This window comes from Artibeus jamaicensis, unplaced genomic scaffold (assembly GCF_021234435.1).
Source record: "Artibeus jamaicensis isolate MK-2021 breed Jamaican fruit bat unplaced genomic scaffold, CSHL_Jam_final contig_233, whole genome shotgun sequence".
Lineage (NCBI taxonomy): Eukaryota > Metazoa > Chordata > Mammalia > Chiroptera > Phyllostomidae > Artibeus > Artibeus jamaicensis.
This window is the reverse complement of record NW_026521486.1, coordinates 55,628,743-55,694,869: the sequence shown is the minus strand read 5'-3', so window position 1 is coordinate 55,694,869 and position 66,127 is coordinate 55,628,743. Positions and strand designations below refer to the sequence as shown.

At 43.5% G+C, this 66,127-nt stretch overlaps 1 protein-coding gene, 1 long non-coding RNA gene and 1 pseudogene across 3 annotated transcripts; 1 reads left to right on the top strand and 2 right to left on the bottom strand.

Annotated features, from left to right (window-relative positions):
- Positions 1-22,538: 22,538 nt before the first annotated feature.
- ATP23 (ATP23 metallopeptidase and ATP synthase assembly factor homolog) lies at positions 22,539-36,203 on the bottom strand. Of its 2 annotated transcripts, XM_037165788.2 has the most exons (6): positions 35,871-36,203; positions 33,044-33,089; positions 32,287-32,368; positions 28,527-28,664; positions 25,904-25,987; positions 22,539-22,981 (listed from the first exon to the last, which is right to left on the bottom strand). In XM_037165788.2, the coding sequence occupies exons 1-6, from the start codon at positions 36,049-36,051 to the stop codon at positions 22,778-22,780; spliced, it is 735 nt and encodes a 244-aa protein (XP_037021683.1). In that variant the 5' UTR covers positions 36,052-36,203; the 3' UTR covers positions 22,539-22,777. The 2 variants fall into 2 exon arrangements, with proteins under 2 accessions (XP_037021683.1, XP_037021684.1); XM_037165789.2 differs by lacking the exons at positions 33,044-33,089; positions 35,871-36,203 and adding an exon at positions 31,951-32,129 and having other exon boundaries at positions 32,287-32,369.
- LOC119064219 (60S ribosomal protein L36a-like) lies at positions 27,186-27,525 on the top strand (annotated as a pseudogene).
- Positions 36,204-59,374: 23,171 nt separating the features above from the next.
- On the bottom strand, positions 59,375-61,479 carry LOC128626862 (uncharacterized). The gene is made up of 2 exons (XR_008390956.1): positions 61,257-61,479; positions 59,375-59,992 (listed from the first exon to the last, which is right to left on the bottom strand). It is a non-coding gene; the product is annotated as an uncharacterized LOC128626862 (long non-coding RNA).
- Between the last annotated feature and the right edge of the window lie 4,648 nt (positions 61,480-66,127).

The window sequence follows — 66,127 nt, the reverse complement described above, 5'->3', positions numbered from 1 at the left end:
TCACAAACCTACTGAGTTTGTACTTCCGACAAGCACAGTAAAAGCACATTTTCAGAAATGTCCCTTTTTTTTAGATAGTAAAGCAAATCTCACAAGGAGGATTAAGGATTAGGTTATCGATGTAAAGAGAAAATAATCATTCTTAATCATGACTGCATTATGTGAAAAAAGGACTTCCTTTCACTGGATTTTGGTTTCAACCACCATAGGAAATTGACTTCTGAAAAGTTGTCTCAGATAACTTATCTATAGTCATGATGTGAAAAAAAAATTTCCATCAGTATCCTATTATTTCTATACTGCTCTGTTACTTGTGAGCTGAATAAATAAGGCTTGGTGATTTAGCAGGATGAGAAGGCTGCTAAGATACGTAGAGGCAAAGATAAAACCTTTCGTATATCCTCCCCACGAAGACGAACTCGATCAGATGGAGATACAAGTCACGAGTCACGACACTTGCAAAAGCACAGCTGCGCGCCCAGAGCCCTTCTGCAGAGCTCAGCTTCAAAGGGTGCACAGAATGAAGCGTTGCAGCTGGCTTGAATGGGGTGACTCGCGAGGAAAACTTGTTTTTTTGTTAGAAAAATAGATTTCCAGATTGACTTATTGGGATTATTGTTCATTTTCCTTTGCATACTGAATCACAACTGAGTATTTCATTTCCATCCTTTATTAATGGTGAAATTGTGAATTAATTTTACTTGCCCAATTCATAGCATGGTGCATTGCTTGATAAGCTTTTCAAAGATTCTTAGCGAAAAGACACCAGCATTGTGTGAATGTCACGTCTCTGGAGAAGAAAGGGCTAGAGCTCTGGCTTAGTGATAACTTGCTAGCCATCAAATTATTGAAAAATACCTGAAATGTTTATTCTTTAAACTTAATCCTTTGACCAGTGCCCTGACTCAGATATCTACATCCATTGTCTGCTTTGGTCCACCTGACAAATGACGTGAAGAGGTGATGCACTGATGAGCTGAAATTGAGTGTGTGCGTGTGTGCACTTGTGTGTGAAGAGAAGAACATCTGGTTTCCCAGGGTGTGTCAGAGATGTATGATTCTTAATGACTTCTCCCTAGGATTTACTCATAATCAGATGTTCAGATTTCTCATCCTCAAAACATCTTAGCCACACAAAATTAGTGGAAGGAAGTGGTAATTGTTCACTAGGGGAACAAAACAGAATTCCACATTAAGAAATCATCGGAAACCCTGTTATCCATCGTCACCATCCTACCACAAAAGTTGGAGAAATAAGGCCACAGAAATTAAAGCTATCTTCCCATTCAAACAAAAGGTGGTTTCCCTCCTCATGTACACTCCTGGGTCTATGCCACATCCCCGGGTCCTGACCCAACGCCCAACAAACCAAAGGGGCTGAATACATGTTTTGATGATGATGAGGATGATGATGAGGATGATGAACTAACTGCCTTTTATTTCTGCCACAAAATAGATTCCATACATTTACACAATTAGAGCCATGTTTCTCCAGCCATGCTCCACAAAAGGTACCCATCTTGCAATACTGATGGTCGTCTATGAAAAATGGAGGAGAAAAAAGGGTTTCTGAAAATCAATTACTATTGAGAAACGTGAGTTGTACAAAATTAAATGTTTCACCACCACAGAATTTTTTTTTAACTTTGAAATTTGTTTGTGCATTGTGAAATTTCAAGGCTCAAAGTTTGTAACATTTCTCAAAACCGTTTAATATAAAAAACTTATGAAACTTTGAAGGGCACCTATGTCTTTCAGGATAAAGTTTGGGAAATGCTACATTAGGCAAATGTTAAATGGGCTCCCCCGTAGACAAGAATAATGTCCTTGGAAACATCTTTTCTCTCAGCCTCGGTTTGGCTTTTGGGGTTTTTTTTTTTTTCATCTGTAAACAGATGATAAGAACATCTGCCTCACAGGGTTGCCATGAGATAGAAATAAAATCAGATATATAAAAGTCAAGCCTAGCACAAAGGCCACAAGAAATTCTCCTTTGCTCTCCATGTAGGAGAGTAGGCAGTTTTGTCAGGAAAATAAAATTATCTGAATTTCACTAGACTTACACACACCTTTGAGCTGTGTGTATTTGAAGGCAGAATTTTGGTGTGTAACAGTCATTCTCTGATTCAGGAGGCAAGACAGGCCAGCCATGGCCACCACCCACCCTAAATGGGGTTTTCCTCCCTTCGCTTGATAAAACATTCACCCACCGCTGCCTTTCTCAATTACATCTATGATCACTGACACAATCACACACACTTTCAGAGACCCCAGTGCTCAAGCCTAAATCCAAAACACAGTGCTTCCAATTGCTGACATGGGCTAAGGAATATTTCTTAGCCAAGGATCCTGGGCCAAAGAAATATATCATTTAGGGCAATGCAAGTGCTGAAGAGTACAGTAGAACTGCTTTTTGTTCTTAATCTGTTTTAGCAACACTGTGTGGCCAAGTTGACTAGAATAGACATTTAAATAAAATCTAAGTTGCTCTTCCGGTCAAGATGGCAGCATAGGTAAACATAGCTCACCTCTTAGGAAAACCACATCAAAATTACAACTAAAATATAGAACAACCATCACTCAGAACCATCAAAAGTCTAGTTAAAAGGAAGTCTGACAACTACGGTTAAAGAAACCACATCCATCCAGACGGGTAGGAGGGGTGCAGACATGAAATGAGCTGATCCAACACCCACGTAAAGTGGATAAAAAGAGGGCTATTTTGGGGGCAAGGAGTCCCAGTCCCGCAGCAGGGTCCCCAGCCCAGGATTCCAGCGCCAGGAAGATAAGTCCCCACAACTTCTGGCTGCAAACCAGTGTTGACTGAGTCCAGGGAAGAAACTTCTGGAGCTCTCTAAGCAGTTCCTCTTAAAGAACCCACACATGGACCCACCTACTCAGATTCACTCCCTCTGAACCCCAGCACTGGGGCAGCAGCTTGAAAGTCACCAGTGGCATTTACTGGGAGGTTGAAGTGTCTGGCATCAAGGCGAGCAGAGGCCATTTTCTCTTTTCTGAGCCCTCACCCACAGAGCCAGCAAACTGGTGTCATATCCGAGATTCCATCAACCTAGCTAACACTGTTTGCCTGGCCTTGGAGATATCCAGAGACTCTGCCCCATCCAACTTCTGGACCCACCCAAGTTGCCTTTCCATATCAATGGCTGGTCTTGGCAGATGTTCCAAACTTCCTAAATCTTCTCTCAAATAAGCAACAGCTGGCCTCCAGGAGCTGCAGGCCCAGCACCAGGAGCAGCCAGGCTAGAGTCACAGCTTTACTACACTTGGGAATCTTCAAGCCCAGCACAAGTAGCAGCCAACTCAGATTGCTTTATAGCTCAGACAAGTGGCCCTGCACAAAACACAGGTGGGGAATGACCTTGCCTGCACCACCAAAAAACCCCAGAGTCAGTGCACCCAGTGGTCAGCTACAGACCACGTCAGAGCACCACCACCCTGCCCCCTGCACAGCTGATCCTCCATGGAGGGCAGAAGTTTGTGGTCAGTGGTCACAGCCAGTCCTTGCAGCTAACTGACCTGGGTAAATACCTCCCATTGACCTGCCAACAGCAACCAAGGCTCAACTACAAGAGGAGGGTGTACTCAGCCCACAGGAAGGGTACACCTCGAGCACCCAGCTTGGGAGACAGTAGAGGCTGTGCAACTGGACTCCACAGGACACCTACTACATTAGGCCACGCTACCAAGATACGGAGTCAAAGCAGCTCTACCCAAGACATAAAAACAAACACAGGGATGCTGCCAAAATGAGGAGACAAAGAAACATGGTCCAAATGAAAGAACAGAGCAAAACTGAGAAAAAGAGCTAAACCAAATGAAGATAAGCAATCTATCAGATCCAGAGTTCAAGACACTGGTTATAAGGATGCTCAAGGAACCTAGTGAGGACCTCAACAGCATAAAAAAGACCAAGTCAGAAATGAAGGGTACACTAACTTAAATAAAGAACAATTTACAAGGGAACAACAGTGGAGTGGATGAAGCCAAGAATCAAATCAATGATTTGGAGCATAAGCAACCAAAAAACAACCAATCAGAACAATAAGAAAAAAGAACCCAAAAACACCAGAATATTATAAGTGGCACCCGGGACTTCAAGTGGCCCAACATTTGCATCATAGGGGTGCCAGAAGGAGAAGAGAAAGAGCAAAACATAGAAATCTATTTGAAAAAGTAGTGAAAGAAAACTTCCCTAATTTGGTGAAGGAAATAGACATGCAAGTTCAGGAAGCACAGAGAGTCCCAAACAAGATGGATGCAAAGAGACCCACACCAAAACACGTCAGAATTAAAATGCCAAGGTTAAAGATAAAGAGAGAATCTTAAAAGCAGCAAGAGAAGTTAGTTATCTACAGGGGAGTTCCCATAAGACTGTGAGCTGACTTCTCAAAAGAAACTTTACAGACTAGAAGGGATTGGCAAGAAATATTCAAAGTCATGAAAATCAGGGACCTACAGCCAAGATTAGATTCCTCTGCCAAAAAAAACAGATAAAGAGTTTCCCAGACAAGTAAAAACTAAAAGAGTTCATCATCACCAAATCATTATTATATGAAATGTTAAAGGGACTTATTTAAGAAAAAGAAGGTCAAAACTGTGAACAATAAAATGGCAATAAATACATATCTATCAATAATTGAATCTGGACTTCCGCCAAGATGGAGAAGTAGGTGGAGGATCCACCTCACCTCTGTGCACAACCAAATCTAAGAACAACTATTTTTAACAGCAGTCACAACCAAGCCACACGGAAAATCGACAATACGGAGTCCAAAGGACAACTAGATACTCGGCTGGACCGGTACGAGGAGCGAGGCCAGCAGCGGAGCAGGTTAGCAAGAAAAAATTCCCGGGGCGGTGCGCGGTGCGCGCAGGCAACCGAGGGCGCTGATCGCCAGCGAGCTGGCTGCGGGAGCGCACAGGGAAGAGGCGCGGTGGGTCGGTCGGTCGCGCGCATTTACCTGCGGAGAAACCAGTGAGAAGGGAAACCCGTGCGGTGCAGCAGGCTCGCACAATTAGGATCGGATAAGCAAGCCCGAGGCGTTTGAGTGACTGGATGCGCTGGGCTAGCGGAGAGGAACGCCATTGATCCCTCTCTGACCCCGCCCCCACACACAGCGTCACAAACTAGCGACCACAAACAACTGGTAAACCAGTTGTTTACCCCGTCCTGGTAAACAACTAAGGCTTCGCTCCGCTCACTTAACAGCACAAATAGACCAAAAATGGCTCTAGGACAACTCAGAGCCCCAGAACCGATAGACCTAAGTGATGAAGAAATAGCCAGTCTTTCAGATGCACAGTTCAAAACACTGGTTATAAAGATCCTTACAGAATTGGTGGATTTTAGTCACAAATTAGAGAAACATATGGAAGCTAAATTAATTGAAATGAATGCTGATACAAAAGATACCAATAGTAATGGAAAGAAAATTGGGACTCAAATCAAGGGAGAGGACCAGACGGAAGAAAAAAATGATCAAACAGAAAGGAATGAAGAAATAAGAATTCAGAAAAATGAGGAGAAGCTTAGGAACCTCCAGGACATCTTTAAACGTTCCAACATCCGAATTATAGGGGTACCAGAAGGGGGAAAGGCACAACCACCAGTTGAAAAATTATTTGAACAAATAATAAAGGAGAATTTCCCCAAGATGGCAAAGGAAATAGACTTCCGAGAAATCCAGGAAGCTCAGAGAGTCCCAAAGAAGTTGGACCCAAGAAGGAACACACCAAGGCACATCATAATTACATTAGCCAAGATTAAAATGAAGGAGAGAATCCTAGAAGCAGCAAGAGCTAAGGGGACAGTCACCTACAAAGGAGTCCCCATCAGACTGTCAGCTGATTTCTCAAAAGAGACCTTACAGGCAAGAAGGGGCTGGAAAGAGGTATTCCAAGTCATGAAAACCAAAGATCTACAACCAAGATTGCTCTACCCAGCAAAACTTTCATTTAGAATGGAAGGACAGATAAAGTGCTTCTCAGATAAGACCAAATTCAAGGAGTTCATCATCACCAAGCCCTTACTATATGAAATGTTAAAGGGACTTACCTAAGAAAAAGAAGATAAAAAAGATGAACAGTGAAAGGACAGCAAACTCACAGTTATTAAGAACCACACCTAAAACAAAAGCAAACTAAGAGGATAGCTAGATCAGGAGCAGAACCATAGAAATGAAGATCTCATGGAGGGTTAGCAACAGGGGAGTGGGAGGAGGGGAAGGGGGGAGAAGGTACAGAAAATAAGTAGCATAGACAGTAGATAGAAAATAGATAGGGGGGAGGGTAAGAATAGTAGGGGAAATACAGAATCTAAAGAATTTGAGACACGTGTTCATGAACTAAAGGGGGAAATGGTGGGGGAGGGGTATGCAGGGTGGAGGGGAAGGGAGGGGGGAATAGAGCAAATGTAATGGCATAATCAATTAAAATAAATAAATAAATAAATAAATAAAATAATAATTGAATCTAAAAACAAACTAAGCAAACAAGAAGAACAGAGACAGAATCATGGGTATAGAGAGTGCTTGATGGTTGCCAGATGGGAGGTGGGTGTGGGGGAATGGGTGAAGAGGTGAGGGCGTTAAGAAGTACATATGGGTAGTTACAGAATAGCCATGGGAATGTAAAGTACAGTACAGGAAATGGAGTAGCCAAAGAAATATGTGCATGACCCATGGACATGAGCAGTGGTGGGCAGATTGCCTGAGGGATTGGGGGCTGCTGGTGGAGGCAGCAAAGGTGGAAAAATCAGGATAACTGTAATAGCATAATCAATAAAATATAATTAAAATAAATAAAATAAGAAATAACACTTAAAAACAGAACTAGAAAAAAATTGAAATCTAAGTTGCACAAAGCAGCCACTCAAAATTCATTGGTGATACAGTTGCACCCCCTGCTGGCTAAATTTTCCAACAGCTCAGATTGCTTTGTAATGTTTTTTCTTTTCCTTGTTTTCTGTGTTTTTAAACATAGGAGTTTCATTTTGATTCAATTTTTTCGCACATAAATTAGTAACAATTATCAACAAAATGGTAATCAGAATGCATGGAATTCTTTAAAATAATTATCTCATTTCAGTTCTCACTTCAAAGAAGTATCTTTGTCAAAAACCATTTAGAGAACTTCTCTTGGGCTGTAATCATGGAATATATGCTATTGTTCTTTAAATTGTAAAATATTTCTTTTTTTTATTTTATTTATTTATTTTTAGAGAGAGGGGAGGGAAGGGGGTGTGGAGGCTTTAAATTTCATAAAAGGCAACTTGTGTAGGCATCCTGCTAGCACAGCACATAGGTTCGATTTCTTATTTATCATAGATGTAACTTACTGTTTATTTTACAGGACCTATTGCTTAGGGCTGCCAGATTTAGCAAATAAAAATATCCCCCATGTGCTTAATGGGATATACTTATTCTAAATACCTGTACCAAAAAATATTAAATTGAGTAAAAATAGTACCCATTATTTATCTGAAATTCAAACTTAACTGGGTTTCCTGATTTTACCTGGAGAACTTACCTCATTTTATGAGAAATTCTCTTTTCTTGTAATATTCTGTTTTTATCCTACTGTGATAGTAAATAAAAGCAAAATATCTCTTTCTGTTTTTCTATTTCTGCCCTCACATTCTTTGGGACACTGCATAGGTCTTAACATATCAAAGCCTAAAGCAAAAAAAAAAAAAAAGAATTAGCAGAGTCAGCTAAGCATGACATTAAAAACATTTGTTCTTAAAAGAAAAGTTAAAAAAAAAGAAAAGTTATTTAATTAATGGACGTATTGAATGGAAAAAATCCTGAATTCCTAGACATCTTTTATGGAGCATCAAAGATACTGTAATGATACTAAAGATATTTAGTATAAAGATACTAAAATGTTTTGTTTCATTTTGGGTAAATTTGAGAACAAGGGCACCTAGGATGCAACATAAGTCAGTGAAGCGCAAGTCTGCACAGTAGAATTAGTCACATGTGGAAGTTTTCGATTTCAGGGAGACCCAGACCCCACGTGCAGACCTGTTAAATCGGAATCCCCGAAGTGGGGTCCCAAGGAACCTCAGGGCTCAGAAGCAGCCCCGGCAATCTGGCATGCAGCCAAGGTGGCCCACCACTGTCCCTAGGCCTGCAAGTCCCTTCAGCGAGTGCTGCTTGCCTATGAGGTGCATGTAAACCAATGGGCGTTTCTAACCAGCTTCCAGTTCAAGTCGTAACTGCTGGGCCGAGGACCACACTTAGAGGAGCAAGAGTTTGGAAGAGGCCAGAGAGGAAAAGGCAGTTTACTTCAATATGGAATGACATCATGTCTATGTGAACTGAAAATGCAGAGCCCTTATAACCACACTACTGTAATGGTAACTGCCCTGGACGAAGGAGGGAGTGGGAAAGGACAACTCGCCTCAAAATGGTTGTGCCCTGGGCCACTGTACCCAGGGACTGTGTTCTGTCACAGTATCCCACACTGGGCAAAAGGAGTGAATATTTGCTCCCCGACAACTTTTTCAGCAATGGTGTGAGAATTTGCATTAGATCATTTTATGTGCAACATCTCAAATATGCAGTAATTTAGAGCATACAAGCTTAGATCATACCAGAATTTAGTTCATGGTTCATTTCCATCGACCTTTTTTAACTGTTTAGTCTGCTGGAGCTTAGAGCAGCAGAATGCAGATTGTGTGCCCACAGGCAGCAGATCAAATCAACCCTTGAAAGTGTAATTGGTAAATCTCCTCGTGTGCTTTTGAAAAATTAATCAAGACAGGTTTGGTGAACCTTTGCTGAGAGAGTCTCTTTAGGACACATGACTTGGTTCCCAGGGTATTTGCCATACAGGAAAACTCCAGCTGCAAATCCCAAGGTGACCCATTTGTCTCGCTTGGATGGAGCAAAATGACTTCTTAAGCACTGCAAATAATTCTGCTGGTTTAAAATCAATTTGGTTAATACAATTAAATGAAACTATTTGATCCTTCGGGTTCAAAAACCGTCAACTCGACCGTACATTAACATTTTAATACGGAAACTGCCACATTTATCTTGCAAAGCCTCCTAACAATGTTCCGTATCGATGTGTTGTAGAAAGAGGCGCATATAATGTTGTCTTTAAAATCTCTCCAGAAGTAGTCATGAGCCTTAGTACTAAAATATTTTTCCTCAAGCACTTGCCTATATTTTACCTCAAAATTAGTGACTGGGCATGGTCTTCTGCGCCCACGCACCAGAAAAGGCCCGAGTTCGTTCCATACGGAGCCTCAAGTTCCACTCACTCGGCAGCCCATCTCCCCACCCGCCACCTTCGACATGACAAGACCTGCCTGGGGCACGAAAGCAGTGTCGACGACGATATTCTCGTTTTAATGACTCAGCCATTGGTGTGGAACACGGTGACTGTACGAGCTCACTTCTCTGCTTCTCGTGTGGGGTGCCACTCCTGGCCTCTTTGGCCAGACCCTCCCCGTCTCCTTTCTGCGACAGAACCCCAGACGCTGGTACGCCCAGGCCCCAGGCCTCAGCCCTTTCCCTCCCGTTTTACTGAGTCCCCTTCGCTCTAAGGCTTCGACTGTCACACCTGGGACGGCTCCACCCCTAACTCCAGGCCTGGCTCCCCTCCAAGCTCCAGATCCCTGCTGCTCGAAGGGGTAGCTATTGTTGACATGTAGCAAATAAGTTTAAATTCATTGAGAATACGTAAAATGTGAAATACCACTCCGCACCCTGGCCAGGTTTCCGTGTTCAATAAGCATGTGTGTCGGGTGTAGCTAGCGCAGAGTCCGGATGAGGAAGGTCTCGCCGTCGCAGGGAGTTCGGTCCCTCGGGCAGCCATCCCTAGGTAACAGTGGTGACATCTCAGGGCGGGGCAGAAGTAGGGTCGCAGCTGTGGGAACCGAAGCTAACACAATAACTAACAAAGAACAATACAAGAGTAAACTCCGTTTCGCGCGCCCCCGACTGCAACCCTGCTATTGCCACACCCTGTGTGTGCGCCAGGCACTCTTCGGGGTCTCTCGTCTGGTGTGTTCATTTAATCCTCACTACAAACCTTCGAGGTCCTGACCGTGGTCAGAATCAGAGCCAGAACACAGTGCTGGTTGCCGGGCCGGGAATGGAGACTGGGGAGTCGCTGCTTCGTGGATACAGAGTTTCAGTTTTGCAGGATGAACCTCGCTCTGGGGGTGGAGGACGGTGAGGGCTGCACACCATAAATGCCCTTAATTCCACTTAACTGTACACTGAAAAGTGCTTCAGGCGGTACATTTTATGTGTGCGGTAGCACAACAAAAACAAGCAACCCAGCTTTGTACTGAGCACGTTTAAGGCTGTGGTGAAGCTAGTGTGCGCTGTAACTGGAAATGAGGGGTTGGGACTCCGCCGCACGGCAGAAAACTGGTGCCAGCAGTAAGTCTATGAAGGAGAATCCAGTTAAAATGGGAACTTGATGGTAGACAGTTCAAAAAAAAAAAAAGTGTGCGGGGGATGATAGCTTGAAAAATGAAACTAACAGGATGACAGTAAATTTATCATCTATTCAACAGCATCTAGATAAAGATTCCAACTGTTTGCTCATACTTAAAACAAGACTCATTGGTCATATTGACATAATAGGTTAGAAAATATTATAACAATAACACATGAACGTGCATCAATTACTTTTTAGATGATATGTACATGTACAAAGTTCAAAAGGTTTAAAAGTAACACGTTTAAAAGTTAATAGTCACACTTCCTCCCTCTTCAACATCCAGGTCACTTACCCCAGTGGAGATACGTATTTCCCCCTTCCCCTCCCGTTGCCCGGCTGCTTTTACTTAGCCACATATCATGGAAACCACTCCATACCCAGAGTATGCGTATTCAAATAACAACTGTCAAATTACTCTCCTTAGAGGTTATAGTCTAATTACGCCCTCACTAGCCATGTATGATAGTGCGTCATATTTTTTAATTTACTTGTGTTAAATCAGTTTCAGGTGTACAACATAACGATTGGCTATTTGTGTACAGTGTGAAATGATGACCACGATAAGTCCAGTAACACCCTTCATCTTCCATAGTCACCAAAACAGTATTTTCCTCTTGCGATGAGAAATTTTAACTCTTAGCAATCCTCAAATACGCAATATAGTACCGTAAACTATAATCACCGTGCTATACTTTATAGCTCCACAATTTAGTTTATAGCTGGAAGTTTTTTACCTTTTGACCACCTTCCCCTCCCAGCCCCCACCTCTCCACCACTGGCGACCACCAATCTGTTCTCTATCTACGAGCTTGGTTTTTTGGACTTTGCTTTTGTCTGTTTTTCTTAAAGACTGCACATATTAAGTGAGGTCATACTATATTTGTCTTTCTGTATCTGACTTAGTTCACTTATGTGAAATAAGAAGATATATGTATCACATTTTCTTTATCATTCATCTATCTGTGCACACTTAGGTTGCTTCCTTACCTCGGCTATTGTAAATATAAACAATGCTACAGTGAACGTGGGCACGCAGGTATCCATGTGATCTCCATTTCTATGGTTCTGCTCCTGATCTAGCTGTCCTCTTAGTTTGCTTTTGTTTTAGTGTGGTTGTTAATAACTGTGAGTTTGCTGTCCTTTCACTGTCCATATTTTTATCTTCTTTTTCTTAGATAAGTCCCTTTAACATTTCATATAATAAGGGCTTGGTGATGATGAACTCCTTGAATTTGATCTTATCTGAGAAGCACTTGATCTGCCCTTCCATTCTAAATGAAAGCTTTGCTGGACAGAGCAATCTTGGATGTAGGTCCTTGTCTTTCATGACTTGGAATACTTCTTTCCAGCCCCTTCTTGCCTGTAAGGTCTCTTTTGAGAAATCCACTGACAGTCTGATGGGAACTCCTTTGTAGGTGACTGTCCCCTTATCTCTTGCTGCTTCTAGGATTCTCTCCTTCATTTTAATCTTGGCTAATATAATGATGATGTGCCTTGGTGTGTTCCTTCTTGGGTCCAACTTCTTTGGAACTCTCTGAGCTTCCTGGACTTCCTGGAAGTCTATTTCCTTTGCCAGATTGGGGAAGTTCTCCTTTATTATTTGTTCAAATAAGTTTTCCAGTCATGGCTCTTCCTCTTCCCCTTCTGGTACCCCTATAATTTGGATGTTGGAGCATTTAAAGATGTCCTGGAGGTTCCTAAGCCTCTCCTCATTTTTTTTGAATTCTTGTTTCTTTATCCTTTTCTGTTTGGTCATTTTTTTTCTTCCTTCTGGTCCACTCCATTGATTTGAGTCCCAGTTTCCTTTTCATTACTGTTGGTTTCCTGTGCATTACCATTCATTTCAATTAGTTTAACCTTCCTATGTTCCTCTAATTTGTGACTAAAATCAACCAGTTCCGTGAGCATCCTGATCACCAGTGTTCTGAACTGTGCATCTGAGAGTTTGGCTATTTCTTCATTGCTTAGAGTTATTGGCTCTGGGGCTTTGAGTTCTTCTTGAGCCATAATGATTTGGTCTGTTCTCACCTGTTACTTATGAGGAGGAGAGCCTTAGATGTTCACCAAGGTGGGGCCACCCAGGTTGCTGGTTTGTGACACTGTATGTGGGGGCGGGGTCAGAGAGGGACAATAGCGGTCCCCTCTTCTGCCCCCTGCCACTGGGGCCTGCAAGGTTCGTGTCACTGCTCACTTCTTCACCAGTTTATCTGCACTCAAATGTGTGACCCCAGCCAGCCCTCAGTGGGTCTGCCCATTGCTACCCCACACCTGGGGAGATACGCCCACGGCTGCCTCCGTGCCTGGGTCGGTCGGTCTGGTGGATCTTTCCTGCCCAACCCCACTCTTCTGCTGGCTCTGCCCCTCTTACCGGTTTGGCTGAATGATTCGTTGTTGTCAGACTCTGTTTAGTTCAATTTTCTGTGGTTTGGCTGCATTTTTGTTGCTAAAACTTTATTGTTTTTAAACTTGGTTGTTCAAGAAGTCACAATGTTTCCACCTATGCCTCCATCTTGGCAGAAGTCCATCTTTTGTAGTTTCATGATCTTTGTGTTACTTTAGGCTTTTCAATTCTAAGAGTATAAGAAACTTCCATGTGCTGGAAGGTTTATGGCTTTCTCTTCTCTTAACATCTTTGATATCTTTGGGGTTTATTTAGGTGTAGGAATGAGTTAGGGATTTAACTTGATTTTTACAGATGTTCCCAGTTTTCCCCAAACCATTTATAGAGTATTTCATTCTTTCCCACTATATTTACCCCCTCCCTTTTTTTTTTAATGTTTACATTTTTGATTTGAGACTCAGGTCACATAGCTTCTCCTCTCCCTGGGAATTGGGTCCCAGTGTCTTCGCGAACCGAGCAGTTTGTTCCACATAACCCCTCTCCACAGCCCTCCCCCGCCTCCATTCCGCACCCTTCCTCACAAACTACCTCACTCTATTATGTCATTTGTGTGAGGCCTCCACACAAAGGATCCCCTCTCATCTGGAAGTCTCCTTCCCAACCCATTAAACTTGTGACCTGCTCTTCATACTTCAGAGCCCAGTTTAAATGTCACTTTCTCTAGGTTTGCTGCCCTGTTATACATACCCATATCACTGGAGCTTCTTCCTCTTTGACACAGTCACTCCCACAATGACAGAGATCTGGTCCATGTGGGTCACTTAGGTATCCCTGGGGCCTACCTCAGTACATAATGGACAGTGAGTGCTTGGCAAACATTTGTTGGAGGAATGTCTGCTTTTCCCTCAGACTGATTCCCCTCCTCATGTTGTGGTCGTGAGAGGGAGGGGGAGCGATAGTTCCCTCAGTGAGCCCCAAGTCAGCCACCCGACTCTAGAGGCTCCTCAGGGCCTCCTACTAGTAAGTGACCAGCCCAGTGACCTGCCTGGCCCCTTCCGGGCATGTCTGGCTTTGACCCTATAGACCCAAAGAGACTGTGGCGCTTACTAGGTTTCAGAAAAAGAAGCATTAGGAAAGTTTCCTTAACCCAATCTGACTTTTCACCCTCTTATTTTACCACCTTGGATGTGAGCCAACATGAATGCAGTTAGCACTCAGGAGGAGCTGGCCTTTGCCACTTAGGACGTCACAGGACTAATTTTGTCCTTTTAACTCAGCAATTGTACCTGTTCACTGAACAATATTGTCCTTATTTAATCCCAAATATTCTATTGGGTAATTTCCATAGAACCAAATTCTGCTTTTTGGAACTCTAATACTTGCATTGTCAAAGTTAGAAGCAGAAACCAGCAGAAAAGGTCAAAAAGAAAGAAAATAATGCCAAAAATGCAGGCTCTTGCTTCTCAAATATTTTCAATTCAGAAAAAAAGTTTAAGAATGAAAGTGCAATATTAGTATCAAGATAAATTAACATTAAATATACACTCAGGGTATTGTTCTGAAGTGAGTTTAATTAACAAATAACTAGGTTTGCTAACATCTTGGCTGGATATCTCTCTCCCCTGAGAAGGGGGAGTTGAGTAGTTGAAATGATGTTGTCTAATTTCTGCAGACTAAGATCACCCTGTTTCATTCTTCTGCCTGCCCTTCCTTCTCTCTCCCAAGGGCACAAATGAACAAAACAATGGTTCTCTAATTGTTTAGCAGTCAATTTCCTGCCTAGGAAGACTGTGTAGTAATGCCATTTCTCATGATTTTAGCTTTTTAAAAATCATTATTGCATTTAGAATTCGGTGCATATTCATCTTAACTCCTTTCCCCCAATTAAAAAAAAACAATTATGAAAAATTTCAAATATGTACAAAGTACTCTGAATACTATAATGAATATCCTCACACCCAACACTCAGGTTTGACAATTATCAACATCGTACAGCCTTGTTTAATCTATACCCTCACCTACTCTTCACCTGCCATTCAGCTCTTTTTTTTTAAGGTAAATGTCCAAATATCAACTGTACAACTTTAACAATGGGTACGTCTGTGTAACCTTCATCACAATGAAGTGACAACTTTAACAATGGGTACATCTGTGTAACCTTCATCACAATGAAGTGACTCCCATCACCTCCAAAAGTTCCTTCCCCTTTGTCCTAATTTTTTGTCCCCTCCCCCACCCTCCAGGCAACTGGTGCTCTGATTTTTCTCAACATAGATTAGTTTGGCCTGTTCTATAGTTTCAAATGAAAAGAACCATCAAATAAGTATTCTTCTGTATCTTAAGTTTTTTTACTCAGGATAACGTCTGTGAGCTTCTTTCTTCTTAATTGTGTACATCAGTAATTCATTCCTTTTTATTGCTGAAAAGTGTGCCCTGGATTGACTGCACCACAGTTTGTGCATCCACTCTTCTGTTGGTAGATGTTTGGTTGTTTTCAGTTTTGAGGTTTCATAAATGAGGCCATTATAAACTTTCTTGTGCAAGTCTTTTTGTGAATCTGTTTTCATTACTCTTAAGTAAAATACCTCACTTGGAGTAGCAGAGTCAGGGTAGGTATATGTTGAACTTTACAAGAAACTGCCAGGCTTTATTCCAAAATTATTTTACATTCTCACCAGTAATGTATGAGTATTTTGTTTGTCCACACCCTAATAAATTTTTCTAGCAGTCTATTAAATTTTTTGCATTTCTGGTGGGTATGCGGTGGTTTCTCATGGTTTTAATTTCCATTTCTTTGATGACTCATGTTAGTAAACATTTTTCGTGTTCATTGATCATGTGTTCAGTTATGTGTCATTCTTTGTAAAGTGTCTGTTCAAGTGTCTGTGTTATTTTTTATTGGGTAGTTTGTCTTTTGAGTTATAAAGCTTTATATTTTCACATAAGAAGGCTTTCTCAGATAAGTACATATATTCTTCAAATCCGTAGTTTACCTAAGTCTAAAGACTTAGGTAATTTTATTTTTTTTAACTTTTTTATCGATTATGCCATTACATTTGTTCTATTCCCCCCCTCCATTCCCCTCCACCCTGCATACCCCTCCCCCACCATTTCCCCCTTCAGTTCATGAACACCTGTCTCAAATTCTTTAGATTCTGTATTTCCCCTACTATTCTTACCCTCCCCCCTATCTATTTTCTATCTACTGTCTATGCTACTTATTTTCTGTACCTTCTCCCCCCTTCTCCTCCTCCCACTCCCCTGTTGCTAACCCTCCATGTGATCTTCATTTCTATGGTTCTGCTCCTGATCTAGCTGTCCTCTTAGTTTGCTTTTGTTTTAGGTGTGGTTGTTACTAACTGTGAGTTTGCTGTAAAGACTTAGGTAATTTTAAATGAAGTCTAATTTATTAAAGACATCAATGGCTCTTTTTACTTTCTGTGTCTTTGATGCAGTTTGATTCACTTTGAGGTGGTTTTTGTATATGGTGTTAGATAAAGGTCCAAGTTCCTTAGTTTGCATGTGGATTTCCAGTGTTCTAGGCACCATCTTAGACTGTCTTTTCCTCATTAAATGGTCTTGGTACTCTTGTCAAAAATCATGTAATCATATTTATGAGGGTTTATTACTTGTAAATTTTGAGATGGATTTTTCTGTTTCTGCAAGAAAAAAGTCATTGGTGTTTCGATAGTGATTGCACTGAAGCTGTAGATCACTCTGAGCAGTACTGACGTCTTAACAATATTAAGACTTCCAATCAATCAAATAACATGGAATGTGTTTCCGTTTATGCTTCACTATTTTTCAATGGTAAGTTGTCGTTTTCATTGTAGAAGTCTTTTACATGCTCTGGATAGTTAATTCATAAGTATTTTATTCTTTTTTATACTATTGTAAATGGAATAATTTTTAATTGTCTTTTCAGGTTGTTTTTTAATTGTAAAGAAATACCACTGATTATTCTGTGTTGACTTTCTATCCTGCTACTTTGCTGGGTTCTATTACTTCTAACAGTTGTGTGTGTGTGTGTCTGTGTGTGTGTGTGTGTGTGCACACATGTCTGAAATCTTCAGTGTTTTCTACATTTAAGATTGTATCTTCTGCAAAGAGAAATACTTTTATTTCTTCCTTTCCAAGTTGGGTGCTTTTTTCTTTTACTTGCCTATTAGGACTTCCAGTCACATGTTGAATAGAAGTGACAAAAGCAGGCATTCTTGCCTTGTTCCTAATCATGGAGGAAAATTGTTGTCTTTCACGTTGAGTATGATATTCAGTGTGGGTTTTCCATCTATAGCTTTTATTATGTTGAGGTAGTTTTCTTCTATTCCAAGTTTGTTGAGTGTTTTTATCAAGAAAGTGTGTTTAATTTTGTCAAATGCTTTTCCTGCATCAATGACATGACTATGAGGTCTTTTTCCTTCATTGTTAATATGGTATCTTTTATTAGTCAATTTTCAGATGCTGAACCATCCTTGCACTCCAGGAATAAATCCCACTTGATCATAGTGTGTAATGCCGTTATTATGCTGCTGGTTTGGGTTTGCTAGCATTTTTTTTTGGGGGGGGGGCAATTTAACAATGTTATGAGAGATATTGGTCTGTGTTTTTGTTTTGTTTTTTTGTAGTATCTTTGTCAGGGGTTCATATCAGAGTAACTGTGGCCTCATGGAATGAGCTGGGGAGTGTACCTTCCTCTTCAATTTTTCCAAACGTTTGAGCAGGACTGGTGTTCTTTAAATGTTTGATAGAATTCACCACTGAAGCTAGGGATTTTCTTTGTCAGGAGACTTTTGATTGCTCATTCAATCTCCTAACTATGATTAGTTATAGGCCTAATCATATTTTCTAATTCCTCATGGTTTGGTGTAGGTAGGTTTTGTACTCCAATTTGTGGATATATAGTTGTTCACAGTACTCACTTATAACCCTTTTTATTTTTTGTAGCATCAATAGTAATGTCCCCACTTTCACTTCTAATTTTAGTAACTCGAGTTCTATCTTTTTTTAGTCCATCTTGCTAAAAGTTTGTCAAGTTTCTTGATTTGTTCAAAGAAGCCATTTTTTGCTTCATTGATTTTCTCTATTTTTTTAATTCTGTTTCACTGGTCTCTCCTCAAATCTTTATTATTTCTTTCTTTCTACTAGCTTTGGATTTAGTTCACTCTCCCTTTTCTAGTTCCTTAAGTTGTAGAGTTAGGTTGCTGATTTCGGATCTTTCTTGTTTCTTAACATAAACATGTAGAGCTATAAACTTCCCCTTTAGCACCACTGCTTTTGCTATGTCCCATACATTTTGGTATGTGTTTTTATTTTTATTTATCTCTAAATATTTTCTAATTTTCCTTGTGATTTCTTCTTTGACCCACTGGCTGTTTAAATGTATTATTTAGCCCTAACCAGTGTGAATCAGTTGGTTGGGCATCATCCTGCAAAGTGAAAGGTAGTTGGTTTGATTCCCAGGGCACATGCCTGGGTTATGGGTTCAGTTCCCAATCCAGGCGCATATGAGAAGCAACCAATCGATGTTTCTCTCCCAAATGATGTTTCTCTCCCTCTCTTACACCCTGCCTTCCCCCTCACTCTAAAAATAAATAAATAAAATATTTTTAAAACAATGAAAAGTGTTCTTTAACTTCCACAAATTTATGAATTTTTCAATTTTCCTTCTGTTATTGATTTAACTTCATTCCTTCATGATCAGAGATGTATATCTATCTTTTAAATACATTGAGACTTAACTTTTGGCCAAACATATGGTCAACTTGGAAAATGTCCCATGTACACCCGAGAAGAATGAGCATGCTTTTATTCTTGTCTAGTGTTCCACACATGTCTGTTAGGTCTCAGAGGCTTCCTATGTTATTCAAGTCCTCTATATCCTTAGTTGTCTTCTGTCTGGCTGTTCTATCAATTACTGAGAGTAGGGTAGTGAAGTCTTCAACTATTACTGTATTGAATAGAATTTCTATTTCTCTCTCCAATTCTGCTAATTTTTGCTTCATATGTTTTGGTGATCCGTTAGTGTATAAATGTTTCTAATTGCTATATCTTCTTGTTCAATTGAATTTTTATTAACACATAATGTTTTTGTCTCTTGTAATCTTGATTTAAAGTCTATTTTGTCTAATGTTAGTATAGCTACCCCTGCTCTCTTTTGGTTACTATTTACATGGAATATCCTTTTCCATCCTTTCATCTTTAATCTATTTGTGTCTGCATCTTATGTGTTTTGTAAACATCCTATAATTGGATCACATTTTTTTCCATTCTGCCAATCTATCTTTTAATTGGAGAGTTTAATTTATTTACATTTGAAGTAATTACTGAGAAGGAGGGATTAATTTTTGGCATTTTGCTATTTTCTTTACATACCTTGCAGATTTTCTCTCCCATTTCCTGCATTATTCTCTTCTTTTGTGTTTAGCTGATTCTTTGTAGTGAAACATTTAAATTGCTTTCTCATTTCATTTTGGTAAATTCAATGGCTATTTTCTTTGTGGTACCATGGGGATTATATCTAAGAACCTAAAATTTTAACACTCTATTTTGAATTTATGCCAGCATAACTTTTATAACACCCTAAAATTCTGCTTCTTTAAACTTCTATCACCCACCCTTTTAGTTTTTTATTTCAGAAAACTATGTATACATTGTTTTCCAAAACATAAACAAATAATTCTTTTAAATATATTGTTATCTTAAAATATGTACAAAACAAAATGTGGCATTGCAAACCATTATCTCTCAAATCTTCTCTCTGTCCCTTGCTCTCTCCCCCTTCTCGTTCCAGGGCTCTCACAATACAAATGTTCAATTTGATGGTATCCAACGGGTCTTTTAGGCTATTCCATTTTTTAAATTTTATTGTTATAGAGAGGAGGGGAAAGAGAAAAACATCAATTTGTTGTTCCATTTATTTATGCATCCATTGGTTAATTCTTGTATATGCCCTGACTGAGGATCGAACCCACAACCTTGGTATATATCAGGATGATGCCCAAACAACCTGAAGTACCCAGCCAGGGCTGTTCCATTTTCTTTGATTTTTTTTTTCTTCTGATTCTCAAACTCAGTAATTTCTCATTGTCTTATCTTCAAGTTCACTAATTATTTCTTCTACCTATTCAATCTGCCTTTGAATCCGTAAGTAGATTTTCCATTTGTTATTTTACTTTCCAGGTTCAGAATTTCTTTGTTTACCTTTTAAGTCATCTATCTCTTTGTGGATATTTCCATTTTGTTCACACATCATTTCTTGACTTTCTCCACATCTTACTTTAGTTCTTTCAGCATCTTTAAAACAATTGTTTAAATTGTTTGTCTAGTAGATCCACCATCAGTTCCTTTCCAAAGACTTTGTCAGAGTTTTTTCCTTTGAGGACACATTCTGTCTATGCCTTGTGTATCCTTTGTATGCCTTGTGTATGTGTGTTTATATGAAAACTGGACATTTGAATCTAATGATGAGGGAACTCTGAAGACCAGATTCTCCCCCTTCCCTAGGTTTTGCTGTTATTTGGGGCTTGGGGGATTTCTTGTTGTGTTGGGGGAGGGTGTTGGGGATGTTGTTACAGGCTGCCTCTGTGTCAAAGATCTGCCTGAAGTAGAAATTTAAGGTCTTCCTGGCTCTTTTCTGAGCTTGCACTTTTTCCTAGGCATGTATAGCACCTTTCGAATTTCCCCTGTATATGCAATTGTTTTTTAATGTTCTAGTCTTCAATGTCTGGCTCCCAAAAGGGGGAAGAGATAAATATTACTAGGAAAAGAAGACATCCGCCCTTTAAATACCCTGTAGGTCACTTCAGCCAGATGAAAAGTAGTTTGCAGAAATGGGAAGTGCAGCAATGCCACCATCTCTTTGCCTGAAGATCTGTGAAAAGCAGCAGCAATCAGCAATCAGAGCAGATCTCAAATGCATGGAGGACGGGGTGCTTCTTTGCCCAACCTGGCTCCCACAACCTTTGTACAACCTGCTCCGGGAAAACACGCAGAGCTGCCTGCCACATGGCACAGTGTGGAAGATGGGGAGCCATTACTGTGCTAAGGGCTGAAATTAATCAAAATTAACTTCAATAGACCACCTAAGACCCCCCTGGAAGTTGCAAGCCTTCGACAAGATCTAGAAATCCAAAATATGTACATCAGACAGATCCGGCCAGTGCAATGTTGTCTCGGTGGAAAGACAGGTTCCTCTTGTTTCCTATTCCACCATCTTCCCGGAATCCTCGAACCATGTTTTAATGTTTAATAAGTTCCTGAGCTTGAGTTATCACCTTATAATTTATATTTAATCAAATTTTAACTCAATGAAGCTAGCAGGATTCTATATTTTATCTTTAAACCACTAATTAGCCACCATTACACGCAGGCATTACTGTCTTTTAGTCTGGACACAAGCCAAGAGATGTTTGCAGGGAAAGCTGGGGGATGAATTAACTGTGAAGGGAGACAGATAAAATGGCCAGGTTTTCTGAATTCAATGCTCAGATTAGGGCTTGACAAGAGATTTAAGAACGATTATGTGAAAAATCTTATAAATATATAAAAATTAAGTTCAGTTGCATTATAAATTTAATGCACTGGCCTTTACTTTAAAGAAGTTTTATTTTATTTTTTTAAGGTTTATTTATTTATCTTTAGAGGGGAAGAAGAGAGGGAGAGAAACATCAATGTATGGTTGCCTCTAGTGTGTCCCCTGCTGGGAATTGGCCTGGAGGGAACTGGCTTGCAACCCAGGCATGTGCCCTGACTGGGAATTGAACTGCGATCTTCTGGTTCACAGGCCTGCGCTCAATCCTAAAGAAGTTTTAAAAGAAAGGGAAAACCTAATCAAGACTGTGCCCAGAAAGTTAAGCCACACAGACTCCACATATATTTGAAAGAAGAGCAGAGAGTGGGAAAGCACTGATCACTGACTGAATTATTTCCAGCTTTCATTCCTTATATGTTTTGATCATAACGACATCACAATAAATGTCCTATAAAGACATCAGTACATTTTTTTTTTTTGAGGCTGATCCTGACCTGCAGGATCCGTGTGTATTGTGGCTGCTAGAGAACAAATACACACGGACTACACAAATCCTGTGGAGAAAAAGGAACAGCATGGCCACTCTCTGAGAGAGAGAGGGTGAGAGGGCCAGAGGCCCCTACCTGGACCAGCTTTTATTGCTTTTCTGGGTACATTACATGGACAGTAGTCCTCATTTACTGTGTATAAGTTAACTGCAGGGGATTACCTTTTACAGATAACTAAGGAAAGAATGTTGCTAATTACTTCAAAGAGAAGGGTGTTGCAGACCAAGGGGAAAAAGTGGTTGAACCGGTCACACTCCATACTTGGGAAGTTTAGCACAGACTTTAAGAACTTACAGTAAGCACTTGTGCCTCAATTCAGGATAAGGGAGTTTTAGCAAAAGCAAGTCTCATAGCAGTCCAGGTACAATGCAGGCCTGATTCCCCATGGGAAGACCTCTCCATGGGTGTGGTCCTGTGTGCCACTCACTCCCCACTGGTTTCCACATGGAGACTGAGCTACATTTCCATGCCATGCGAAGCAGTTCCCTACATCTTTACACTTAATGTAAATAAATACCAATAGTAGTCACCTATCAACATCATACAATATCACTTCACAGGTTTCTTAATCAAATCTAAAAAAAAAAAGTAATAAAAAATAAATCACAATAGTAAAAAACACAAGTACAACATAGAAAATACCAAAATGTAATTTTATTTGCCTTACATACCAAATGCTAAACTATACAATTTTGCCTTGGAGTTTAAGGCAGTTTCATTTTTCACCACTTACTTTTTTGATCATATGCTAGAATCAGCACCTTTCGTTTTACCCATATTTAATTTACTGTTTATGTTTCATACATTTGTGCATTTGAGAACCATATTTTCTCCATGATCACTGAAGCTCTGCAGCATAAAATGTCATTGTCTTCATATATTTGAGTAATACCGATCACGGTTTTGAAAGTCTCTATGAGCATATTTTGCATAAGTCTTGTTATGTGGGATCCTTCCAAAAGGTTCATGGTCATTGAAACAAGATTCAAAAACTTCATCAACAGCCTTTTCAGCTACTTCTTTGCTGATATTCCTAACAGCCAGGATAGAAAGGATGGCTCTGTCTCTCACACAAGTCTAAGGGGGAAAAAAGTATGTGCCCTTAATTTTATATGAACATGTAATCATGAAATAATAACATTTTATATAGTGTCTGAATCATAATCAAACTTCAGTTGCCTATTATTTCATTCAGTCATTCCAAAGAAGAAACATAACTCTTAAATAATGTAACATACTTTAAAACAGAACTAAATTCTATTTGGCTTAATATTTGTATTCTTGACTTCCAGTCAAGATGGCAGCATAGATAAACATGGCTTGCCTCTGCATACAACTACATCAAAATTACAACTAAATTATAGAACCATCACTCAGAACCATCAAAATCAAGTTCAGTGGAAATCTGACAACTACAGAATTAAAGAAACCACATCCATCCAGACAGCTGGGAGGAGAAGACACACAGAACAGGCTAGTCTCACATCCATGTGTGATGGATAAAAATTAGGGAGGGAAATCTTAGAAGTGAGGAGTCCCAGCCCCAAACCAGGGCCCCCAGCTCAGGGTTCCAGAGCAGGAAGGTAAGTCCCCACAACTCTGACTGCACAAACAGAAGAGATTAAATAAGAGGAAGAAACAGCTATGGTCCCAAGCAATCCCTCTTACACAACTCACACTTGGTCTTACTCAGACTCACGCTCTCTGAGCTTCAGCACCAGGGAAGAAGCTTGAAAGGCACCAGTGGCACACAGGAACTGAGGTGTCTGGCAACAAGGCAAAAGCTGGGGGGACAGCTTTCTCTCAGACAGAAAGGTGGGCAGAGGCCATTGTCCCTTTTCTGAACCCTCCCCCTACGGAGCCACAGAACTGGAAGTCTAATGCATTTCTGAGATTCCATCAACCTGGCTGACACTGTTTGCCTCACCCAGGAGATCCCCCGACACTCCATGCCACCTTAGACTGTTACCAGTGGCTTTTCCATAAGAATGGCTGGTCTTGGCTCATGCTGTACAACTTCCTGAATCCTTTCAAACAAACAACAGCCCCTATAACTCTTGCTAAGTGGCCCGAGGAATGGTGTTAGCAGCAGTCAGCCTAGATTCACAGCTTGGCTCCACCTGAGAATCTTCTAGACCAGCACAGTAGCCGCCATCTCAAATTGCTTTACAGCTCAGGCAGAGTGGCACTAGGCAAAACACAGATGAGGGCTGACCTTGGCCTGCACCACTGGGGAAACCCCAGGGCCTTCACACCCAGTGGACAGCTACAGACCATGTCAGAGTACCACCACCCTGCTCCTGCACAGCTGACCCTCCATGGAGGGCAGAGGTTGGTGGTCAGTGGTCACAGCCAGTCTTTGCAGCTGACTGACCTGGGTAAATACCTCCCATTGACCTGCCAACAGCAACCAAGGCTCAACTACAAGAGGAGGGTGTACTCAGCCCACATGACGGGTGCACCTCAAGTACCCAGCTTGGATGATAGAAGAGGCTGTGTGTCACTGGACCCTACAGGACATCTTCTACATTAGGCCACACTACCAAGACAGGGAGTCAAAGCAGCTCTACCTAAGACATAAAAACAAACACAGGGAGGCTGCCAAAATGAGGAGACAAAGGAACATGGCCCAAGTGAAAGAACTGATCAAAACTAAAGAAGAAGACTAAATGAAATGGAGATAAGCAATCTTACCCCCAGATCCAGAGTTCAAAACACTGGTTATAAGGATGCTCAAGGAACTTAGTGAGGACCTCAACAGCATAAAAAAGACCGAGTCAGAAATGAAAGAGACACTAATTAAAACAGAGAACAATTTACAAGGAAACAACAGTACAGTGGATGAAGCCAAGAATCAAATCAATGATTTGGAACATAAGCTATCAAAAACCAATCAGAAAAAGAAGAAAAAGAATAAAAAAAAAAAACAAGGACAGTGTGAGAAGCCTGTGGGAGAGCTTTAAGTGTTACAACATTTGCATCATAGGGGCATGAGAAGGAGGGAAGAAAGAGCAAGAAATTGGAAGTCTATTTGAAAAAACAGTGAAAGAAAATGTCGCTAATTTGGTGAAGGAAATACACATGCAAGTCCTGGACGCACAGAGAATCCCAATCAAGATGGATGCAAAGAGGCCCGCTCCAAGACACATCATAATTAAAATGCCAAAGGTTAAGATAAAGAGAGAATCTTAAAAGCAGCAAGAGCAAAGCAGTTGGTTACCTACAGGGGAGTTCTCATAAGACTGTGAGCTGATTTCTCAAAAGAAACTGCAGGATAGAAGGGATTGGCAAGAAATATTCAAAGTCATGAAAAGCAGTGACCTATAGCCACAATTGCTACACCCAGCAAAGCAATCATTTAGAATCAAAGGGCCCTTAAAGAGCTTCCCAGACAAGAAAAAACTAAGAGTTCATTATCATCAAACCATTATCACATAAAATGTTAAAAGGACTTATTTTTTTTTTAAAAAGGTCAAAATTGTGAACAATAAAATGGCACAAATGCATATCTATCAACAATTGAATCGAAAAGACAAACTAAGCAAACAAGAAAGAACAGAGACAATCATGGATACTGAGAACATTGATGGTTGCCAAGTGGGAGGTAGGTGTGGGGAGTGCTATGCAGAGGTGAGAGGATTAAGAAGTACAAATAGGTAATTACAGAATATCCATAGGGATGTAAAGTACAGTACAGGAAATGAAGTAGCTAAAGAAGTTTTACACATGACATATGGACATGAACAATGGTGTGGGGATTGCCAGAGGGAGTGGGGGGTGCTGGGTGGAGGGGGAAAAGGGTAGAAAAAAAATGGAATAACTATAATAGTATAATCAATAAAATATAATTTTAAAAAATAATAAAAACAAAAAATAATTTGTTCTTTTCATATGAGTAGTTCTTACAAATTTCAAATACTAAATGTACTTCTCATTTCTATATTCATTATTTCCACTCTTCACACTCTTGAAGGTAAGCAATTTCATGTTAGTTTTTACCTGATGGTGTTGTTTTAGTCCAAAATGCAACCTGAATATTTCATTTACAAGAGAGCAGTCTCCACTAAGGTTAGCAGCCCGAACCTATCACAAAGACAGAAGGCAAATGAAAGGAAAGTAAGTGCTCATGCTCTATAATTTTATATGAACCAATTTTTAAATGTAAAAGATTATAAAATTAGTATGTGTTTAGGAGATCAAAGAAACTATAAGACTTTTTTTTAAAGACTATTTTAAACTCTACTGCCTCCCACGAGAGCAAATATCCACGAGCTACATCAGACAGTGCCAAAGGCACTGGGCTGGGTTTGTATTACAACCTGAACAGGACATATTTTTTTAATTTACTACATTTTTAAAGTAAAAAGCAGCTTCCACAGATGAAAAAATCTTGGGAACTACCCACATATATTCTACTGCTAACCTGGCCACATTTTTGCTAACTCATTGCAAACAGAATGACTCACTTTGTATTACTTACAATAATATGGCCTTATTCGTCTGAAGAGCTCAAGGCATGTACACACTATAGCTAACAGGCATTAATCCTCCTAACACCCAAGAGAGAGACCTATTTAAAAATCCAGGACTCAGTCCACTCTCCAAATAATATGAGTTATAATTACATGTAGTGGAATCACTTATTAATTTCAAGGGAAAGAGAAAATAATCTAAGTTGTAAAGCATAAGCTTGAAATTTATGAGTTTTTTTAACATCTCAGCACATTGCACTCTCTAATGAAATGCAAGTATGAAATAATTAGGTCTCTCTAGGGGCATATTTATATTTATATTCCTAAGAGCAACCCAAAGTGCTCAATAATAAATATCTTCTTACGTTGTATTTTTAGGCTAAATGCAGGATTGCCCAACTTTTTGGTATCTCTGGGCCACACTGGAAGAAAAATAGTTGTCTTGGGCCACACATTAAATACACAAATACTAACGAAAACTGGTGAGTAAAAAAAGTTTTAAGTAAATTTACGATTTTGTGTTGGGCCGCATTCTTAGCCATTCTGGGACACGTGTGGCCCCTGGGCCACAGGTCAGACACCCCTGCCAGAGCAAGAAAGGAGCTTTACCTACAGAGGGCAGTACAAAAAACCAGTTAAGAACCTGGTTGTAATCCTGCCTCTCCCACTTACTAACCTGTTCAACCTGGACAAATGCCTCACTTTCCACAGGTATAAAATAAGGATAATAGCAGTCACTTCCATGGGTTGTTGTGAGAATTACACAAGAATCCACAAACACTTTCTGTGCTGGTAGTGCTCTCGCAAACATGGTGAATGTTCCTAAAACCCACCAGACTTCCCATAAGAAGTGTGGCAAGCATCTACCCCACAAAGTAACAGTACAGAAGGCAAGGGTTCTCCGATGTGCAGGGACGGTGGCATTATGACAGGAAGCAGAGTGGCTGTGGTGGGCAGACCGAGCCGATTTTCCACAGAAAGGCTACAACTACAAAGAAGATTGTGCTGAGGCTTGAATGCATTAAGCCCAACTGCACATGCGAGAGAATGCTGGCTATGAAGAGATGCAAGCATTCTGAACTGGGAGGAGATAAGAAGAGAAAGGGCCATGTGATCCAGTTCTCAGCTTCACACTTTGTTTTATTATGAAGACAAATCTTGGGCATATGTTCACTTAAAAAATAATCCACAAACAGAACAGTACCATGCAGCCCTCTGTGAATGTTAACTATCCTTATTTGTTTATATTATAGTTTATTCTGTCAGAAGCAGTTTGTTATTATAATTGAAGTTAATCATCACTGTCATTAAGATTTAAAGATTAAATTTAGGGGGTTGGGCTGGGGCAGGAGTAAAAAACAGAAAACTGTACTTGAACAATAATTAAATTTTTTTTTAAAGTATACCGTATTTTTGAATATAAAAACTTTGAAAGTATAGAAACCATGTTTTCATAAACTAGCTTATATATTTAATGGACACCAATAAACCAAAGAAAGGATTGTTTGTATGTAGAGATAAAATGACTATATAGACCTTAGGAAAAATAAATGTGTATGAATAGATAAAACATTTCCAAAACTGAAGTGAAATGAGCTTGAACTAGACCTATGGATGTTAACCACATAATTAAAAAAAAAACAACAGTAATTTAAAAAAAGGATTTAAAGATTAAATTTAATGTAATTCTAAAAAAACATTAAAATGTCTCTTATCGCCCTGGCTGGGTGGCTTAGTTGGTTGGAGAGTCATCCTATTACACCAAAAGGTTGCAACTTCAACCCCTGGTGAGGGCACATACCTAGGCTATGGGTTCAATCCCCAGTAAGAGTACATATGGGAAACAACCAATTGACCTTTCTCTCTCACACCGATGTTTCTCTACCCCCTCCCTTCCTCTCTCTCTAAAATCAGTAAACATATCCTCAATAAGGATTAATAAATAATAATAACAGTAAATAGATAAAATATCTCTTGTATCTCAAAACTTGTATTCAATAGTTAGAAACAGAAATTCAGGACTAAAGTGGAACTGTAACTGTAAGAAAAAGAGCACATTTAAATAGTAATTTAGACTTGAATAAATTGCTCAAGCACAGTGTTCTGCAAGAACAAAAACAAAAACCAATCTCTTCTACAATACAACTCACCTCTGAGCAGGCCAAGTGTCTGACATTGGCGAACCAGTCGACGTGAGCACGACAGTGGTCAAACGCGTGGATGAGCTCGTGGGTGACCACTCTGTTCATGTGGGCCTGACTGCGGATGTTATTCTGGCACAAAACAATCTAGGAGGCACCAAAACAAGGGAAGTCTGGTTACATCTAAAATCTACTCTCATTTAATGGCTTCCACCCCTTCTCTTGCATGAGAGGGACTTACCTGCTTGTATTACCTCTACCCACCTTTCTCCACTGACCTACCTGTCCATCAAGGCCCAGTCTTAACTACATGCTCCATTAAGCCTTCCCAATGACGAACTTGTCCCTTCTCTTCTCTCTGGACTATAATAGCACTTGGATTAAGGACACGAATTCACCTACTGTCCTCACTGGACTATCAGTGTGTCTTGAACTCCAAGGCACTGCATTTACAGCATGGACTTTGGAACAAAGCAGGCAGAGTCAAATTCTAGCCACATTCCTTACTAACTGGTGACCTGGGACAAATTTCTTAATCTCCCTGTGCCTCAGTCTCCTCAACTAAGGAGATAAAAAAGGAGAAGATTATTGTACCTACCTCACAGAGCTGTGAGAATTAAATGAGAATATATGTGAAATGCCTCTTACTGAGTTTTTGAGTGAACAATGAATCAACAATAAATGACCACTACTGTCCCACTCTGCCAGAATTGCCAGGAAAAATCCTCAGAAAGACCTTCAGAAAGAAATGCAAGAAACCAACGCCACTGAGCAGGACCCTCTCAAGAATAATAGAGATGTGTGGGATCCTCATAATAACAGTTACAATTTAGTGCGTACTTCTATGTGCCAGCACTGGGACATGCTCATACGCCAGATACTTCATGTACATTCATTCGACATCCATTTACTCAAATTATACTTACTGAGACCTATTAGATTTATAATCTACTAAGAGATAAAAATGAATACCAAATTGCTAAAATACATGCAATGACAGATGTCACGAAGCAAACCCCAGGTTGTCAAAAGTACTCACGACCGGAATGCCTGATCTAGTCTGGAGGTTTGGGAAAGGCTTCTCTGCAGAAGGAATGTTTAAACTGGGATCTGATGGATGAATGGGAGTTAAATTTGAGGAGTGGGGTAGGGAGCATGCCAGACAGAGAGAACAACCTATGCAAAGGGTTTGGAGAGGGTTGAAGGAACAGAGTATTTGAAAAGCTGAAAGCAGGCCTCCATTGCTGAAGCACAGAGTCTGAGGGGGTAGGCATGAGATGAGGCTGGTGAGGCCAGCAGTGGCCAAATAACTGATGGCCTTGTCTTTACCCTGAGAGCAATGGGAAGTCACTGAAAGGCAGGAGTGAAATGGGGCAGGGGGTGCTTTCACTTTATTTTTGTTTTTACCTTTTGACTGTAGTTGGAAAAATAAGCGGAAGACAACCAAAACTGGATGCAGAGGGACTAGCCAAAGGCTAATGAAGCATTCTGGGCAAGAGGTAATGGCACTGAGCTACAATAATGGGAGCCAAAAATGGTTTCTAGGAGGTAAATTAGATAAAATGTAGTTATGGATAGAATATTGGAAAGGAATCAGAGGTACCAAAAATGACCCCTAATTTCTGGTTTGTGTTAATAGGATGGATAGTGGTACCATTCACTGAAATATGCAAAACAAAAAGACCAGGTTGAGTGGGGTAAGGGATGGTAAAAATCATCCATGTGGACTTGGACAGTCAGGTCTGAGGTACCTTTAAGAAACCCAAGTGTGGGCATTAAGTAGGCACTTGGATGTATAGATCTGGAGTTCAAAAGAGAGCTCTGAACTAGGAAAATAAATGAGTTCCCCTTTGCAGAGTACAGAGTAAAAATAAAAATAAAAGAAAAGAGGATCTAACATCAAGGATTAAGGAACTGCAACATTTAAGGACTGACAGAAAAGTGGGTTAGCAGAAAAGCAACCAGAAGAGCACTATGGGAAGACACCATGGGAAGAAAAGTGGTTGGTGTTGCCTGCTCAAGTCAAATGCATGTGTAACATATGACCCAGCAATTCCACTCCCAGGCATACACCTTGGAGTAACTTTTGCATGTGTGCACCAAGAGAAAAGTTTTAAAATATTCATAGCAGCATTGTCCAAAATAACGAAGGTGGAAAGAACCAATATTAGACAGGGTAAACTGCAGTGCAGACATGCAATGGAGCACTATCCCACAATGACACTAAATTTAACCAGAGATATACACAGTAACATGGAAGAATCTCAATGTTGAACAAAAGAAATGTTACAGAATATTATATACCATATGACTTCATAAAACTACAAATTATTACCTATAACTCAAAGTATTCCATGAATAAACCTTAAGAGCAGACAACTAAATAGCACACTGTTGGGTTGTATGCATGGTAAAGTACTTCAGAAAGCAGAGAGCATGGTCACAAAAGTCAGGATAAGGAAGCAGAGGTGACGTGGTCCCAGAGGGCACAAGGCTTCCCGGGTCCTGGCAACGCTCTGGCTCTCACATCTGGGTGGCAGCACACAGGTGTTCACTCTCTATAATGACCGACAGTGTGCGTACAGATTTTTTACTTTCTGTATGAATGAGATACTTCGCAATACAAATTTTAATGTTAAAAAAACAAAAAGAGAGTGCTCACTGTGTTCAAAACTGCTGAGAAGGAACATGAGGGTTCAAAATGTCCAATTTAACTCCAAGGTTGGGGGGTGGGCAGTGAACTTACCAAGACCCACGTTGAGAGCTGTAGGTACTGTGATTACCGATTTACAAATGAGGAAGCTGAGAATAAGGCGAATAACTTGCCTGAGCTCCACAGCTAATGAGCAGGGGAACTAGGATTTGAACTCAAGTCTATCTGACTCCAAAGCCCAGATGCCTCACCCCTGCGCTACACTGCTTTTTCCCATGATTACTGTGAAACAGCTACAAATAACCAAAATACACATAAAATTCTCCATCAGGAAACAATTAAGTGCAGTTAGATGTAGGTTACAGTCAAAGAAACAGTATACTTACAACATCTTCATCTACCCTCATCACATGACATAATCTACCACCTCCGAGATTCTCTCAAAACCCTCTAATGATGTAAAACTAATAACATGTATTGAATGCTACTGTGCTTACTATGATAAGCACTCTACAAGAAATGTCCCATTTAATTCTCCTAACCATTCTATAAGATAGATACAATCATTACCCATATTTTACAGATGAGAACTCTCAGTCCACTAATCAAAAAGTTTCAAAGGTATGTATCACTTCTCACCATGTAAAGGTGAAACTCTTTAGCTTAACATTCAACACCTCCCACCATATGGCTTACCCTTCTTTCCAATCCTGTTTCCCCTATTTGCCATGCATTCCTGTCCTCCGGTAAATGAGACAACATGCCATTCCCCAAATATACCTGGTTCTTTCCCAGCATGCCACCTTTGCTCATGCTTCCCTGTTTGGGCAACAGTCTTTGTCTTCCTTGCCCTGAAGAGGATTTACATCCTCTGGCTGAATCTGTTGGCCTCTTTCAGTCAATCACATCACTGTCCCGTTGCAGCAACCACGCCCACCGGTGTTCATCTTTTATCTCCCCTGTGAGGGTGGAAGTGCCTTCAGAGCAAGAACAATGACCAATTCATTTTTACAATCCCACACAGAGTCTGGCTAACAGAATCCCCAGAATGCAGAAGGTCCTCAGCAAACATCAGGAGAACTGAAGGAAAGAAAGCAACTTGGCAAAAATTCCTACCTGAGACACTGAAGCATCAAAACCGCCACTGACATTTCCATTACAATCTTCACAGGAAAAGTGTCTTTCTCTGTTAACAGCACTGAAAGGCAAGAGCGATTAGAGACAATGTACAGGAGCCTCGTGCATGTGGCACAGAGAAACAGCCCCAGGCCGGGAGACCTGCACCAAATCCCCTCCACCACTAACACACACAAAACACTGGGAAAGCAACATAAAACCTTCCAGACTGTTTTTTCACCTCTAAAATAAGGAAACTGTCTCTAAAATCCATCCGAGTTTAAATCCTATGAACTCTATGACTGCATAAAGCATTTGGTCTACTAATTAAAACCACAGCAGAAGTATAATGGCGTTCCTGCCCTTGGGCCACCATGGTGAGTGGGCCTCAGTAGTCACGTTCTCTAATCCCCTCAAAGCTAAACAATGCCTGAACAGTTCCTACATAACAGGCTGAGGCTTCTTCTCCATTAAGGACAATGCTGAGGCTGGCAGAGTGGAAAAGCCAGTTTAGTAATTACTTACAGAAGGATTTTCAGCATTGTCTTTACTAAATAACCAAGGTGAATGGTAGAGCCAGAGATTCAGAGTTAGAGCAGATGTCTGAGAAGAATAAGGCTCGTCTGCAGAGAAGCAGCCAATCACTACCACCTACCAAGGATTTGTGGCCTACAGTGAAATATAAGTAGTTCCAGTTTAAGGGGGGGTTTGTTTTTAGCAGCCAGATGCAGAGCAGACTTCAAAAAGATTTACTTACCAACCTGAGTGCTTCATGGCATCAAGTAGAAGTTTGACATATGGATCTAAAAAAGATAGTGATTCAATTACATATGCTAATTGAACAAAATGGCCAATTAAATCATCCAAAGAGCAGTATATTATCAAAAAGCAATTCGCAAATCTTAATGAAGTAACACTGTATTAAAATTGATTAGAAAGAAAAGACAAGCTTAAATTAACATGAAAGCAAGTCTTTAATGAGATGAAACACTGATACAAATACCTCGATGGGCACTACCAAACATCTTAGACAATATCAAGTATGTTTTTTAAAGGCCATTTTTAGTTAAATGATCAAAGATTGAGGGAATGTGGGCCATCTCCGTAGAAACAAAGAGCAGCACAGTGCCCAGATTTAGAGGAAGGCAGTCAGTAGCCCCATGCTGTCTGCCCTGGTCAGACCACACTGGTAACACAGTGTCCCATTCTGAGTTCCACGCTGTACACGGGACCTGCCCACTGTAGCTCTTCCACGAGGGCAAACAATTAGAATGATATAGGACTACATTCAGTAAGTAGCAAGAAAGAATTTGTGGATTTGGAAAAAAGAAAGAAGACTTAACTAGGACCACAATAGCTTCAAGTATTTGAAGGGATGACCTTGTGGGGATAGATTTAGTCAATATTTCTTAAGAGGGCAGACCACAGACCAATGGGTAGAAGTCACATGGTGCAGATTTCAACTCAGTATGAGAAAGGGTTTTCCCAACAATTAGTTTTTGATACAACAGACCAGCAGCCTCAAAGAACAGATAACCTGTCCCAACAGAGGTCTGTCGATACATGCTCTGGGCAGCTCAAAAAACAGTAGAGTTAAAGGATAGTAATTGGGATAATAAACTTAGGTTACATTACTGCTTTCCTAACCTGTCTCCTCATAAGAGTGTTAACAGTAAAATAATTATCATTAATGAAAAGTACTATTTAGTGTATATCAGGTGTCTGGCACCATATCAAGTACACTATTACTCAAGCAACTAGGAGATTTTTACACAGTTGAAATATATTCAAAAACCTATAGTCCCCTTACTGAAAAAAAATTGCAGGGAGCACAGTGGGTTTTGTGCTTCAGAAAGGACCTGCAGAGTTTTAGAATCAATGTGCTTTGAAGAAAAGGAAAAGAAAGGTCTCCCATGGTCCTTGGGATGATGCGTGTTTCTCCCATCACGCCTGCCTCAGGTATAGAATTTCAAAGCTGCCGGCTGATGCTTTAATACCACCAACAGGTTTTCCCAGTTGTCCTCCCTGGAAGGTTGATCCCTGTTCATTCCTACTGGGGCTCGTATTCAGCACCTCACATCCTATCTCAACTTTTTCCTTCGCTGCTTGGCTCTTCCATTGCAAGAATGGCTACCCTTTATTCAGCTCCCAATATGCTGACGTTTTACATTCATAAATTCTATTCCTCAAAACTCTAAGAGGTGTTTTTAACTAACTTCTCCGCCCTACACCTTTGTTTTTTGCAGATAGGAATAGAGGGGATCTGAGAGGTAAATCAATCACTCTTGCACACCTAACAGAGAGAGGGAGTGGAATTTGAACCAATGTCTAACTCTGCCTCCCATGTTCTTTCCACTGTTTTCCACTGAAACATCTTAAAGGCAAGGACGAGCTTTACTCCACTTAGTGTTTTTCTCACACCAGAACCTAGGAGCTATTCAGTAGATATTGTAAATACAATGTCATCATTCCCCCTACTTCCCTTCTTCCTCCCACCTCCCTTGATTCCCTACATGCAGGTAATCTCAAGAAAGTCAGAAAATCTGTGGATGATTGAGTTGTTGTTTTGTTTTGTTTTTAATTTATTTTAGAGAGAGGAAGGGGGAAAGTGACAGACAGACATCAATTTGTTGTCCCACTTCTTTACGCATTCACTGATCGATTCTTACAGGTGCCCTGATCAGAGATCTAACCTGCAATCCTGCCATACCAGGAGGATGCTCTAACCAACCAAGCTAACCGGCCAGGGCCAGGTTGTTGATTTTTGAACTGTGACTGGCCAACTATGAAAGAGTAACCTGCTTTACTGTCGGACAAGTACATTTAAGACTTTTGAGTTCTAAATGCATCAGAAGTAAAATTAGGAAGTCTATGTCAATGTAAAAAAGTCAAGAAATCTCTAGTGCAACGACCCTGGGAACAGAGAAATTGGTGGGCAGGCAGTTGTGCTACCTGCTTATTGAACCCACAGCTGTGGCTCTTAACCCTTGTGAGGTCTTGGGCCTCTTGAGGATATGACGAAGCTAAAAACTCTACCCAAAAAACTGCACTTCGGGCATACGCACACGATTTCACAGTCCATTTCAGGGGTTTCTACACTCTGAAGCCCACCCACGTGGGAAGGCTAAGGCCCCCTTCCAACGAAGGGCCGGTTTGTGAAAGTGTCACTTTGGCACTGCCAACAGGATGTCTTCATTAACGTGTCTCTTCAAAACTCTGCTTCACCCAGATTCTGAAGTTCCCATATCGTTGCAGATCTTACATAAGAAATCAGATTCTCTGTCAGACCAGCGAGTGAGACCGAAACGGACGAACTCCCAGTCCGACTCCCTGTTCACTGCACAGGCAGCAGCAGTGCGGACAGGGGTCTCGGCGCCCCCTACCGTAAGGAAACTGAGGCCCGGACCCCCACTCCCGCCCCCTGCTGGCGAATCTGCCTCGCCTCTGCGCTGAGGGGCCAAAACCCGGCCAGGGCCTCACTTGGGACTAAACCCGGGCCCCCCGAAAAAGTGGCGCCCAGGCCCCTCCCTGCCCGCCGGGTTCAGACGTCACCCGCCGACCCCAGCCTCGGGATCAGCTCCTACTTGTCTGCAGAGTCTTCAGAAGCATGAGCTGGCAGCTCTGGTTGTTAGTGGAGAAGCTGGCGAGGAAGCCCTGCTGGGGCTTCCCCTGAGCCAGCCGCTCGGGGAACGCTTGGCACGCGACGTGCGGCCGCCGCTCTCCCGCCGCGGGGCCCGGCCCGCGCCCGTCCGGAGCTTCTGCCATGCCATCCGCGGACCTCGCCGGCGCTTCCTCCTGGGGTGAGTCGAGACAGGTAACCGCCTTCTCGCCAAGTCCACAGCCCAGGCCCTCCCTCCGCGTGGCCGATCTGACGCGGGCCGGGCGACGGTCACTGGGCGGGGCCGAAGAGGTTGGGCCCCAGGGGCTCCACCGCCCAGCCAGGGACACCTGGGCGGGGCCAAAGGCATGGAGGGGAGGGGCGAAGCGGGGGGAGAGGGGAGGGGCGAAGCGGAGGAGAGGGGAGGGGCGAAGGGGAGGGGAGGGGCGAAGCGGAAGAGAGGGGAGGGGCGAAGCGGAGGAGAGGGGAGGGGCGAAGCGGAGGGGAGGGGAGGGGCGAAGCGGAGGGGAGGGGAGGGGAGGGGCGAAGGGGAGGGGCGGGGCAAATGGCGCGGGGCGGGGCGAAAGGTGTCGGGAAAGACGTTGCGCGCCGGTGGGAGGAGCTAGGTTGGGGGCCGGCTTGCAGGCTGTGCGGAGGCTGCAGTGGACTTCGCTGTGTTCCCTCAGGGTTGCTGCGGGTCGGTCCCGGTAAGCGTCGCAGCCCGGCCTCCGCGTGGACACCTCGTAGCCAGTGTTCGCCACTCCGTCTCCTCCTCCCTCTGAAGGCTCCGGTCGTTTCCACCAGCAGGCTATTGCAGCCTGTGTCCCACCTCTTCCCGGACGCCCCAAGCCATATTGAAAGCAGTATTTTTCAGATGCGTTTCAAAACTGCAATTATGACGACTAGTCATATCAAAATCCTCATACTTTAGGGTCTATTTTTTTCCTGCTTCAGCTGGGCTCGTTCACCCCACTCTACTGTCTTGCCCCATCAAATCTGATAACGACACAACGTGATAACTTCTACTTCCAAGCCATAGCTCACACTCTGCCATCTTTAAGCTCCTTTCCGCCGTCCTTATCCAGATCCTGATCAAATCTACCAGCTCCACAGGGCATTCCCAGATACCATAACCAAAATTAATCTCTCCTGACCTCCCAATGTACAAAGTACTTTCGTACCTGTTATGGCTTTCGTCACACCTGCCGGGTTTTAATTTATGTAAGTTTCTCTTTTAACACTAAATTATTCAGTTCAGCCCACACAGTTAGTTACTGAGCACCTACTATGATGAGTCGGGTATGGTAACAAAAACAGAATAACAATTGCTGAGGTTGAAGAGGATCGTGTACGTGGTTCATTTAAGAAATGTACCTAAATAATAAAGGCAGTAAGTGTCTTTATGTGTCACAGATGCTTAATATCTAAATTGGATGGGATGCTAGGATTATTCATTTATTGAATAATGAATGAAATACTATGAAAATATGAACACCCATTACACGTTAGTGTGTTTAGTATGGAAAACTCAAGGAAGGCTGGAGAGATGTCACCTGAAATGGACCATCGCCTATAAACATTGGAAGTACTATTTGAAATATCATTCAGCTACATGAACAAGCAAAGAAATGCAAATTAAAAAATGACCTTTTTCCCTACCAAATTAGCAAACATGTTTTCAATACTCATTCTGAAGGCAACAGAAAAATCTAGAATAAATTTATGCCAAAATATGATCAATAGTTGTCTAGGTGTTAATATTCTTCTGAATATTCTTTTGAATTTCTCTTCTTCTGAAGAGAATTCAAATTCTTCTGAATTATATTCTTCTGAATTTCTCAATATTTTTACAATAAGTGTGTATTACCTTTATAACCAGAAAAATAAACATTTAAAAAATGAGTAGGCTTCGCATGCCATGTGTGTAACTTCTCCTCTTACAGTACCAAGACATAGGGGTGAAATGGGAAGGCATCAGGGAAAGGTAGGGACATGCAAATCCAGATGCCTAAGTTAAAAGAGAAAACTCAATACCAGGAAGAAATGAAAGCGTGGGCAAAGAAAGACTAAGCTCCAAAGATTTTCACTTCTGTATTGCAGCACTAATTAAAAGCAAAAAGTTTAAGTGTCCAATAAGAAGTACATGTAATACATGTAGCCATGTTGTTGAAGTGTGTTTTCTAAATGAAATGTGTTCGTAAGTTTCTTTTAGCATGTATAATGTGCTATACAATGTGTTCATAAGTTTCTTTTAGCATATACAATGTGATTCCTTTTTGACATTTTACTGTAAACAGAGGTCTTGAAGACTGCTCCGAAATGTTCACGATGGTTGTTTCTGATGGGTAAAATTTGACTGTTTTGGGGTTTTGTGCTTGCCTTCATTTTTTTGAGCAAAACTAATTGCTTTTTATAGGAATTTGTTTAAAGTTCTAAAAATATATCACAGCAACGAATGACATTGCAAATAATCTTAAACTGCTTTACACCTTTCAGCTTTTTAATAGCTAATATCTGATCCATTTAGTGAACCCAACAAAAATTCGGCTTGCCTGAATTTTTTAATTCAGGTGTAATTCATTTTAAATGTTGATTAAAAAAACAATCCTGGCAGCCCTTCGCAGGAACACGCCACACTGGGACCAGGATAAGAGTGACAGACCTCTACATCCGGGGGAGTCCGCCCTCCGAACCGGAAGTTAATGGGAGGGGCGCACGGCATTCTGGGAAGAGTTATGGAAACGGCTTTGGGTGTCTGCAGCCTGTTACCAGGGCAACGGAGAGCAATTGTCGATTCTGGGAGTCGTTAGCAGGAGCCGTTAGCAGGTTAGGCTGAAGTGCTCCGAGGCTATTTGGGACAAGTGAGGAGGGCAAGAGGGCTCTTTTAAAAGGTGATTGCCCTAGTACAGAGGTTATCCAGTCCCGTCCTGCGGGAACGCCTGCCCCGGGGGTCTGGGTCACAACCTCTTACACCTCTCTGAGCTTTGCAGGGAAATGCAATGTGTGGCCCATTAGCTTCTTACTGTCACTTCTCTAGTTTTCTGCCTCCTCTCAGAAAATGTACGTTGAGAATTTCTAATTTACATTGTAATGTGGTCTAGTGTCAAAGTAAATTATTCTTGCTTTTAGAATTGTGAGAAAAAAAATTTTTAACTCACTATTTAACTGCCCAGAAGTAACTTAAATTTTTAAGTGTTATCAGATTCTTTTCTCCGCATACATATTTTTATATACTTAAGTTTATTTGGGGAAAATCATTTTGTAGCCTGCTTTTCCACACATATATATTTATATAGGATATAATTCTGATATTGAAATCTTAGCAACAAAGAAGTCATTGAAGATTTTAATGTAAATCTGTAGTGAGTTGAAGAGATAGAAATGAAGTGAATGCACCATGCAAAGGCGATTCTTTCAAAAAGTTTTGTTGTAAAAGAAAAGAGAAGTGTCAGTAGCCAGAGGAGAATGGCAAGTGAAATAAAAGACTCGAGGCTTTTCTTTAAGAAGAAGAGACTTGGTGATGTTTATTAGTGCAAGAGAAAAAAAAAATGGTAGTCAGAGGTTACAGATACTGGCAAGAAAGGAGATAACTGAATGAATTCCTGAAGAAATAGGAGATGAGATGCATAAATCAAGTGCATAAATTAGCTTTGATAGGAGACAGAACTGGGAAGGAGGATGTCAATGTGAGTATGGATATTAATAATTTAAAATCTTACAAATTGGCAAAAGAGTAACAAAAATATCAAAGGTACATATAAACATGGCCAATAAATAGGTATCTTCAGCCACATTAGTGATAAATATAACTGGCAAAGATTAGAAAGAAAATAGTAAATGTTGGACTAGGGTTTAGTGAAACAGGCATTGCAGATGGGAACAGAAATTGATACATCTCCTTTCTCCCTCAGGCATTTTAGAACTATGTATTAAAATCCTTAAAATGAGTATGTACTATGACTCAGCAAGTATTCTTCTAGGAAATTCTCAAGAGGAAATAATCAAAACTGCACGAAGGCACTGAACTGGGTAGAGTTCAATTCAAGTTGTCCACCAACAAAAGATAGGTTAGACACAGATAACATAGTCGCAGATAAGAGAGGTTCACTCATATTAGTTTAAGAGCAGCACCCTCGGGCTTTCTAGGAAGAGAATGTGATCAACTACCTTGATTCACAATCAGTGGGATTTTTGAACCATTGAAAATGACATTGAAGACTAATGATAAGGAAAGATGATGTAAAATGCATTGTTAAGACAGAAAAATGGGTTATGAAAGCAGCAGTTTGTAGTTTCTTACCAGATAGTATTTTTGTTTTTTAGCTCTTCTGCTTTTTACTTATCTGTATCCTATATGATAAATATATTTTGTAAAAACAAATAAAACATTGTTCTCTTAAAGAAGTGAACAAGTTTGTAAGTGAGAAGGGAAGTTGGAGAAGTGCTCTCCTGATGGTTTTGAAGTAGGTGATGGCCCTCTGTGAATTCAGAGGTCAAAAAATAATAATAAGGTGCTTTTAGCAAGTTTTAAGAACTTTTAATGTATTTTATAGATGTATATTATTTATTGATACTCAACCTCTCACAAAAGTTTTCTTGTGATCAGAAAAAGATATACACAGTAATACAAGAAAACATTGGAAGAGAAAATAGACACAAAAGGTAATTGAAAAGCAAAATAAAGGCAGGAGTAAGTTAATAACCCCCAAAATTATGCCAAAAGGTCCTGTGTGCTAGAGGGGTGCCACCACAAATTAGGCTCAAGGTTTTTAGCAACTAAAGCAAAGGGAAAACATAGTTTTAAATCTCACATAGTCTATAAGGTTATTATTTTTCATTTGCTTAAAAGAACTATAGTTTTGGTATAGAAGCCTGAGGGGGGGGGGAATCTCCCAAGGTCCTCATAGGGAATAATATGAAAACATAATATCAGCTGTCAATATTATGTTTTTTATAGAATTTAGGGACATCTCAGAAAGGTTATACACATATCCGTTAACTCAGTAAATATAAGCTTTTATTCTTATTAAGTAATGTGAAAAATATAAACACATGTAAGACTAAGTCCCTGCCTCATCTATTATGGAAAAGTAACTATAATATATAATAGTGTATTTATAATATGTAATGAATAACTAGTAAGATGAATAGTTAGTATGATGAATATTAGAATAACTAATGTGAATAACTATAAATCAAGACAGGAACCCTGGCTGGTATGGCTCAGTGGATTGAGTGCTGACCTGCAAACCAAAGGATCTCCAGTTCGATTCCCAGTCAGGGCACATGCCTGGGTTGCAGGCCAGGTCCTCAGTGGGGGCCATGTGAGAGGCAACCACACATTGACGTTTCTCTCCCTCTTTGTCTCTCCCTTTTCCTCTCTCTAAAAATAAATAAATAAATAATTTTAAAAAGCAATAATAAACATAGGGTGGTAAGGGAGTAAGAATGAACAGTCATGGGATAGAATCCAAGCCTGAGTGTACGTATAGGGGTATTTACCATGTTTATCACATGGTCAATCAAAAAGATTGATTCAACAAAGTGTTTATGAACAATGAACTAGATTTGGGGGAGAAAAATAGATCTTTACCTTATTCACCATCCCGGAATAAATTCCAAATGGGTTTGTAACTTAACATGTAAAAATTGAAGCCAGATTCTCAAGAGATATTGGAAGGTATATGACTGGTACAATCTTTAGCAATATCTGCTTTTTTTTTTAGATTTTATTTATTTATCTTTAGAGGGGAAGGGAAGGAGAGAGGGAGAGAAACATCAGTGCATGGTTGCCTCCCATGCGTCCCCTGCTGGGAACTGGCCTGCAACCCAGGCATGCGCCCTGACTGGGAATCAAACTGCGATCATCCTGTTCTCAGGCCTGTGTTCAATCCACCGAGCCATACCAGCCAGGGCAATATGTGCTAAATTTTTAATATCAATATCTTTTGACAAAGCTTTTTAAATTAAGTTTATTGGGGTGATATTGCTTAATAAAATTATATGTTTCAAGTGTACAATTACATCATCTCTATATTGTATTGTGTGCCTACCACCAAAAGTCAAATCTTCCAATTAGCACAGCTTTTCAATTCTAGTATTTATCTCATAGGAACACAAAATATATGTGTAAAGATAAATATGGGTAAACCCTGGCCAGGTGGCTCAGTTGGTTGGAGTATCATCCCATGTACCAAAGGTAGTGGGTTCAATTCCCAGTCAGGGGACGTACCTAGGTTGTAGATTCCATCCCCATCCCAGGAGCATTCAGGAGGCAACCCACTGATGTTTCTCTCCCACATCGATTCAGTGTTTCCCCCTCTCTCTCTGCCTCCCATCCTTCTCTGCCTCCTACTCCTCCTCCCCCTCCTCCTCTGTTCCTCTCCCTAAGCATGTCCTCAGTAAGGATTAAAAAAGACAAACATGGGTAATATCACACTGAAATATCAAAAACAGTGCACACGTGTGGAATCGGATGTGGAATATCTACACCACGCATTCTCAGACGGGCACCGTGACAACAAAGGACCTGAAAATTGGTTCTTGGGGGGACGGACAAAAAACTGATGTTTATATATCAAGCACAAATATGCATAAAGTGCATAAATAGATACACAGTACGTTTGTGGGCTTGAAATGTCATGGAGAAATGGTTATAAATGTCTAAAAAGGAGACATTCTTAGGAGGACAATAATGGAAAAAGACTGAGAAAAACTGATCTATACAATCTGATGCCATGCAACTCAAAGACTAAGTAGGTGTAGGTGTATTGACAAAAGAGGGTGTCCAAGATGCATGCAATTTTAGAAAAACTAAAAGCATATTATCTATATGTATTTATATATAAATATAAACTACTGACAGTGTTTATCTATGGGGCTAAAATTTTAAGAAATAGTCTACATTAAGTATAATGTTCACATTTTATAGCAGCATTTTAATAATAAAAAAATATGCTGTAAGAATAAAACAGTATTGGAATAGTTTCATAGTTTTATAGTGATAAAGGACTTTTTTTCTTTTAATTCTTACCCAAGGATTCGTTTATTGATTTTAGAGGGTAAGGAAGGGAGAGAATGTCAATGTGAGAGAGAAACTGATTGATTGGCTCCCCTGTGTACCCCTACCGGGGATCGAACCTGCAACCTAGGTATGTGCCCTGACCAGGAATTGAACCCACAGACTTTTGTTGCACAGGACAGGGTTCCAACCAACTGAGACACCTGGCCAGGTAAGCAGGGACTTTTTAAATATGACCCCAAAGCCCAAAACTATTAAAGTTTAAGTTACATAAAATTGAAATTAAAAGTTACTACATGGGGGAAAAAAACCACACACACATAAACCATAATTGAAGTTAAAGCAATAACCCAAGAGAATATTTGCAACAAATATGACAAAAGGTACATGTTAATATACAAAGAGCTATTGTTACCTGTCAGTAAAAGGTTCAACATCTAACACATAAACCTGGTAAAGAACATGAACAAGCAAATTACACACACACACTACAAATGGCTGATAATCATACAAAAAATACTTTTATTCTTGCTAAGAAATACAAATAATTTAACACTGAGTTAACATATTTTCATTTGATTAGCAAAGCTAATTAACAAAGGCTGGTGTTGGCTTAGATATGATGGAGCACTGTAAGATAAGAGTATAGATAGGTTCAATCTGCCCTGACCACTGTAGCTCAGTGGATTGAGTGGTGGCCTGTGAACCAAAGGGTCACTAGTTCAATTCCCAGTCAGGGTACATGCCTGGGTTGTGGACCAGGTCCCCAGTGTGGGGCACCCAAAAAACAACCACACATTCATGTTTCTCTCCCTTTCTTTCTCCCTCCCTTCCCCACTGTAAAAATAAATAAAATATTTTTAAATGGTTAAAAAAAGTAGGTTCAACCTTTCTTATGTACAGTTTAGCAATACATATCAAAATGTTAAATATACATACATTTGAATTAGCTATGGTACAAATCAGAAAAGATACATACGCAAGAATGTTATTTACAATGTTCGTTAAAGATTGGGCACCTTGGCCTATGCGGCTCAGTTGGTTGCCTACATTGATTCCTGGTCAGAGCACGTGTGGGAGGCAGCCAGTCGATGTTTCTCTCTCTCTCCCCCTCCCCCCACCTCCTCTCTCTCAAATCAATAAGCATATTTTTAAAAATTAAAAAATATCTGGAAACAACTTAAAGGCTTATAAATAAGATTAAATGTAATTTGGAGTGAAAAGAGCTTCTTACAAAACAAGTTTATTGTGGTCCTATTTATGTAAATTATGGGTGCTAATTTACATAAATTAGAAATAGAAATCTCTGGTGGCATTTCGAGTGAGTTTCAAGCTTATGCAGAAGGGAGACGGTGCGCAACGGCTCATACCCAGTCTCATTTCATCTATATTCCCACCCACCCCCTACTGAACGCTAATATTTGAAGCAAATCCAAGATATCTTATCACGGAAGTCCATAACCCTATAAGCTCTCCTTGCGTCCATGGTTTTCATTTTGTGGCTTTGGAACCATGTGGACTTTTTATTTTGTTTTGTTTCGTTTTGTTTTGTTTTTGTGTTTTGGCAGCTGTGCTTTGGAATATGTGGCTGAGAATCTGGGGAAAAAGAATGCTGTGTGCTCAGAGCTCGCAGTCAGCCTGGCTATCACCCAGCAGCAGCCTCATGCCCTGAGTAGCTGTCAGACTTATATCCACCCCTGTTATCAGCATCGTCTCAAAGACTGGGCATGATGTTTATCTCCCTTAGCTTCATTCACATAGTTTCCTCCTAGGAGAAAACAATTTTCCAATTTTGAGAACTGGCACAAGGAAAAAGGAAACACTAAACCTGTGGGGATGAAACTAAGTGTTACCAGCAGGTATGCGAGAAGGCGGCAGGTATTGGAGGTGTCTTGGGTCTGACTAAACGCACGCTGCAAATCCCTAGAAACTCAAGAACGCTGAGCGAACAGAGGGCACGTGCCTTTGACCCTCACTTAGTTCTTTCCACCCTCAGAATCCCAGGCAGGAAAAAGCGTATCCGTCAAGGACAAGGATGGTGAAACCAGCCACAAGGCACGGCTCCTCTCTGAGGGAGTCAGGCAGTCACCAATGTCTTCCTCTTCCCCCGTTTCAAAGCCCACTCACCTGGTGGGCTGTCAAGAAAGGGCCTCCACGCCACCGACCTAAGAAGCCACCCTACTACCTCCAGCACTTCATCTGACCTGCCCGTATGCCACACCTCCGCTGTCTGTCCTTTTCTCCTTTTCTCGTACCCTTCACCCCTCCTTCCCTTGGCTGCTTCATCCATCATCCCCTCCTTCCCCAGCCTGACGGCACCTGCCCTGCGGGGCAGACAGCAGCCCCCCGCCCCCACCCCGCACCTGCACCCGCAGTTTTCCTCTCAGAGGCTGCAGTTTCCTGTGGTCAACCACAGTCTGAAAATATTAAATGGAAAATTCCAGAAATTATTCATATGCTTTAAATTGCACACTACACTGAGTAGCGTGATGAAACCTCATGCCATCCTGCTGCATCCCACCTGGAACGTGAATCGTCCCAGGTCCAACACACCCGCCCAGTCTGCAGCTCAGCAGCCTTCTCGGGGCTCAGCGCGGCGGCTGCGGGTTGCGTTGCGCGTCTTCAAGTGACCCCTGTTTCCCGTAGTAGTGCCAGATGCAACACAACTCTTAGTGCCGTTACTGTTAATCTCTTACTATGCCTAATTTATAAGTTAAACTCACATATCATATGTATGAAGGTTCCAGGCATCCACTGGGGGCGTAGAATGAATCCCCCACAGATAAGTGAGCTCTACGGACTGTGTTAGAAACAGCACAGGCTTTGGATGGGAAAAGGGGAAGTTTGACTCTTGGCTCTGCATTAATGAGCTTCATGATCTTGGACGTATTTAGGTCTCAGTTTCCTCACCTGTAAGTGGGGACAATGAGACCTGCTTCGTAGAGCTGTGAACAGATCAGTAATGATGCTCGTAGTGCCCGGCGCATCAGTAGCTCAGTCAGGAACTGGCAGGGGCAGCGTGACAGGAAGGAAGAGAGACCGGAAGCTTCCCGCATAAAATCCCCATGTGAGAAAGGCCAAAAAAACTTTATTCCTTAGTTTCTGTCCACCTTCTAATCTTCTAATCTGTGCTTCCTCGTTTTAAAAAGTAAATGATTTTTAAAATCTTTTCCAACACTAAAATTTTATTTTTAATGACAAAAATGGAAATAAACTGATGTACGTTAAAGGTCTATTGTGTGTAGAGAAGGTCACATAAGATTAAGTTAAAATCTCCTGAAAAATATCTTTAGATTTTCATTATTTTTCTTCCTTCACACAATATTCCCAACGGTATCACTGCATGTATGATCAAAAGGAGAGCAAGTGAGAATCACTCCTCCACACAAGAAGTATTTTGGCATCTGAGGCTCTTTCCATATGTATTTATATATGTGAATTAAATAATGTTTATGCCTCAAAATTTGATTTTAATCTTCATTACTTGCTAAGTAATGAAGGTAGCACAGCACAGGTGCTACCTGATATGAGCACCCGGTGCCCTGTGTGGCCGCTGGGCACTGAAGTGTGGCCGGTGGGAGTCGGGCGGTGCTGGGGTGTGGACCGCACGCTGGGTCCCGAAGCCTTAGGTTGGGGAAAAAGAATGGAATGTGTCTCCTTGATAGTTTGACGTTGATTGCATTTGAAATGATAATATTTTTGAAATGATAATATTTTAGACATACCAGATTAAATAAAACACATTATTAAAATTAATTTCATCTTCCTTTTTACCATTTTTAATGTGGTTATTAGCATTACCAAGTGGCTCACATAATATTTCTATTGCTGTAAACAAACAGGAAGTCTACATAATGTTAGTAATCTCCAAAGCATTATTGTTGCTAACTTTTAGTAAATTTAATTTTCTAAGTTATAATATCTGTAAGTTTTTTTTTTTCTGTGCATACTCTCTGGGGAATAAAATCAGTACCCACTCTTACTTAATGAGTGCTACATTTTCATTTTGGGGGTGGTCCTCCAGTCACTGGATAGCAGTCACTACGTGATGAAGACCAACTGCGATGCTCAGCAGAGTGGGCCCCCGTTCCGAGGACCCCATCAGTGAGAGCTCTCTCGGAGTGACTGTCCTTCAGCGTCAGCGTCTAGAAAGCTCAGGTCACTAAAACTGAATTGGTCTCGTGCAGCCCAGCTCAGCACCCCCTGGGCACTGTGACGGCCGCCACTGGCAGCTGACGAGGTCACCACTGGGGAGCCGCCGTGCACCTGCTCGTGTCCTCTGATCAGCCCCATTGAAGGCTCTGAGTCTGGGGCTATGAGACTTGCTTGGGTGTGTTCATGAACCTCTTCAAATTGCGCTCAGTTTTGTGTGCATATGAGTTCTTCTACATAGAGGATGCATAGCTTTCACGAGATTTTGCAAAGGTGTCTATGACCTTCAGAAAATGAAGGACCACTGACACGAGAAATTAAGTAGTACCCTACCCGCAAGTCTGACGTGGCCTCTCTGGGCTACAACCCTGGTCTTGGCAGGCCTGCATTCCTCTCGGGAGGCTCCAGGGCAGAACCGATCTGTTTGCTCCCTCAGGTTGTCAGCAGAATTCAGCTCCTTGCAGCGGTGGAACCGAAGGCCCACTTCCTTACCGGCCATCTGAGTGTGCTTCCCAGTCCAGAGGCTGCCCGCGTTCCTTGGCTCACGGCCCCCTTCCTCCATCTTCCAAGCCAAGGTTGCAGCCCTTCTCAAGCTTTGAGTGTCTCCTGCCCCTTCATTAGCCTCACCTCTCTGCCTCATCTTCCTGCCTTTCTCTTCCATGTGACTACAGCAGGCCCATCTGGATAACCCAGGTTAATCTTCCTACTTTAAGGTTTCTAACCTCAATCCCCCCTCAAAGTTTTTTTTCCATCATAGAATTTAATATCTTCACAGATGTCAGGGACTAGGGGGCCATTATTCTACCCACCACACTTTCCACCCACAGTTGTGCTCCTTGCTGCATTCCGAGCACAGAGTCGAGACTGGTGACTGTCCCCCATGCAAAATGTCCATCAGCAAAAACTGTGTGGCAATGCGCACCCAACAGCTTCCTCGGTCTTCTGTTAGTTACTGATCAGCAAAGTGCCGCCCACGCCCTGGCACACTCGGGCCAGGCAGGGCCTCCCCTCTCTGCCTTCCCTCCTCTTACAAAGTCCCACAGTCACTGTCCGGAATGGACCTAGTAAAACAAGTCCCTCTAAAGTGTTGAAGACTCATCAGCAATAACCCTTCCCTAGTAATCTTAGCAAAAATTAAGAGATCTGTAAAAGTTATTAAATCACATAGACAATGTATTACTCGCTTTCGGTGAATTGCAGTTAAGCCGTATCCGTGGCTTATTCGATGCTTCTGCTCTCATGTCCTCTGTTTCCTTCCTGCCGTCAGCGATCCACACCATCCACCGGGTTTCATCGTGGGGACGAGCGTTCACCCCCCTCCCGCCCAGGAGACTCACCTTCAGCCCCAGCTCGGCTCACGGGTCTCCCCCAGAAAACCGAGGGCCTCCCTCTCGTTAAGATCATAAACAACCAGAGAAGGGGCTGCATCACAGAGAGAGGGCCCAGGTGTGCCGGCCCAGACCACCGCCGCCGTCTCCGCTGTGAGTGAGATCTGCCCCCGTGTCTCCTCGCAGCATACTTGTTTTGTAGAGAAATGGTCAAATTTCAAACAGTATTTGGAATAACTGTCTTCATCAGTATAGAAGCTCTTTTTATATTTATTTAAAACAAGATTTAGCAGCCAATCTAAAAAGATAAGAGAAATAAAGTTATTCAGAGATTGAACTCTGGCTCATTTACAAACTCCCTCCCTCCTCTCCTGCTTCCCCACCCAGACACACCTGTGTCATCGATGCAAGGTTGCAATAAAGAAATCTAAAACATTAAAACTGTTTTGTTGCTAATGGACTGTTTTCAGAACTCAAACTTTCCGGGTGCCCTTCCCCTGAACCATCTCCCTGGCCCACAGCAGGCCTCTCCGGCGCCACACCTGCTCACCTACGGGGGCGGGCCCTGGGGGGGGGGGGGGGGCGGGCATCACACTGTCACGGGGCTGCTTTGACATGGGGCTATTTTTCACGAGGTCCGAAAAACAAAACATGATTTCTCCTCGCACTGTCTCCCCACCTCATGTATTTTGAGTCATCAGGTAACAGGTACTGCCCACATCCTCCCGGTCCTTACATCCCATCCCTGATCTCTACCCCACCCCACACCCCACGCCCTGGCCACCTCCGGGGTGGGGGTGGGGGAGTCACAGTGAGGCCAACCAAGCCTCAGTCTGGGGAGGGCCCCTCATCTGAGAGACCTCTGGGGGTGGGTTGCAGAGGGGTCCGGGTGGGAGGTGAAGCCTGGTTGCAAATCAAAGCATTTCTGTGTGAGCTGGTAAATCACCCAAACAGATATGAGAAGGAAGTATTCTGAATCTCTAAGGCATGAGTTTTCTCATTCTAAATAACTACCTAAGTAGACAATTTTGTTCATAATTTTGCATGGTTTTTTTTTTCCCTTAGAAGGCCCCTAAATTGTAAAAGCTTCAGCCTCACCAAACCTAGCTCTGCCTCTGCTCACCTCGGCACACCCGTCACCCCCCTGGGTCTCAGCCCACCTTACTTCCCTCCTCACCCCAACTCTCCCCCAAGTCTGGGAACCGCAAGGTGAGAAGTCAATTTAAATGCTATTTTCCATCACTGGTTAGCTGTGTGCCCCTGAGCGTGATATTAAACTTTGTATTCCCCACCTGTAAAAGGTGGACAATGGTAACTATCTCAAAGGGATACTTTCGAGGATCAGAAATAACAGATGCAAAGAGCCCATGGTCTTGCTCAGCAGTCGGCACTGAATTTGTATCGCCCAAGACTTCCAAACCATGTGACACCGGGGGTGTGGGTCACAAACTGAGCTCCAGCCGGGCAAACCCACGGACGCCGTCGGTCCTCACACTGCCTGTCGGGGCCCAGACATCGCCAGGCTTTCGACAGCTCTGGGCCATGTCGACCCTCTCTGGGCCCAGTCCTGGGCGTCTGTCTCACCCTGCCGGAGTCCTCAGACCTCGGTCCTTGCCCTCCGGCGCCCCTACTCTGCCCCAGAGGGCCGCTCCTCCCAACTGCTCTTTATATGGTGCTTTTGCTCCACCCTTTATTTCTAGCTTGGAAAAAAAATCGATTAATTTTTCTGCTCCCTCCATGTCTTGGTGTGTTAGGACTGCTCTAAGGAAATACCACAGACTGGGCAGCTTATTAACAGCATAAACTTAATGCTTCCAGTTCCAGAAGCTGAGAAGTCCAAGATCAAGGCACCAGCATGGTCAGGTGAGAGCCTTTTCCTGGCTCTTAGCCAGTCCCTGCTCACTGTGTCCTCACGTGGTGGAAGGGAGTAGGGATTTCCCAGGGGCCACTTTCGTAAGGGCACTAATCCCGTTCAGAAGGGCTTCACCCCCACGGTTCACACACCTCCCAAAGGCTCTGCCTACTAGTACCTTCACCTCAGGCATTGGGATTTCAGCATATGAATTTGGGGAGTACACAAACATTCAGAGCATAGCACCCCACTTAAGCTACTTCCTAAGGATTGCTGTATAGTCAATTATTCCTCATATTCATCGAACATCTGCAAATGCACTGGACACTTTGTTGAGTTCTTGGTAGAAAACAAGGAAAATGAGAACTTTCTACCTTAATGTGTTTATAGGAAAGAAAATTGATTCAATTACTACAAAAGAATACCATGTGTGTTAAATGCTACAGAAGGTCAGAGAGGTAAAAAAAAAAAAGTTTGGACTGGAAGAATCAGGGAAGGTTGAACAAAGGATCGTTCAGTCCTGACTTTGAAGGATGGAAAGAGTTTTGGTAGCAACGCAGAGGAAGAGGAACATGTGTTGCGATGAGTCTAAGAGCCTGGCTTGGTGGAAGCGAGCACGGGAGTTCTGGGAGGGAAGGTGAGGTCAGAGTGCAGGGGCCCTGGCTGCCCGGCTAGGGAGTTCTAGGGAGTTGCGAGGCAGACAGTGGGGATCCCGGGAGAAGGGAGTGAAGAGCGAGCGCGAACCACTGTGATGGGGAAAAGCAGGCACAAGTGCGTGCCTCGGCCAGCGTGGTGCGAGGCCTGGCGGTGCGGGAGCCGTTCCCTCCGCAACTGCAGCCCGCCTCTGTTCATGGAATAGAAACTCTGTGGTTTAGCTCTTGGAAGAAAAAAAACTTTATTAAAGACTAGGATGAGCATTGAATGAATGAACACACTGGTAAGAAAACACAAACATTATTTAAAATAAAAACAAGCCCTGGCTGGTGTAGCTCAGTAGATTGAGTGCGGGCCTGCGAACCAGACAATTGCGGTTCAATTCCCAGTCAGGGCACATACCCGGGTTGCAGGCCAGTTCACAGCAGGGGATGCACAAAAAGCAACCATACATTGATGTTTCTCTCCCTCTCTCCTTCCCTTCCCCTCTAAAAAAAGAAAAGATAAATAAATAAAATCTTTAAAATAAAATAAAATCAGAACAAAAAAGCCAGCCCACCCAGCTCTCTGACTGTGAGAAGACTCCAGCCCGAGTTCGCCAGCCTCTTTCTTCACCCTCCACGTGCCCCTCTGCCAGCTTCCCTTCCACTCTGTCCCGCTTCTCTCTGCCCCGTCCCCACCACTCCTCTGCTCGCTGAGTTCATCCTCAGCAGCCTCCACCACTGCACACACTCCACGCACCCTCCGGGTCACTTCCCTTTAGTCCTGTGATCCCGCACCCGGCCCACATATCCAGATGCGCCTGGAAACTCACAGACACCGCTGTGCTTTTACAGTCCCCTGAAAGTCTCCCCCACCCAGACCCCAAGCCAAAACCCTGGGTGACAGTCATCCGGAATCTCCCCTCTCTCTCATTTCCTCAACCAGTTCTGAACCCTGAATAGTAAAGGCCCATAAGACACTACTATGAAAACAATTCCGTGGACAGCACATGCAAAAGAATGAAACTGCCTGGCTGGAGTAGCTCAGTGGATTGAGCACAGGCCTGTAAACCAGAGAGTATAGCGGTTCGATTCCCAGTCAGGGCACATGCCTGGGTTGCAGGCCAGTTCTCAGCAGGGGACACACCAGAGGCAACCATACATTGATATTTCTCTCCCTATCTCCTTCCCTTACCCTCTAAAGATAAATAAAATATTTTTAAAAGAAAAATTTTTAAAAAGAATGAAACTGGATCTCACCTTACATCATACACTAATATCAATTCAAAATGGATTGAAGACTTAAATATAAGGCAGGAAGCCATAAAACTCCTAAGAAAACACAGTGGGTGAGCTCCTTGACATCAGTCCTGGCAATGATTCTTCCTGACAACAAAGGCAATAACATCAAACTGAAAAGCTTCTGCAAAGAAAACCAACAAAAGGCAACCAACAGAATGGGAAAATATACTTGCAAACCATATACCTAAGGGGTTAATATATGAAATATATAAAGAACTTATATAACCCAATAGCAAAAAAAATCAGTTAAAAATTGAGCAGAGGAACTAAATAGACATTTTTTTAAATATTTTATTTATTTATCTTTAGAGGGGAAAGGAAGGAGAGAGGGAGAGAAACATCAATGTATGGTTGCCTCTCGAGTGTCCCCTGCTGGGAACTGACCTGCAGGGAACTGGCCTGCAACCCAGGCATATGCCCTGACTGGGAATCGAACCTCGATCGTCTGGTTCACAGGCCTGTGCTCAATCCGCTGAGCTACACCAGCCAGGGCCATTTTTTCAAAGTAGACATACAGATAACCAACAGGTACATGAAAAGGTGCTCAACGTCACTAATCATCAGAGACATGAGACGAAAACCACAGTCAGGTGCCACCTCACACCTGTGAGAATGGCTGCCATCCAAAAGGCAAGAGGTAAGTACTGGTGAGGACAGGAAGAAAGGGGGGCCCTTACGCACTATCGGTGGGAATGTAGAGCTGCGCAACCTCTACGGAAAACAGTATGGAGATTCCTGAAAATATTAAAAACACAATCGAGTAATTCTCCTCCCAGTATATAGCCAAGGAAAACAAAATCACCATCTAACCGAGATATCTGCACCCCAGTGTTCGCGGCAGCATTACTCATGATAACCATGACATGGAAATAACCAAAGTGTCCATCCATGCAGGAGTGAATGGATAAGGAAAAATAATAATATACTAATTTCATTACTAATGAAATATATATATTTTTCTTTGTCCACATATAATTTCACTACTAATATATATATCATATCTAATGCAGCCATTTAAAAAAGGCAACCCTGTTATTTGTAACAACTCAGATGGGCCTTTGGACTTTGTGGGCATTATACTAAGCAAAATAAGTCGGACAGAGGAAATATACCATGTGATCTCACTTATTCGTGAATCAAAAAAAATAAATAAACTCGTAAAGCAGAGATCAGATTGGTAGTTGCCAGAGGTGAGGGGGCAGGTTGTGGAGGGCATTGGGTGAAGATCAGAGCTCCCACCTGGAAGATAAATGAGTTCTGTGGGCAGTTAACAACAATACATTGTATATTTGGAAGCTGCTAAGAAAGCAGACCTTAGAAGTTCTTATCTCAAGAAAAAATGTACAAGGATGGGAGGGGATGGATATTAACAAAACTTATTATGGTAACCCTTTTACAACTTATGCACCTATCAAATCATTACGTTGGATATGTTACCCTAATACAAAGTAGTATGTCAATTGTATGTCAGTAAAACTGAAAAAATTAGAAATAAAAATAATAAAGTACTCAAATCCACTGCTTCCTCAAATGTTCCCATTTTCACTGTTCTAGGCCTTCATCATCATTCACTGAACAATTACAGTAGCCTGCTAATTAGTTACTGCCTTCTCCTCACTGCTTCTCCTCACTGCAACCACGATGATTTTTAAACCGTAAATCTGATTCTGTAGCTCTACTGCTGAAAACCTTCAACGGCCCTCCCCCTTACTCTCCCTCTCCTCTCCAGGCATCTTGCTCTTATTCTTTATTGTTATGATCTGCCCCCCACTGAACTTCCTCACCCCCCTCTCTCACCAGCATCAGTTATTCTTTCATTTATTCAGCAAGGATTTGTAGATCATGGGCCGTGAGCCTCGCACCATGCGCTGCAGCCATGTTTGCAATCCCTGGACACTCAGTGCCACGCCCTGCCTCCCTGCCTGTGCTTCCCAATCGCCTGAGCCTCCCTCTTCCACCTCCACCCTCCCCGGCCGCCCTGGAAAGCTCCCTGTTCTGCAAGACACAAGTCAGGTGCTGCGTACTCTCTCTTTGAGGACTTCACTGACCTCCAGGCAGAGGCGGCCATTGCGCACCTGTCCTCAGCACGCCTGCTCGTCGCTGCTACTGCCCACCACGTGGCATTTACTTGTTCGTGTATCTGCCTTTATCTCCACACTTTCCACTCCTTGAGGACAAGGTTTTATGTATCTAACTCATCTTAGGTCCCTAATACCGCTTAGTATAGAGGCTAAAAAGTAAAAATTCAACTTTGTTGACTAATTTCTCAGATCTCTTCCAGCTCTGAAATTCTGTGGTTGGGTTAAAAATAATAATTGAGGCCATGTCATATATTCACATACATACCCACACACACACACACACACAAAATTGTTAACTTGAATTTTCATACTTAGGGTTTTCTTTAAAATCCTGCAGGCAACAGGCAGCAACCGCACATGCAATACACGTGCTGGTAGTCTCCTGGCTCATCTCTGAGCCCTACCTGCTTTACGGATGTGAAGGAAACGTTAACTGTTAATTCACTTCCTTCCTGATCTGTATCTTTATTTCTGTAATCCTGAACAGGGAAAGGATCCCTAGGGTGTTACGCCAACTCTCGCCACCAGAGGGCAACAAGGAGACCCACTTTCTGTTTTTTTTTAAATACTATTTGGCCACCAGATGGCGCCCAAACACCAGTTTAAGGGAGGCAAGGGTTTAATTTAGATCAGATGCACTTCAGACCCAATGTTCCCTTTATTTCCTCTCCCTGAAAAGAGGAATCTCTCTCACAGGTGACCAAACACCTGGAAATTGGCTGGAGCTACATGGTGCTTTCTGAAGAAGAGGAAATGTAGGAAGAAAGAGGAGCAACACTAGAAACTTCAAGCCCCAAGAACCAGAAATTTGAATATGGACTGAGGGCCTTAGGTGAATCCAAAGAATCCTTGTCAATTTTTAAAGTGTGTGAATGGTGTTTTGTTTAAGAAAATAACAAATATAACACAACTAAAAGCAAACACACTAACTACAAGACCCCCCAAAGTCCAGGGAGATGGGTGGTTATTCCTCACCGTGATCAAATTAACACTCCTGAAAGCCTGGCTCCGACATACCTCTCATCGTGCCTCCAACGTTCCAAACACGAGGTGTGTGTGAACTACAGAAACTCCTTCAGAGAGAACGTTGCTGGGCAGGAAAACATCGGAGCCGAGCCCTGCTCCATGGACTGGCGTGCGGGAAGCGGGGGTGAGCGTGGGAGGCAGGAAGCAAATCCTGCTGACTCACTTTACCTCGAAAGGCAGCACATTCAGAAGATCGTTCCCGTTAGTTGTGGATACACCTGCAGATTTACATTCTCCTTAAATGCATCCAGATCCTCCCATTAAAGATGGGTGGGAGTTAATTACCTGCAATAAGGAATTTCCATTAAAAATCAGAGTCACGCCCAGAGAGGATGGTATTCTCACTCAGAACTGAGCGGAAGCGGCTGACCAGGGAGCCCCATCATGGCTTTAATTTGTAGCACCCTTATGCCTGCTTTTCTTCATAGACTGGTGCTGTTTCTTCTGTGCTTAAAGAAAATTGCTTACAGGGAGGCTGAGGAGAGGAGGCATGTTTAATCAAAAACATGAATGTTAGCCCCCATCATCTGCAAAATGTGTGACGTTCCCGGACTCCCCCCATGGAAGTCAGTCCCCATACCATCCAGCCACAGCACCTGTACGTGTCCTGCACAGCCCTTAGGCCGTCGTATAGTGTTTTATTTGTTTGTTTACTTGCTTCTTGATTATCCTTCCCACTAGGCTGTAGGCTGCCTGAGCGCGGGGCCTGGTCTGGTCTGTTCGGCACCCTCGGCCCTGAGCAAATGGCGCCGGGTGTGAATTTAGTCCACCGTTGTTGGATTTAAGAAACGAGGGAAAAGAAAGTTTGGTGTCATCCCAGTTCTACCACGTGGAACAGGGAGCAGTAGAATCCAGCTGGTTTCTGTGTCAAACATCCTTTGAGGAGCGAACAGGACTATTAAGACTCTTGCTCTTTTTCAACAGCGCCCATTACAACTGCTGCTCATTCACCTGCGTTCTCACAGAAGGACTATTAAGCCAATTACTAACACTGGAACATAGAGAGGAGAAATTTCTCTGTTGAGATGGCAATCTACTTAAGATATGTCCTAATTTTACTCTCTTGTTAGATGGTTCTCCTGATAAATTTCTTTATAAAAGCCAAGTCCCCACCACCCCCCGGCCCCTGAATTGAGCTTAATCACAGCAGAATGGTTAGCACACCATACACTGCAAAGAGCTGCGCTGGGCAGTAAGCGTGTCCCAGCCTGGCCACGTGTGACCCTGAGCCAGTCAGCTTTCGTGAGCTTCCCCTTCCCCACTAAGAATGCGTGTCCTCGGGGCTGTGCATCTGGCACACACTGGACCCTCGGAACTATTCAGTTCCCCTTCTCTCACCGCCAGCCAAGAGTAGACAAGCCACCCAAGCCACCTCAGACCTACTCACCCAGGCATTAGCAATGCCCGGCTTCAGGAATGAGAATGCAGGACACGTCTGCATCACCTCAGCTCAATCCCTCCCTCCAGCTCCACGCCACACACTTCACCCACAGAGGGACACCCACGGTGCACACACAGCCACAGTGGGCTCCCCCCTTAGCCCCACTCCCACCGAACGGCACTGGTTCCATACAGCCCCCACAGTCTCCAGTGTCAGCTTTTTACATGGTTGCTCGATGTGGCCAAGTGTGCAAAGGCCACAGAGTGTAAAGGTGTGACAGAGGCTAGGGTTTCCCAAACCCCATCATCACGGGCTACAGTTGAGGGGTGTGCACACGACATGCACCACACTTAATGGCAGAACAGAGGCAAATTTCTTTAACATTCGGGAAATACACAAATCAATCAGGAAAATCTATTAAGAAAGAGCAAACTGCACAATAGAAAAATGAAGAATGAAAAACAGGGGGAAAAGTGCAAAAGGCCAGTAACCCTGTGAAACTGCATCCAGGCTTACTCGTAAGTAAGACAAGGAGACACCAGTTTTCACCTATAAGATTAATAAAAATGAAAACTGATAATGCCCAGTGTTGGCAGGAGTGTGGAGAAAGCAGGTACTCTTACTCATACTCACAGAAGTATGAGCTGAGCCATTAACAATATCAAAAATTTAAATACAAAGCTCAACTGTACTAAAACAACTTCTGTTCATTAAAAGTCACCCATTTACTTAAAAAATAATAAATAAATAAAAATTTTAAAAGCCACCCATTTAAAAAGCGAAAAGACAGTCCACAGATTGGGAGAAGATATTATTTAGCCCATAAAGACCAGTAACCACAGTAGATAATGAAATACTGTAAATCAATAAAGAAAGGACAAACACTCCAACAGAGAAAAATGGGCAAAGGCCATTCACGTAAGAGAAAACAGGCCACAAAATATGTGAAGTTGCCCAACCTCACCAGGAATCAGAGAAATGTAAATAAAAGCCACAACAAGCATTTTACATCAAACAAATTCACAAACACTAAAAGGTTGTACAATACCAAGTTGGTGAGAATATGGAAGAGCTGACTGCAGGTAAGACTGTAAAACCACTTTGGAGAACATCTTGAATATCATTGAAGGTTCTCATGTTCTATGAACTGGCCACTCCCCTCTGGACAAATATACTCCAGAAATCCCCACCCGAGAACAACCAAGAAACAGACACAAGAATTTCCACAGCAGTAGCCCTGGCTGGGTGCTAGTGGTGAGCAGCTGGAAACAGAGGATTGAAGTTTATTCCAGTAGGATGCCTGGGTTGAGGGTCCGGGCTGGAGGTATTCTCTCCCTCTTCAATAAATAAATAAAATGATTTAAGAAAAAGTAGTACAGTTAATGTCATGGCTTAGCTCAGTGGATTGAGCACAGGCCTGTGAAGCAAAGGGTCGCCGGTCCAATTCCCAGTTGGGGCACATGCCTGGGTTGCAGGCCAGGTCCCCAGTAGGAGACACATGAGAGGCAACCACACACTGATGTTTCTCTCCCCCTCTTTCTCCTTCCCTTCTCTCTAAAAATAAATAAATAAAATAAAATCTTTAAAATAGGCACAGCAAAGTACTATAGGAGAACCACCAGCGGCCCCTCTGGGCGCAGCAGGAGGACCACTGCCAGGGCTACGGAGGGGCGTTCACATGTGTTCACAGTTCGTGTTTTTAAACTGTTTTTTTATTCTTTTTCGTACCTCATAAGTAATCCAGAAAAGTTTTTTAATTGAGATTTTATTTATGTATTTCTAGGGGGCGAGGGAGGGGGAAGGAGAAGGAGAGAGACATCCACGTGGAAGAGAAACAGGGACCCGCTGCCGCTCGCAGGCACGAGTCTCAGCCTGGGACAGAACTGCAGCCCAGGCACGTGCCCTGACCGGGAATCCAACCGGCAACCTTTTGGTTTGGGGGGCAACGCCCAAGCCAGAGCCAGACTCGTCAGGGCAGAATAAAGTTTTTTTAATTTAATGTACATATACTTTCAGCTAATTTCACTGCTAGGAATTTATCTCACACGTGCATCAGCATATGCATGGTATATGCGGCAACGCATGCAAAGTCGCGGCGCACGAGGGGAAAAACTGGGAGCACCCCGTCTACGGGAACATTACACAGGGCAGTCGGGGCAGCACCAGAGCTAGGCAGTCGTTAACACGGATGACACGGCCCTGACGGGGGGCCCAGTCGGTCGGGCGTAGGCCCACAAGGTGAAGGGCCACGGTTCGACCTCAGTCGGGGCACACACCTGGATTGCGGGCTCACTCCCTGGTCGGGGTGTGCATGACAAGCAACTGGATGGATGTTTCTCTCCTTCTCTCTCTCCCTCTCCTTCTCTTTCTCTCCCTCCCCCTGTCTCTAAAAATAAGTAAATAAAACCTTTATTTAAAAAATGAGATAGACCTGTATGTCAAGATATATATTTAAGTGCAGGGTGGGAATCACAGGACTAGACTATTTATGGGGAAATAGTAGATGAGATGCACACACACATACACAAAACCATTCACTTTGATCATCTCGGGGGACTGAGAATAGGTAATGAGAGGGGACTTCTACTTTTTATTTGATACCCTTCAGGGTGATTTGCATTTGTTCTTAGCATTAAAGCCTATTGCCTTTATAATGCAAATAAATATATAGATAAATCAGAGGAAAAAATAAATAACAGCATAAGACTAGGATGCTGGTTTGCCAAGATTTTATTTTAAAAGCAAAAATCACACAAAATTATTTTAATCACTTTTTTATGCTGATCTCTGGAGAATTGATGCCACTCAAAGAAAGGAATCCCAAAGGTGGCTGCTTTGTAAAAAAGGATAAATAGAACTGCAGGGAGAGTAAATTACCTGTGGCTCTTTCACAGCTTTACATAACTACCTGCAGAGCATGTTACCAATATTTGCTGTATTTCAAATCATCATACTAAAAACTATACTGTTTTTTCACCTGGAAGGATATGCTTTTCAAGAAACACATTCAAAGAGGAAATGGAAATAAGGACCCAAAGCACATCAGCCACGCGGGCCACAGTACGCAGCCCAGCAGGGTGTTTCTGGGCCCTGGGGACCTCAGGTGGGGCTGTTCCCACTGCCGGACCAGAGGCGCACACCTGCCCTCTGCCGTGGAGTGGCGCTGTCCGGCTCAGCTGGCTCCTCCTCCGGGCGGCTGCCCGTCAGCGGAGCCAAGCTGCCAGCCTCATCCCGAGACAGCACCTGGCTCACACTCTGGGCACGCCCTGGGGTCTGTAAGGCCTTCTTGGGCTTCAGCCAGCCTGGCCGTCGAAGTCAGGAAGTTCATGGCTACAAAGGAAGAGAAAGAAGCTGAGTATGGAGACAGATGCCCAGGGGACTGGGTCACCCCAGGAACAGAGCCCCATTTTCTTACCAGACTGAACTGAGACCCAGAACCTCCCCACTCTGCTGAAACCAGAACTCTGTTACCTAGATCAACTTTTTTTTTTTATTACCGAGTAAAATGTATTTCCAAAAATAAAGGGCTAAAAGTTAAAGTTTGCAAGTCTTTGAACTAGAGGACATTGCTAGACAGGCAGTTCCTGAACACAGTAATAGAAGTTTTTATAACTAGTTTCCCATTTCCATGCAGCTGTAGGTAGAAAAGGGAGGAGGGGGCCGACAGCCCTGGCCCTCCGAGGAGCCCACAGAACTGCTGGAAGGATCAAACGAGGTAACAACCGTCTTCAGCTAAGAGGCCCTTAGGAAATAAATTTACTATTTCCTTCCTTCCTTTATAATGGAGTGTAGATCCAGTTCAAATATTAGTCATGTAAACAAGACTGTGTGTTTCTTCTAGAAGGGGAAGAAGAAGGTGATGACGAGAGAGGAAGGATAAGAGGAAGAAAAACAATAACAGCAACAACAGCTCGGTTACAATTTCAAAGGGGAAAAGTTGTCTTCAAGTGTGTGTCTGCCACTACAGGAAATGGGAAAGGGGGGAGGTGGGAAGGGAGGCGTGGAGAGGGAGGGCACTCGTACTCAACACTTGCTCTCAGTCCAAAAGCACTGTCCAGTTTGTGAGAAGCTTCAATACTGCCTTTAATCCGTACAGAATAGGATGCAGGTGTCATTGCTCCCATATTACAGATCAGAAAACAAAGGTTCAGAGAAACTAAACAAGCTAGCCTAGGTCAGGCAGAGACGCTACTCACCCCGGCTGGCCTGTGTCCTGGGTGCATAGTCCCTCCACAGCCTCACCGCTGGCTCTTCCTCCTCAACGTGGGTGTTCCCTGGCCCTACTTCTCTCTCCCTTTCTGTCCCCTGCCTTTAAAACAGCTGGTCATCCCTCCTGCTGTTCCTCTGGGCAGCTCCTCTGTCCTGATTACCAGCCCCCTGGACCTTTCCCAGTTAAGATCCCACTGTCCTTACAAACACAATGTCTCTAAAAGCAGCTCGTCACCGAGCCACTCACACCCACCCTCACCTGGGGGTAGCTCTCTTCTGCCCTGCCTCCCGAGCTCCAAAGCAACGGCACTTTGGGTCGGATCTCCCCTTGCCCCCAGGTACAATCACTCCATCATCACTATTTGTTCTTCAAAATATCTCTTACCTCTGTCACTTTCCGTTTCTACTTTTCCTCTCAACATCTAGAGCCTTATGTCTGCCTGGCTGCTGCAGAAGCCTGCAGCTGGTTCCCTCAGTGATTCCAGCTAGTGCTGCTGCCAGACTCACCACCCCACCTACCTGCCCCGCACCTCCTCAGGACACACACCGCCTCCCTCTGACCAAGCCCACACCCAGCCCTGCACTCTAGGCTGCCGGCGTCTGGCCCCTGCCCCTCCAGCCTCAGCCCCACACCTCCACTCCCGGGTTCCTCAGTTCGGCAGCAGGACTGCCCACTGTACAGCACTGCTCCCCAGTGCCCTGCTCTTTCCTCCTCTCCGCTTGCGGCCCCCAGATCCTCCCGCGGGCTGGCCCGCTCCTCCCTCCTCCACCTCCCAGTCCAGGCCTCCCGGCAACGCCTGCACGCTCATTATCTGCACTGCTCACGGGGCAGTGATTACACACTGCCTTGCAACTCTTCTCTTTAGCCTGAAACAGGCATTGAAACGGACTAGTGCTATTTAATCTCATCACCCAAATAGTATAAACCACTTAAAGGTAAAGACTGTTGAACAGGTCTTGGTGTCTTCCCACAGGGCCAAATACGTAGATAGTAGGTGCTTAATGCATACGTCGACTTCCTTTTTCTTCCCACAGATACTGGCCTCAAACAAATAGCCAGGGCTGGTTAGAATAATAACATCGGCCTCGGAAGCCTGATCTCAATTGCATTAATCAGCGGCCTCCAGGGCACCAGGGGCAGCCCTCTCCAGAGAGGCTCTGACTGGCCTCGCCAACTCGGCTCTGCCTGCTTGCTGGCGATCATATTTCCCTGTTCATTTCTGGTCTCCGGTTAAAAGCAAACATTCCGGAGTACGACGGACAGGGGTCTCCCTAACCCCTGAACCCTGACTCCCTCATTGGTGAAGCCCCCGCAGCCCAGTTTCGGGTCGTCAGAAGCACCCAGGGGGCCCCCTACCCTTGGGAGAGAAAGCAGACACTGCACCTTTAAGTCTGCAGCCGGTTGAGAAAAACAAGCTGTGATTTATATAAGCGGGAAAATCATGTGATTTGCGGGAACTCTGCCTCCTCCCCCGACCCCCTCCCCGCGTCGCCTCCAGCCCCGGCGGGCGGCCGGGCGGAGGGGAGGGGTCCGGGGCTGGGCGGGCCAGGGCAGGGGCGCCGGGGACGCCCCCTTCACTGAGCGCGGGGCCCCGCAACCCTGGCTCGGCGGGACCGACGAGCGCCTCCCTCCGGTGCTAGGTTCCCGCGGCGCTTCCCGGTGGGTGGCCCCAGCAAATTTGTTCGCCAGCGGGATGTGCTTAGGCGGCCGCTGCCCCCGGGGTCGTACAAAGCCCAGGGTGGCCGCTGCTCCCGAGGGCGCAGCCCGAGCATCCCCTCCCTGCCGGGGTCTGCCTGCCCCTTCCCGGAGAAACCACGGGATGGAGAAACTGAGGCTTTCCCCCAACTTCTCGGAGAGATTCTGAAAAGCCCAGGGCCCCCACAGACCGGCCTCTGTGTCCTGGAACACCCAGCGGGTGGCAGGGCAATTTAAGAAATAATTTGGTAGGGAAAGACGTAATGAAAATCAGCCATTGCTAGAGCTGAGAGGCGGTGGTGTTTAGCCCAGAGGACCTAGCTTTCAGGAAAAAAAGTAAAAGAAATAAATAAAGAGACGATGTGGCCTTTCAGACAGAACCCAGGAAAAGTGAGTGATTCGGAGGCTCTAAGAACCAGCCCAGGGCTCTTCGATGTTAGAGGGGGGTGGTGTAGCTACAAGGAGCCCCCAGCCACTCGGAGTTAACTCGGGCAGCTGCCGGAGGAGAGGAAATCGGACCCTCCTGAGAAGCAGCCACTGTAAAGAGAATGAGACCTGAAGAGGTCAAGTCAGCCAAGCCCGGTCTCTGTAGGAACGCACATCCCAGGCCCTTCCACGGTGCGCTTCCAGTTGGGAGGGCTGAGTAGTGCATTCAAACCCAAGCCCCGGAGAACCTGGGGGCTTTCTCCGAGAAGAGCTGGGAGGAGTGGCCAGATCTCTCCCCGCCACGTCCGTCCGTGTAAGCCACAATTACGGATTCAGAAATTGTCCAAGAATAGAAACCCTGGGCTTCTCAGAGTAACCAGTTCAAGGGGTTAAACCTTGTCAGGAATAAGGTTTAAATTCCCAGTGAAGTTCCTCCATCGGTCATCTGCTGGGGATGAGGCATAACCCAGTGCTGTCCCCACAGAGGGAAGCTGTCCCTCAGAGGGACCACGCGTGGTGATTAAGGGAGTGGCTAATGCATCATCTCGCTGTGGGCTCAGCCATGGTCAGCGGAGCCTGGTAAATTTCAGTCCACCTTCAGAGCCAGCTGGGCCTTGAGAGGTCAGCCCCTCCTTCAGCCCCTCACCCCCCCCCTTGCCCACCCCCCAGACAGAGGGTCTTCCAAGGCAGCTCATGGAGCAGTACTACACCACTAGGAAGAAGGTTCTTCCCACAGGAAGGCTAGACATTCTCCATTATTCTCTAAATCCTTTTTTACACGTTATTTATTTACTTTTAGACAGAGGTGGAGGGAGGGAGAACAAAACAGAGAGAAACATTGATGGGAGAAACATCGATGGTTGCCTCTCGCACACACCTTGACCGTCTGGACTGGCACTTAGGCACACACCCTGACTGGGAATCGCACCGGCAACGTTTCATTTTACCGAGAGACACCCGGCCAACTGAGCCGCACTGGTTCGGGCCGTTCTCCAAATCTTGGAGAAGAAAAGTACAGGGACGTTAACATAGGGACCCGAAGGGAAAGCACTCCAGGTGTTCGGACACCAACTCTACTCACTCGGTTGCAGAGTCGGTGCCTTCTGTGAGCCTGGCCCCGAGCTGGACACTGGGGATACAGTGGGGACAAGACGGACACCGCCCTTGCCCTGAGTCCTGACTCCCTGCTCCCGCCTCTGCCTCCCAGGAGGCCTCTGCTCCACCAGCGGGTGCACATCCCTTCCCCAGCCCACACCCAGCATGTGCTGCCCCCAATTCCAGCTGCATATGGCTCCCAAGTCTGCCAAGAGCTGCTTCTATCTGAAGGCAGTAACTCTCCGGTGATCGGGTGCTGGGTATGAGAAGTAACCCAAAGGCCTGCTCAGAAAATGAGATCAAAGCTGGCAGCCTCCTGGGCCCCTCCCCAGATTGATAATTAGTTTAGACAACACTCAGTCAGTGCCACCGGCTTCCTCTCTCTCTCTCTGCTCCTTTTCTAATTTGCCTGGCTGCCGCCATTCAGGTCTCCTCTTTCTGAAGCTGCCTGTGCCAGGGACCTGCCCAACCCTGAGCCCACCCCGGGAGCCCAGGTGCCATCTTCCTAAGGCAGTTCGCCGGCTTCCTCAGGGGGCCTGCGCCCCTCAGCCCTGCGTAGACCCCTCTGCAGGGTCTCTTCTGTTGCTGAAAGGCTCGGCCTTGAGGGCACTCGGATGTCCCCCCTGAACCCAACCCCCACCGTCCCTCCCTCGTGAGCACACCAGCCCCTCCCTGCCTGATTCGTCTTTTCCTGAGTCCTGCTGCTGGCTTCCCTTGGCCATTCACAAGCACAGTCTGATAACGTGCAGAGAGAGACCTGGCAATAAGCCTGTGCTGAATGAACATTTTTGAAGGAACAAAGTATGGCTCCAGACGAAAAACACCCTGGAAGTCACAGACTCTGCTACTTTCAAAGATGCCAGAGCTGGACCTCTGAGGGTATTTGTTTGTTTTGTTTTTTTAAATGCACCAAGGAGTGCAGTGAGTGAATGAGTGAAATCAGCTCATCTTAGGGACTCTCTCAGGAAATGGGGCCTCAAGAAAAAAAACATCCCAGCCCCTGCCAAATTCCATTGTTTCAAATTAGCCTTCCAGCAAAATGAGGGAGCTAGCTAGTCTTTAAGACCCTCCTAGCACCGAAGCTCTGAGTGCTACAGTTCCCCTAAACAACCTTTTAAAATGGTCCACATTCTTAATAACAGAGTGGAAAAATGCATTTCTGCTCCGGACCTGGGTCTGCAGCTGAAGCTCAGAATTTGGTTTTCACCGCTGTGCAGTGAGGCCTATTTCCCTCTTTCTCCTTTCCCTGACAGGGCCTCTGGTCTTTCCCAAGCAGCTGAGTTGAAGGGAACACACAGCTCCCCCAGAGCAGAGGGGCCCTCGGGAGGGAGAGCGGGCCCCGCCCCAGTACAGCCGGGAGGCCTCCTGTCCGGCAAGGACGGTCCTCCCTCCCAACAGGCAGGGGACTTCTGGAACTTCTAAACAGCACATCCTCAGGCCAGCCCAGGCCCCACGACATCCTGTGCCCCAGTTTACAACCTTTTAGTGGCAACTAACACATTTGGCAAACTTCCCTGAGTGGGAGCCAAGCCAGGCCCTTTTCCCTGGGACCCAGCTGTCAAAGGGATACTAGATTGGGACAAAAATGGGGTCCAGCCAGACAAGCCCCAAGCCTTGGTTCTCTGGGCCAAGTCTGGTCTGGAGAGGTCCAGAGAGAAATGTCCTTGGTCAGCCTCACCACCACTAGGCAGGCTGGTCCTGAGATCTCAGGATGCATCAGTAATTCCAGGCAGGGTTCCATCCCCAGCCCACACTCAGCCCGGACCTGGTCGGGGACTCTCCAAGTATTCCCAGAACCACGAAGCTCACTCATCATGCCAGGCCCCTCTGGGGTCTCTGGGTGGGAGCAGCCAGACCTTCTCCGTGGGCTCCTGCTCTGTCTGAAAAGCATCTCTCTCCATCGGAGACGTTCTCGGCACCAGGCCTCTGCTTTGAGACAGTTTTAAAGAGAATGGCGTTTTGAAAGCCAAAGACACGTTCTGGGCTCACCTTTGATTCTAGCTCCATCTCCACCGCTCAAAAACCATTGCTCTTCCCAT

What these genes read in the sequence shown, in the direction of transcription:
- ATP23 (XM_037165788.2), bottom strand. Translation starts at nt 36,051, where the DNA reads ATGGCAGAAGCTCCGGACGGGCGCGGGCCGGGCCCCGCGGCGGGAGAG. An exon ending in TTGATGCTTCAGTGTCTCAG is followed by an intron (nt 28,665 to 32,286) that starts GTAGGAATTTTT and finishes GGTGCCTCCTAG; the next exon opens with ATTGTTTTGTGCCAGAATAA. An exon ending in GACACTTGGCCTGCTCAGAG is followed by an intron (nt 25,988 to 28,526) that starts GTGAGTTGTATT and finishes TCTTTGTGATAG; the next exon opens with GTTCGGGCTGCTAACCTTAG.